This window comes from Balaenoptera acutorostrata, chromosome 21 (genome assembly GCF_949987535.1).
Source record: "Balaenoptera acutorostrata chromosome 21, mBalAcu1.1, whole genome shotgun sequence".
In the NCBI taxonomy this organism is placed as follows: Eukaryota; Metazoa; Chordata; class Mammalia; order Artiodactyla; family Balaenopteridae; genus Balaenoptera; species Balaenoptera acutorostrata.
Genome location: NC_080084.1, coordinates 39,856,292 through 39,928,200, shown reverse-complemented (window position 1 = coordinate 39,928,200; position 71,909 = coordinate 39,856,292). Strand labels below are relative to the sequence as shown.

At 44.7% G+C, this 71,909-nt stretch overlaps 1 protein-coding gene across 2 annotated transcripts; it reads left to right on the top strand.

Moving 5' to 3' along the window:
• Positions 1-34,216: 34,216 nt before the first annotated feature.
• On the top strand, positions 34,217-60,148 carry DCTD (dCMP deaminase). 2 transcript variants are annotated; one of them, XM_057537359.1, is made up of 6 exons: positions 34,217-34,277; positions 35,780-35,894; positions 36,248-36,383; positions 55,310-55,426; positions 56,774-56,870; positions 58,852-60,148. In XM_057537359.1, exons 2-6 carry the CDS (start codon positions 35,787-35,789, stop codon positions 58,928-58,930), a joined length of 537 nt encoding a protein of 178 aa, XP_057393342.1. In that variant the 5' UTR covers positions 34,217-34,277; positions 35,780-35,786; the 3' UTR covers positions 58,931-60,148. The 2 variants fall into 2 exon arrangements, with proteins under 2 accessions (XP_057393342.1, XP_007189051.1); XM_007188989.2 differs by having other exon boundaries at positions 34,230-34,593.
• Positions 60,149-71,909: the final 11,761 nt, after the last annotated feature.

The window sequence follows — 71,909 nt, the reverse complement described above, 5'->3', positions numbered from 1 at the left end:
TTAAAAAGATTGGTTTTTTCCCTCATTGAATTACCTTGGCATATTTGTCAAAAATCTGTTGATTTTATATATATATATATATATATATATATATATATACACACACACATATATGTGTATATATATATGCATACATATGTATACATATATATATGTATACGTGTGTGTATATATATATGGCTCTATTTTTGGACTCTATATCTGTAACATTGATCTAATGTTTATCTTTATACTAAAACCACACTATCTTAATTACTGTAGCTTTAGAGTAAATCTTGAGAGCAAGTAGGGTAAGTCCTCCAACTTTGTTCTTGTTTTTCAAAAGAGTTTTGGCTTGTCTATGTCTTTTCATTACCATATACATTTTAGAATCAGCTTATCAGCTTCTATAAAAGAAGAGTCTGCTGAGATTTTTATTGATACTGTGTTTAATCCAAGATCAATTTGGGAGGAATAAACACCTTAATAGTATACAATCCATGAGCAAGATATATAGCTCTATTTATTAAGGTCTCTAATTTTTCTCAATCTTGTTTTATAGATTTTTAATATGTGTAAGATGTCTTGTATATATCTTATTAAATTTATCCCTAAGTTTTTCATGTTTTTATGCTATTATAAGCAGTATTGTTTTAAATTTTCATTTCTGTTATTTATTGTAGTATAGAATTATAATTGCTTTTGATGTGTTGCCCTGCCCCATGATCTTGTTCAATTAACTAAATTGCAGTAGATTTTTTGTAAATTTCTTAGTATGTGATCATCTTACTTTCCCCTTCCAAACTGTATGTGTTTCTTTTTTTTTTTTTAATTGTTGTCTTATTGCACTGGTTAGGACATCCAGAAGAATGTTGAATAGAAATGATGAAAGAGGACATCTTTGCCTGGTTCCTGATAAGGGGGAAAGCCTTCAGTCTTTTGCTATTAAGTATATTAGTGGTAATGTTTTTGTAGGTCCTGGGTCAAATAAACAGAAAACCCATTCTAGGGTTTTCAGTATGGTGGAACTAGCAGTCGAATAACAGGACTTTACTGAGCCTTCTTCGTAGTTTTTCTTTCTTAATTTTTTCTTGTAGGGTGGATCTACTAGCAATGAAGTCTCTCAGTTTTTGTTTATCTAGGAATGATGTTACTTTACCTCCGTGTTTGAAAGCTAGTTTTGCTGTGTATAAGATTGTTGTTTGACAGGGCGTTTGGGTTTGTTGAGGGTTTTTTGAGTACTTTGGTTGTGTCATCCCACTGCCTTCTGACCTCCGTTGTTTCTGATGAGAAGTAGCTGTTAATCTTATTGAGATTTCCTTGTGATAAGCTGTTTTTCAGTTGCTGCTTTGAAGATACTCTCTTTGTCTTCCCTTTCAGCATTTTTACTATACTGTACCTATGTATGGATTTCTTTGCATTTACGCTACATGGAGTTGAGATTTTTGAATGAGTAGATTCCTGTTTTTCATTAATTTGGGGGACTTTTCAGCCATTATTTCTTTGAACATTTTCCTGCTCTTTCCTGTCTCTATTCTTCTTCTGGTACTCCCATTATGTGTATATTGGAACACTTGGTGGTGTTCCACATTTCTCTGTGGCTCTGTTCATTTCTCATTCTGTGTTTTGGCTGCACTCACCTGGAGTGAGATATCATCATGCTGAGCTGGAAGTGAGGACATAAGGAGAGAGTTGTTGTTCACATGCCACAGACTCTTGCTGTCCTTGCTGAATTTTGGTAGATTTTCTTAAATAAATTCTTCTTCACTTGCTGTATGCCTTTAGGACAATTTTTAGAGACTTTACACTTTTATAATTTTCACCAGTTAGGCTTATTTCACTAAGAAGTGGGTCTGTAGAGCTCTTCACATTGCTATTCTGAAAGTGGAACTCTTGCAATATACTTCTTTATAAATTTATTTTTTGACTTGTCATAAAATATGCATAACATGAAATTACTGTGTAACCCGTTTCTACGTGTACAGCTCAGTGGCACTGAGCACATTCATATTGTTGTGCAGCCATCACAACATCCACCCCCAGAACGTTTTTCATCTTGCAAAACTCTGTGCCCATTACACAATAACTCCCCATTCCTTCCTGCCTCCAGCCCCTGGCAACCACCATTCTACCTTCTGTCTCAATATACTTGAGTACTCTAGGTGATTCACATGAGTGAAATAATGTGGTTTATGTTCTTTTGTAACTGGCTTATTTCACTTAACATAATGTCTTCAAGGTTCATCCGTGTTGTAGCATATGTCGGAATTTCCTTCCTTTTAAGGCTGAATACAGTTTCATTATATGTATAGACCACATTTTGTTTATCCATTCATCAGTTGGACCCTTGGATTGCTTCCATCTTTTGACTATTGTGAATAATGCTGCTATAAACATGGGTGTACAAATATCTGTTTGAATCCCTACTTTTGATTCTTTTGGGTATATACCCAGAAGTGGAATAGCAGGAACGTATGGTAATTTTATTTCTCATTTTGGAAGAACTGCCATACTGCTTTCCACAGTAGCTGCACCATTCTACATTCCCACCAACAGTACGCAAGGGTTCCAATTTCTCCACATCCTCACCTACACTTGTTATTCACTTTCTTTTTTTCTCTTTTAAATAATAGCCATCTTAATGTGGTATCTCGTGGTTTTCATTTGCATTTCCTCAATGATTAGTGATGTTGAGAATCTTTTTATATGCTTATTATATATTGGTCATTTGTTTATTTTTGGAGAAATGTTTACCTAAGTCCTTTGCCCATTAAAAAAATTTTTTTTTTGGTTGTTGTTGTTGTTGAGTTGTAGGAATTCTTTATATAGTCTAGATATTAACCACTTATCAGATATTGATTTGCAAATATTTTCTTCAATTACATGGGTTGTCTTTTCACTCTGTTGATAGTGCCCCATGATGCACAGAAGTTTTAAATTTTGATGTAGTACAATTATTTTCTATTTTGTTGCCTGGGCATTTAGTGTCATATCCAAGCAATCATTGCCTGCAATATACTTTCAAAGATAAATATAGTTAGGTAGGTAGAGAGATAGGTAGATAGACAGAAGATAGATGATAGATAGATAGATAGATAGATAAAACCTATGTGGCAACGTGTTGATAACTGGTGAAGCAAAGTAAAAGATATATAGGTATTCACTGAACTGTTTTTCATTTATTTTGTAAGTTCGAAACTTTCCGAAATAGGTATTGGAGAAACATTATAATTCATCAAGTTAAAGGAATAAAAGAAAATTTATAAAGTCAATCAATAGATGCATAAAATAACTTGATAAAAGTCAGGATCCATTCTATGATTTTAAAACCTTAGCAGTAAGTCATAAGACTGATAAAGCAGGCAACTAATAATAAGAAATTCTGTTCATCAAAGTATTTCATTAAGGGGCTTCCCTGGTGGCGCAGTGGTTGAGAATCTGCCTGCCAATGCAGGGGACATGGGTTCGAGCCCTGGTCTGGGAAGATCCCACATGCCGCGGAGCAGCTGGGCCCGTGAGCCACAACTACTGAGCCTGAGCGTCTGGAGCCTCTGCTCCGCAACAAGAGAGGCCGCGATAGTGACAGGCCCGCGCACCGCGATGAAGAGTGGCCCCCACTCGCCGCAACTGGAGAAAGCCCTCACACAAAAACGAAGACCCAACACAGCCAAAAATAAACATAATAAATAAATAATAAATAAAAATTTAAAAAAAAAAAAAAGTATTTCATTAAGAGCATTTAAAAGCAACAAATATACAGAATATATATGCAATACATGTAACTAAGGAATTGTTTCCAGAGTTTACACAGGACTTCTGCAAATCAATAAGAAAAGATAGATAGTGCACCAGGAAAGTGGACAAGAGTTTTGATCAGGCCATTCATAAAAGGGGATATTAAAGGGTCAATAAACATACAAAAAGGCATTCAATCTCATTAGTTTTCAGGGAAATACAAATCAAAACCACAGTGGGTTACAGTTACAATTCACCAAAATGGCCAAAGTTAAAAAGGCTGACACTATTACAGGATGGCAAGGCACGTCTTGTGGTAGCGTAGTGGTACAACCCCTTTGGAAGACTAGCATTATCTATTGAAGTTAAATATATACTTGTATATACCCTATGCCCAAACAATTTCACTATGAGCTAGAGACCCAACAGAATGTATACTCATGTGTTTAAAAGACATTAACAATAGTGTTCTTACAGCATTAGTCAGCCAAAACTAGAAACAACCAAATCTCCGATTAACATTACCATGGATAAGTCAATTGTGTTGTACTCCTGTGATGGAATGCTATCGGTGATGAAAATGAACAAACCGCTGTTCTACATAACAGCAGGGAGGAATCCCACAGACATATTGCTGAGTGAGAGAAGCCAAACACAAAAGAATATATATTGTAAGTCTACTTATGAGTTTGATATATGAGAACATATAGAGTCCATTTGTATAAAGTTCAAACACAGGCAAAACAAATCTACAGTGTTAGAAGCCAGTGTGGTTGCTACCTGTGGGGCAGAGGGAAGAAGTAGTGACTGAATGCGGGCAAGGTAAGGGGGGTCTTGGGAACTGGTCATCTTTCTTTTATTAACCTGGATGGAAGTCCCATGCGGGTATTCACTTGCTTAGAGTTCATCAAGCCGAACACTTATGATTTGTGCCCTTTTCTATAGAGTGCACATCACTATACTTCACGTATGCTGTATATGCTATCCACCAATAAAATAGTGTGTGTGTGTGTTTTCAAACCTCAGACTGGGGAACTGAGCAGGGTTTCAGCTGAAAGGTGCAAATCACTGTCACTTTTGTTGACCGAAGCCTCTAGTAATTTCACCTTACAGCAGCTTTAAAAAATTGCTTTTTTAAAGGAATGAACAAACTTTTAAAGGTTGAATCTGCATACCTAAAGCAATGAAATGATGACAAATGTCAAGGGTCTTCACTTATGCTTTAACATGCAGACATAATGATAATTAAGAAATCTCTCAAGTAAAGTTTCTTATCTTCCTTCCTCATTTTTTGAACTCTGGATTACTTTTCAAATTTACAAATTGCTGCTAAGCACATGCTAGCATTAAGTACACTAACATTCCTCAGAACAAATGTCACAGTGAATACAAAACCTGTCCTCTTACCTAGAACATATGGCTTTAACAACAGTGATAATTTTTAATGTACCAGAGATGAACAGTTTGGCTTGTGCCTTTTTTTATGAATTCAGTCTGTTCTGGTCCCAAGCTTGTAGTATGCCTCTTTCTCTCTGAATGGCTCTCAAAAATGAGATGACAATCTGTAGACGTTTCCCTTTACCACCAAGGGTCCTAATCTTTTGGAAGACATGGGAACAGATGAAAGTATTTGGTTCTAGGAATGGAAGTTACAGATGGATAGAATCCCACTACAGTGAGCTTCACTGGCATTTTCTATTGAGCAATTAGCCCTTGTCCGACTGAAAAGGCTTCCTGCCATGTCCGGAAGGGAATGCATAAGGCAATGTCGGTTTTTATTTATTCCAAAAAAACAAATATTTTCTATTTTTAGCTTCTTAAAATTCCAGATAAATGCATTCTTTTGCCAAAGAGGATGATTTTCCACATCGAAGGCTAAGACTCTGTGTGTGTGTCTGTATACATAGTATGTATCCCTTATCTTGTGACTGGAATATAAATGTGACTGTAAATAAAAGGTGTATTAGAGGTACTATTTGTTCCATCAATTTGTTTTACAAATTATTTAAAATCCAATTAATTTAATCTAAGTTTTAATATAGTAGAAGCTACATGACAGAAGGTTGTGTGACAAAAATGCTATAAATGATATAGTAACTCATCTAAAACAAGATTTTCTCAAAGTAGCACAGACACAATAAAAACCACCAGGTGTCTCTTATTTGGGTATATGCTGTCGTTAGTCAAAAGTAAGTACACATGCAAGGAAAAATACTAAGAAAGATTTGTTTTATAAAACTGACCAAAATATTGATGGATACTCTCCTTTTTGTGGATACTCTCAGACCTTTTAGAATAAAGCATATTGAGACGCTACCAGTTATTCTGTGTACTTCTGTCACTAGTTTTTCCTAGTCTTTAAAAGGCTATATACTTCTACTCAGACATGCCAGGAACACATGCTTTATTCCTATAATTGTTATAATCTTGTTTCAAACCTATGTGTATAGTAGGCTTGTGGGAGAGAAGGAGGAGGGATTTGCCAATTAATGCTTTCTCTTTCAGTTTAAATACACTCCTCCAGGTAAATGCTCAGGTGTTCAGAGTTTTTCCCCCTTGCTTTTTCCTCCTCCAGATCTTGGGTATAGAGACAAGCTTCAGTGTCCTCTTGGTGGTCAGGAGAGGAGGCCTCAGGTCGTCAAGTTCAGGTCCTGTGCTGTCCTCCGAACCTTTGTTGGTTTCTGGGTTGAAGTCCCCATTGCCTGCTGCCTACGCACTGCTGGCAGCCACTGTTGACACCTGTGGCTGATGAGCTTGTGGTCTATCCTCTCGGTTGGTCAGGGCTCTATTGTCGTCCCGTGCTGTCTCAATCCTACCTCAGCTCTTGCCGTTAATGGTGCTATGACTCTTAATGGTTTCCACCTTCTGCCTTTGCTTCCTCCCTTCTCTCCTTCCCTTCTGCCTTTCTCCTTCCTTGCTCCCTTCCTCCATTTCTCTCTCCCTCCCTTCTGTCTTTTCCTCTACTAATATTTGTTGAGTATCTGCTATGTGTAAAGCACTGCATTAGGACATGGAGTCCAGGAATAACACTAAGACCCCTGCCCCCTTGGAGCTTACACTTTAATGAGGGGGCTCAAACAATAAGCAACAAGCAGTAAATCGAATAGTATGTTCAAAGGTGATGAGGGCTATGGGAAAAAGAAAAGAAAAATTAAAGCGGGGTAAATGAGATCACCATGGGGGAAAGGGCAGTAAAGAAGTAAAACAGAGTGGTTGGAAGCGGCAGGGACAGCCAGGTTTTGTGGTACCCAAAGCTTGTAAAGTTCGGGGGGCTTCCTCCTTAAGAAATAAATGCAAAATTGGGGATTAAAAACTTAGTCCCCAAAGTGAATATTTATGGAATGAGAAAAGATTATAAGAAATTAGTCACATCAGAGTTATAGGTCTCTATCTTCTGATTAAGCCATTTATCAGAAACGTTTACATAGAAATACTTCCTAATTGTAAATCCGTGTCCTGTTCTCCACACTTGACTACCAGCAACTTCCAGCCCTCGTAGAGGCTTGTGTGAGTGATCTGTCCGGCAACTTAAACTTCACTAGCTTCACACATCACTCTGCCTCTGCAGGTGTGTCTCACTGGACAACCCTGCTCAGTTGTCCAGGACTTGAAGGACATAGAAATCTGCAAAAGCCTGTTCCAGGAAGGCAGAACAGCTAGAGCAAATTCCATAACAGTCTCCATCTGTGCCACCTGGCGACTTTGTTCATGAGCACTTTTGCAAGCACTGGGGTGGCAAGGCTAGAGGCTGGCTACCATCAGCTGGATGAGCCATACCATCTGCCTGGCTCTTTAATGCCCTGTTTGTGGCAGAAGCTCTCTGATAGGCATTACTGCGCAATGGAAAGAGCCTCACACTTTGTGTCCACTTCCGTAGGTTCATCCATATGTTTCTTCCCTAGACCTCCTTGTCCCCTTCCAAACCTACCCCTCTGATGCCCATAACAAATGTGCCAAAACTATTCACCACTGCCCAAGAGTCCGCATATATACTTACCTTCGACCACTTCTCTCTCGATACAGAGGGATCACTAGGTACAGTGACCATTGTTTTGCCCAGTGTAATCGTTGCCTTTCAAGGGCATCTCTGAGTGGATCTACAGGGCAGCAGCTGTCTGCTTTAGCTCACTTCAACATAGCCTGTTGACTCATCTTTGAACCAGCCCATATTTTCTTCTGGTGAACTGGCCATAGCTGTGAGGTGAGAGAGAGGTGATGGTGCATGAATTCGTTTTCTAGGGCTGTTGTAACAGAATATCACAAACCGAGTGGCTTAAAACAACAGAAATTGTGCACTGTACATTGGTGTCTGGCCAATGGTGAGAATGGAGACTGACATGCACGCAGTGATTTTCAGGGCTGCATCTACACAAAGGGAGGACTTCTTCTAGTTGCACAAAGGCTAACAGAGGTTCTGTGGGAGAACTTTAAGGTGCACTGTTGTCATGTAGTTTAGCCCTACTTTATCATGGGCAGAGCCAAGGTTAAGGTGATTTGAAGGTTACCCAAAGATTTTATACCTTAAACATCCCAATTACTTTGTATCTTTGGAGTCACAGTGGGGTCCAAGAAACAGAAAGCAACATATCCGAGTCAAAAATCAGAAAGAAATTTGGAGGATAAGACTCAACAGCAACAAAGAAATTTTTTATTATGCATTTTGTCCAACAAAAAATAAAACAAATTTCAAGACACGTCTTGAAAGTGGGAGAGGAAGTACCTGAAAAGTTCCCAGTATATTATAGCTGGCAAATGAAAATAATTTATAGTAATTATTACTACCAGTTACATATATATGTACATTTTATTGCTATTTCCTTAATTGATTGCTGTTTCTTATCAAATATTTATTACTTACTTTGTGGATACAAAACTACTCAGAGGGGTCTCAGTATTTATTATTTTATTTTTCTGAACATAAAAATTCATACAGCTTTCACAAGTTTGGGTACAATCCTTGCCCCACAATTCTGTTTTTTTCCTATAAGGTTTTAAGTTATTCAACTATGTATCTCCTACTATGGACTTTTACAGGATCTTAACTCTCCTGTTCAAGAAGATAATACTGTAGATTCTGCATTATATATGTGGGCCTTTTTGTCAGTGGCAATTACAATGTGGTTCACGTCTCATAACTGATTCCCCTTGTTTCTTCCCAGCCAGCCTAGCTCAAAATTTCCACTTATTCTTTGACATTTTTTTCATTCCTAATATTTAAGATTCTTCTTTTACAACATCTGTATGGCTTTCTGCTTCCCCCATGTCACCATCCTAGCTGATACTTAGATTCTTGCAATAGCCTCCTAACTAGTCTTTCTAACTTCAACATCTACTCTTTCCAATCTAACCTCTATACTGCTTTTAGATTGTTTTTCCCCAAATTCTCCTTTCATCATGTCATTTCCCTGGGCAAAATTTTCAGTGGTGCCCCATCATCTCTAGTAGCAATCTCAAAACTCATTTGATTGTGTACATGTCAGTAAAAGTATTTTGAGCATGCAGCCCGTGTGTGTGTGTGTGTGTGTGTGTGTGTGTGTGTGTGTTTATTTATTTATTTATTTATTTATTTATTTATTTATAACTTATACATGTATACTCCTATCTCTACATATACTTAATTAAGCTTAACTTTAAACTTTTTTAGATAAAAATAATTATAAATGGAAGTTCTAATATTTTTCTTCTGCCATCCTAAAGGAACATTTAGTGCAACTCATTTTGGGTAATTATATGTAGGCAGAATATTTTTAAAAATCAGAGAGGGGGCAGTGGAGTGCTGTTCCACTGTCCGTGGTGCTGAACTATGATTGCACATTACCACCTCATTGTATCTCCTGACCTTCGGATACTGGGGATTCCTTTCTAACTTTCCCCCATATTAAAAAAAAAAAAAAACTTTCTGTTTATTTTGCTTGTTTGTTTGTTTGTTTTTGGCCACGCTGCGCAGCTTGTGGCTTCTTAGTTCTCCAACCAGGGATTGAAACCAGGCGTTTGGCAGTGAAAGTGCCACATCCAAACAAACTGGACCTCCAGGGAAGTCCCTCCTCCATATTTTTTAACCAAAAAGAAATGCTATAGACTATACTCTCAATAGGATTCTAGTTCCTAACATGGAACTCCAGAGGAGTAAAGATTCTTTTTCCTCCATACTGAAGAACAAAGTATATCTTTTCCTTGGAAAGAAGCAGACTGAAAATAAAAAGAAATGGAGGGTTTAAGTAAGTATACATATTAGCTGAATCATTTCATTTCTCTGTTGAAAAAACATAGTCAATGAAGATGTTAAAAGAAGATTCTAATACTCATGTTTTCTTAATTTTATAGCTTCATAAGCAAGAATGATTGAAAATAGGAGAAAGAAATACTGTCAAAGATTATACAGTACAATGAAGTTGGACAGTGGGGCTCAAGAATATAAATGTTAGCAGGTACATGAATACTTCTGTGACTGTTGCCTATTAGAAACAAGCCTGTACATTTCTGCCTTGAGGAAGATTCTGATGATCTATAAAATGTCAACTGATGTTGTCACAAATCAGTGGTTCAAATGAATCTCATAAAGATTGTAGAGCCTGCAGCACTTGTTATATAAATGACGAAAGATTATTTCCTGTTTCAATCTCCAGCTAGCTGCAGTCCAACTGAATGCAAATTAGAAAGCTTAAGTGACATCCAGAGTGTTGAAAAATAGTTAAGGGTTTCTCATATAAGTAAAAATATATCGGGAACTTAGAAAAACAGAACAATATCTTGTTATTAATGGTTCTATTGTAATGTCATTAGAGAATTTACAACCATTATAGCAAATTCCAGTAGACCATTTTAAAACTTACTTTTTCCTTTCTATGGCAACAAATCTCTGGTCACTTGACACTGAGAAAAACTAGTATTTGATTGTGGATATCACCACCAATGTTCAACTTCAGTATTAACTGTAACATTTGAATGACTCAGTGCACTGAAATTCTTCTTTGATGCAAGTTTTTAACATAGATTTCCATTTAATAAATGTTTGTTTGCAAATGTTATATGCCAGGCCATGCAGATACAGAGATTAAAAAGACAGAGTCTGGGGGCTTCCCTGGTGGCGCAGTGGTTAAAAATCTGCCTGCCAATGCAGGGGACATGGGTTCCAGCCCTGGTCCGGGAAGACCCCACATGCTGCAGAGCAACTAAGCCTGCGTGCCACAACTACTGAGCCTGTGCTCTAGAGCTCGCAAGCCACAACTACTGAGCCCACGAGACACAACTACTGAGCCCACGCGCCTAGAGCCCGTGCTCCACAACAAGAGAAGCCACCGCAATGAGAAGCCCGTGCACTGCAACGAAGAGTAGCCCCCACTCGCTGCAACTAAAGAAAGCCCGCGCACAGCAACGAAGACCCAACACAGCCAAAAATAATAAATAAATTTATTTAAAAAAAAAAAGACAGACTCTGACTTTAGAAATTTCATGATCCAGTGAAGGACAAAGACAAGAAGATAAATTAATATCACTATATTATATTGCATGATAGATGTATAAACAGAATAGCATGTCAGCACATAGAGAAGTACCTAATCAGACTGGGAAAGTCTTCCCAGATGAACTGATGCTTCAGCTCAGTCTTTCAAGGACAGTAGGAGTCAGCTAGGAAAGCAAATGGAAGAAAGTCATTGCAGAGAAAGAAAGCAGTGTATGCAGGGGCAAAGAGGTGTGAGACAGCAGAGCAAGATTTGGAAATTAAATGCACTTCATTATCGTGACACAACAGGTCTGAATGGGCAAAATTCAATATCAGAAAGAGCTAGGTAGAGGATTCTAAGGAGTTTGGATGTTTCCTGAGAATAAATGGGAGGTATTATTAAAGGAATCTGAGCAGTGAGGGGACACGATCTTATCTGCATATGAAGAAAGTCCTTCTGACAATAATGTAAGGAGTAGATTCACAAATAGTCGCAAAAAAGGAAGATGATTTTGGAATATTACAGAAATATTGAGTCATCAATCAAGTCATTGAAAGTGAAGATGGAGAATAAGAGACAGATTTAAAAGATATTTAGGCTATAGTTTCAATAGACATAATGAACAATTAATTTTGGGGCAAGGAAGAGAGAAAAGTCTCAGATAATCCCAAAGTTTTGTGTGGGAAGAAGATATCACTTGCTGAGCACGGGGATGCAGAAGGAGGAACATAGTTGGGGGACAGGTAATATGAGCTTTGCACATGCTGTGCTTGAGCACCTACGGGTCATATAAGCAGAGATGTCCAGCAGGAAGAAGCATACTTGATTTTGAAGTTCTGAAGAGCAATGTTGGCTCAAAGGAGATATTTGGGAATCTTCAGTGGTAGGTGGAACCATGTGTAGGATCCTCAGAGAGAATGCATAGAATGAAGAGAGAATCAGGTAAAGTTTCCAGGGAAAGATAATATTTAAGCAGTGATTGGAGGAAGAGGAACCATCAAAGGAAGAATAAACTTGAGTAAACAGAGAGGCCAGAAGAAAACAAAGAGAATGTGTATCATGGAAGCCAGTGGAGAAGGAGTTTCCAAAAGTGGAAACAGTCAACAGTGACTAGGAAGACAGAGTCTGTACCTGACTCACCCTCATTGGTCATTTTTTGACCAATTGACCAATTGAAATTTATATTCTATTCATATTAGATACTAAATATAAAAATATTATGTTTAAATAAATTACTTAATATATACATGGTCAAATTACAGACATTACAGCTAACAATTATGACCAGACCAGTACATCTTCACTCTTGTATTCTTATGGTTATGCCAGGGGCGTTGTTTCTTATTGTGCTTGAAGCAAAGCCTGGAACCATATAGAGTAACTATTCCTGAGATTCCCCAGTGTAAAAATGAAATTTTATGTTCTAGAAATGAACTCTAATATATGACTGAGAGGATCCTTTTGAGAGAGTCTTTATAATGCCATAATATAACTACTTTGCACTCACAAATTCAGCCATTCAGGTTTTTATATTTGTCATAATGTCAGAAATTACCCTGAGGTGTCCAGAGAGTAGAAATACTTTGAATATGATGGAAACATATTCAGAGTTCTCAACACTCACATAAACGTTGAACCTAAATAATTGAATGAGAAAAATACATTTTAAAAGGTTTATTCCATGAGTTAAGGTCATAGCATTTTATAATAACCTCAAAAAGAATGCTAAAATCTAAAACTGGGATACTAGTCTTTCAGGGCTAATATACAAGTTAGTTGAAACTCAGAAAATTACTTGTTAGATGTGGTGCTTGCATGTGTGTGTATGGGAGTGTGTCGGTTTTATGGGGTGTCTGCCCAATGACACATCTAGAGTCTAGATTGCCTAAGAGGCAGGATGGCATATATGAGCAGGAAATGGTGCACACCTCCCAAAGGGGTATAAGTTTTAGATGATCTGCTCAGTTTCCTTCTGGTTTCTCAAAGGGGATGTATTCTTTTTTTTTTTTTTTTTTTTAGCCGTGCAGCATGCAGGATCTTAGTTCCCTGACCAGGGATCGAACCCATGTCCCCTGCAGTGGAACCGCAGAGTCCCAAACACTGGACCGCCAGGGAAGTCCCAGGGATGCATTCTTATATCCCATATATCTGCCCACTTAAAGAAGATGTGGATTGAACAAAAGTCAACAGTTTTTCACAACTAGTTAATTTGTTAGAAAATAAGTGTAGGCATCATATCTGTGAAAGTTTATGGTGGTTGCCATAAACAACCACCCACAAAACATATACTAGTTCCTTCAACTTATTATCTTGAAAATTTACAAAACTAAAGAAAAGTTGAAAGAGTAGTGCATTTATTTACCTTTCATCTAGAATCACCAGTTGTTTGGCCACATTTGCTTGATCAGTCTGTATGTAGGGACATTTTTTTAAAAACTAGTTTTCTTTGAACCATTTGAAAATAAGTTGTAGACATCATGAAACATATTCCTAAGAATGAGGAAATCTCCTATATAACCACAGCAGCATTAGCAAACCCAAGAAGTGTAACATTGGTATAATAATCTTATCTATCCATATTTAGATCTCCCAAGTTGTCCCTTTAATAGCCAGGATCTAATCAAGAGTCACACGCTACATTTAATTATCATGTCTCCTTAGTCTCCTTCAACCTAGAACAATCCCCCACTTATTTTCTGTGTTGGTGCTGTTTATGACATGGATATGTTTAAAGAATCAAACTAGTTGTCTTGTAGATTATCCTACAATCTGAATTTGTGTGTTAATAGTTTACTAGGGATACTGTAACAAAGTACCACAAACCAGGTGGCTTGAAACAACAGAAATTTGTTGATTCACAGTTCTGGAGGCTAGAAGTCCAAGATCAAGGAGTTGACAGGGCCACACTCCCTCCAAAGGCTCTAGGGGAGAATCCTTTCCTGCTTCTGCCAGCTTCTGGTGGCTCTTGGTGTTCCTTGGCCTTGGATAACATAACTCCAATCTCTGCCTTTGTGTCTTCACATGGTGTTCTTATGAGGACACCACTTGTTGGATTTAGGGTCCACCCTACTCCAGTATGACCTTATTTTGACCTAACTAATTATATCTGCAAAGACCCTGTTTCCAAATAAGGTCACATTCTGAGGTACTGGGGGTTAGGGCCTCAACATATGAATTTTGAGGAAAACACAATTCAACCTGTAACAGTGTGATTGTTTCTTATGATTGAATTGAGCTTGAAGATTTTTGTCGAGAATATTCCGTAAGTGATGTGGGGTACTTCCAATTGAATCAGTTTTGTCCCATTATTGGCGATGCTAGATTTGTTCACTTAGGGTGGGCTCTGCCAGATTTCTTTTGTTATTAATAAGTAATTAATAAGTAATCTGTGAGGGTGGGAGAAAAACGAAGACAAGATGCAAAGCAGGTCATTATTTGGAAGCTCCTACACGGGTAGGAGAGGGGAAAAGCGAGACGGGGCAGGAAAGCAGCCTATGTGGGGTGAAGCGTCAAGCTAATCATCGCTGTGGTTGCCGAGCTTAATCCCACTGGGAGCCAGTGTGGAACAGAATACTGTCTCAGTCCCCAGCTGGGGGCCACTGGGGTGGGGCTGAGTTGCTTAATTCTCTGGAATTTCCACCCTCCCCTGCCTGCAGGCAGAGCTGGCTCTGGGACTGGAGAAAGCCCTCAGGTCTTTGGGTGCTTGTGCTTCACAATGTTAAGGCTGAGGGGGATGGCCAGGGCACAGACACCGTCTGCTACAATCGCCTGCCTTTACTTATTTATTTATTTATAGTTGATTTACAGTGTTATGTTAGTTCCTAGTATACATCAACGTGATTAGGAATATATATATGGAATGTATATATGCATGGAATATATATATGGAATATATATATGTACACATGTATATATATATATATATTCTTTTTCAGATTTTTTTCTATTATAGGTTATTACAAGATGTTGAATATAGATCCCCGTGTTATACAGTAGGTCCTTCTTCTTAATCTATTTTATACATAGTAATGTTTATCTGTTTATCCCAAACTCCTAATTTATTCCTCCCCCATCCTCTCCCCTTTGGTAACCATAAATTTGTTTTCTGTCTGTGGGTCTATTTCTGTTTCATAAATAAGTTCATTGGTACCATTTTTTTAGATTCCACATATAAGTAATATCATATGATATTTGTTCTTCTCTGACTTACTTCACTTAATATGATAATCTCTAGGTCCATCCATGTGGACTTGCAAATGGCATTATTTCATTCTTTTTTATGGCTGAGTAATATTCCACTACAATGACCCTTTTAAACTTACTCTATGAGCAAGTTATAGACCTCAGCTACTTGGTCTTTAGCCATACTTTTAAGAGTTTTCCCTATACAATGTCCTGCCTTGTCAATTTCAATTAATTTTGGTTTCATTTTGATGACTTTAGGAACCAGAGTTAAGAAAGAATCCACTTCTCACACTCTACAGATTCTGAGTTCTCAGTGACATGGCAGGGGAGCAAGGGAGTGAAGTGAATTACCAGATGACCAAGAATGAATGGTGAGGAAATGCATATGGTACGACTGCAGGCCGGGAATGTGTCCTTCTTCCTCTCTACACAAGCTTGCCGTACATCCCGCTGCTGCCCTGTAGCCCACACTGAGGACAGCTCTCTGAGTAGCGGTCGAGGCCCGGTCCTGTCAAGGACTGAATTGTTTTCCCCAAAAATACAGATGATGAAGCTTAACCCCCAAGGTGACTGTATTCAGAGGTAGGGCTTTTAAGGAAGTAGTGAAGGTGAGGTCATAAGGGTGGGGCCCTAAGGATATGACTGGTACCCTTCTAAGAAGAGGAGGAGACACCAAGGATGCGAGGACACAGAGGAAAGGCCGTGTGAGGGTGCAGCAAGAATGTGGCCACCTGCAAGCCAAGGAGAGAGGTCTCACCAGAAACCGACCCTGCCGCCACCTTGATCTTAAACTTCCAGCCTCCAGAACCATGAGAACATAAATTCCTGTTGTTTAAGCCACCGTGTCTGTGGCAATTGCCATGGCAACCCTAGCAAATGAATACAAACGGTTATGCTTGCTTCCTCTTTTCTCAGCTGTCTCCTCATTTACCTTCTTATACCTCTCTTTGAACTTAAAGGAAGAGATACCTCACTTCCTGGCTCTAAATCCCTTTTCCTGCCCAGGAGGTAGTTTATTCCCAAACATATCCCATTCGTTGTCCTTCCAATTCTTTAAGAAAATAAGGTAGAATGTAAATCATAAATAGATAATAAATAACATTCTTTTCTTTTTCTTCTATTATCTTCATCCTCTCCTTCGCCAGAGACTCTGTTCCTTTTCTGGCCTGAGGCACGCGGATGGCTCTCAGGTAAACCCTGGCAGGACAGGGGGGCAGGTGGTGGTGTGTTTATCACCAAAAGGAAGATGCTCTTACCATGACTTAACTACAAACATGAATCTAAAGCAGTGCTTCTCAAATAATTTCCGAAAAAAAAACAAAACAAAACAGAATTGCCCCCCACAACCTCTACCAGATCTATAGTTTTGTAAAATAGGATAAAAATGAATTTCTAGAAAAGAATAAAGACATACAAAATACAAGTCCCAACTTTCAACAGACAGAAAATTACTCTGTCAAATTGTTTTTGAAGTTTCTAAACCATTATTTCTGTACTTGCCACATACACTTAACAAATAGTTCAAAGACAGGCACAGGTGTATGGACCACACTTTGAGGACAACAGTTTCAAAGGGCAGGTGAATCATTTCCTTCCTTTCTCATTGGTTCCTATCATCTCACTCAGGGTCAGCCGAGCTCTATGTCTAGGAGAGCTTCTTCCCCCTGACTCTCTCTCTCCCCTTTTCTGCACCTCTGCCTTCCTGTTGGAGTTCATCCTTCCGGACTTTCCTGTATGGTCAAGGGCATGGAGAATTGGGTTATTCCTGGGAGGGTCTTGGGAAGACCGCTAGTACTCTGTAAGAATTAGGTTTCTCAAATCCCTCTGACTGGAGCGTCTATAAGATAGACCACTCTCTCTCTTGCTAAGATCGATAGCCTGGCATATTTGACTCTGTGATCAATCTCACTTTTCTGAAACTCTTCCTTTGTCTCCTTCATATCAGTCTATCCATGGGCAGTCAGACTGGCAATGTGTCAGATGAAACTAGGGTAACAGCTTTCTGGATCCAGGAACTTCACCATCTGTAATGGTAAGTGGGAGGGCAGAGAGATGGGCAGAGATTCCTGGAACTCTTGAAGAGGCTTGGAGCCTCAAGATCTACATAATTTACTGGAATAAACCCTCTCCAGGGAAGTGACTGTCCAGACAGTACGTTTAGTTTATTGCCCAGCAATAAATGAAAGGTTGAAGGACGATAGTCGTTATGTGCTGGCATACTGAGAGTGTACAGCCAAAGCCCAAGCGCATGGTCAGTACTCACAGTCTCCCACTGTTACCTGGACAACAGTCTTTATCCTGTCTCTCACCTATCTCATGAACATCTATGTGATAATTGGCCTCTAGTGGGGTCAGCTTTGTGAGGCTGGAGCCCCCGGAATTATTCCAAGTGGTTTAGAATATAAACCTCTTATAAGAGATCACTGCATCACCACGGTGTTTCCCACACCAGGACACCCTACCTCGGCAAGAACACATCATATCCAGCCAGAGCACCGGGTTTCTAGAAGAGGTGATGCACATGCCGTTCCTGTTCTCTTGGATGGCAAACAAGGACAGTGCTCCGGGAGCAAAGGGGGTCCTTTCGTGTGGTCAGGCTGTAGCAGATGAGGGTAAGTCTGGTCTGAGCCTAGCGGACTAACCCTGACACTAGCTGATTCCAATAAAAAGAGGTCCCATCATTCACCCTAGATACTACTACTAGTAGTATACTAGTATAATACATACTATTATTACTATTACTATTAATAAGTATTATACGGTAATTTATTATACGGAAAGTATTATACAGTACTAATAGTATATACCTGTGAGGTCCCATCATTCACCCTAACTTGGCCTTGCCTAGAATATTCTGAGATGTTAAAAGATGGAAGATTCTGGGTTTTTTAAGGAAATGAGCTAAGGGAAAATTGAAGATGAAATAAGGGAAAACTAAGGAGCAAATTCCTTGAGAAGGGATGAGATCCAGAAAACACATGAAGGATTGCCCTTGATAGGAAAGCAAGCTGTTTGCTCAGCTGCCAAAGGAAGGGAAACATGGACAATGGCCCAAGTGCAGGTAAGTTTGTGAATGAGGTGGTGCAAAGGTCCTATTTTCTCCACCAAGGAGAAGGTAAAGTAGATGGGGGATGTGAGGAAGCCACTAGGAAGGGCAGAAGGTTTGAGAGAAGAAACGGTTCTCTTGGAGACAAGAACAATAATCTTATTGGCAAACAAGCACGGGGTTGCTGGGTTGTAATGACAGCCCATCTGGGGTGTGGGATGGTGACGTGTAAAGTGAAGCCAGTTTGCCCAGCTGTGTGAATCTGGCAGAGTTCAACTGCTGGGTGCAGACTTGGAGCTGCTGGGAATCTGGGTCTGTTCAGGCAAGTGTGATGGAGGGAGAGAGAGGCTGGGTGATTAAAGGATAGGCCGTGGAATCTGACCTGGAGCATAAATTTGAAGAAAGGAAAGCTAAGTTCAAATGCTTGCTGGCTCCGCCATTTACTAGCTGTGTGACCTTGGCCAAGATTCTTAAATCTCTGACTCAGTTCCCATATTTTAAAAACGGAGAGAATAGCAGAACGAATTATGTCCTCAGTCAACATGAGGATTAAAAGAAATAATTGTATATATAGCAGCTTACCACAATGTCTGGCATACGGTAAGCACTCAAGAAATTTTTCTCTTTTTTCTTTAAGATATTATGAAAATTTCCCAACTATTAAGTGTTTTTTCAAATATAAGATTCTTTCTGGTTGTTTAGTATTCCATAGTATTTATGAACTCTATGTCCATCCCTTTTTGATGGCAGCACAACGTAGAAACGAGGACAGCATAGCATAGTGGCAGGCTCCAGAGTCAAACAAAATGCCTGGGTTTGACTCCTGGCTTCACCACTTACTATCTGTGTGACTTTGGGTGAGTTACTTAACTTCTATAATCTCAGTTTTCTAATCTGTGAAATGGGTATAACTCTATTTCTCCCGAGTTGTTACGGTAATTAACTGATGTAAGACTCGTGAATGCTCAGTAAATCTTAGTGGCGATGATGATGATAATGATGAAGATGTTGGTGTTTCCAAACATGTAAGACATTTCCAGAGTGTGCCAATTGCATTGCTAGTTTTACAATTTCTAGAAAGTGAGGTTAACTGAAAGTGTAGAGCTTAGCAGAAAAAGAGGAGCTCTGGTTGGACAGAATATTCTTCAAGATTCTGAAAAGCACACGTAAAATAAAACTTGTGCAGTGACAACTAATACGTCATATTTTTTTAAGTAAGGCGAATGAAAGAAAAAGATCAACCATCTCAAGAGGACGTGTAATTTGATTATAAAGTAATGAGACAGACTCCACAACAGTCAGTCGTATTATTCTGAGTCACAGCTAGAACGCTTACTCCCTTCTGGAGATAGGAAGCTTTGGTGAGCCTAGTGATTATGTCACTGGATATCAGTTTATGATAAATAAAAGAACACACATATCTATTAATATTCTCTCTGGCTTCAAGCCTTGATACTAAAAATATGACTTAGCATATGTTGTACTGGCTTTCATGTGATCACTAAACTTATTATTTTATTTTTCCCAGGTATAATCCTCTATTTGATGACTCACATACTAATGAATTCCATACAATGTTTGTTACTGTCAGAGAAAAATCCTGGTAGATTTTCAGTTATTATCTCAGTTGATGATACAGGTCTGAATTCAAGAAAGTAATTCAAGTTCTTTTGAAGCTGTGTGAGGTCTGTTTGCTTCATCTTCTACTCCAAGCGTGAAGCAATTAACTTTGGTTATATTCGTATAATACTTTCCCACACTAAAAGAAAAATTATTCCAACTTTTTTCAAAAAAAACTTTTTTTTAAATATTAAAATCATAGCCTTGAGAGTATCAAAAATAATGGAAGGTAGAACCTGGCCAAGAGCAATACAACAAAAATATTGAAAATTGCTGCCTGCCAGCCAAACGCTGTTGCCAAATTAGAGGGAGGAACGTGGACCATGACCCTTTCTCACCCTCCTTTGATCGGTCTTTTGACAGAAACATTGATGGAAAGGATTTGTGCCTAATGATAAAGGCTGTGTCTACAAGAGGCAGGAAGTTGGATTGGGTTTTTCATGTTCTGTAGACAATGGTTTATAATAATCTAGAGTAGTGAAAATGTCATCTGTAGTGATAGATTACAAAATGACGCTACAACAGCTAAGTTGAGATCAATTACATTAACTGAAATAAGTACGTTTCCAGGCGGTAGGAGTAGAAAACATAAAGAGAGGAGTGTGATTATTGGAAGAGCAGCTACTGGCCACAGGATGGAGCCTAAAGAGGTCCAGGGCCCCAGGACCAGTATTTCTACGGGGGCGCCTGGGGAACCCCTTTGGAGAGTTCAGATGCCCTCATGACCGTGATTCCTGCATAAGTATGTTTTGTTGACCCTTGGGTCTTTGATTTTCACCTGTGAGTTATTTTTTTTCCTTTTTTCCCTCTTTTAAATACATCTCAGTTGTTCCATATTTCTTGGCTTCACATATTTCTTTTTTTTTTTAATTAATTAATTAATTTATTTATTTTTGGCTGTGTTGGGTCTTCGTTTCTGTGCGAGGGCTTTCTCTAGTTGTGGCAAGCGGGGGCCACTCTTCATCGCAGTGCGCGGGCCTCTCACTATCGCGGCCTCTCTCGTTGCGGAGCACAGGCTCCAGACGCGCAGGCTCAGTAGTTGTGGCTCACGGGCCCAGTTCCTCCGCAGCATGTGGGATCTTCCCAGACTAGGGCTCGAACCCGTGTCCCCTGCATTGGCAGGCGGATTCTCAACCACTGCATCACCAGGGAAGCCCCACCTGTTTCTTGTATTGTCACATCTGGAGGCAAGCTTTACTCCCCTGGTGCGTGGTCTATGGATAGTGCCTTGTATTTGTATAAATATTTGACAGATGTTTGCACATATAACCCATGTCAGGCCAATTTTTGGGTGTTCAATAACCATATACGGTGCCTCGTGCTTTTCTATGCACAGACTTTCACATCTTATCTGAGCCTTACAAGAGCCCTGCGAAGAAAGCAGGGCAAGTGTTAAGGCCATTTTGCAAGTGAGGAACTTGGAAAAGAAATTAAGAAATGGGAACAGGTTCCCATAGTTGTTAGGAATAGAACCAGAATTTGACCCTTGTTGAGCTTCTCATTCTGAGGCATTCAAAACAGATCAGCAAATATTTGGAGCATAACACCCTCTCCCAAAAACCTTCAGTGTCTTACGTGCTTCTGAGATAAAATTCATACCGAGCATGGGCTTTGAGTCTCCACAGCCAGAGGTCCTTAACCGAGAACCCATGGATCCCTGTGAGGTTTATGGATGGGTGACTGAGAACTCTGCAAAACTGTATTCAAACTATGTTTTTGCACCTTTCCAGAGATGCTTCAAGGCTACCAGAAGATTCTCGAAGTGTTCATCACTTGGGTCAATCTTACACCTAAATCTCTTGAGGATTTCCAAACCTCTAGTCTTTTCTTCAGTAGGAGATACAGATTATTAGTCATGTTTCAACTTCATGAGAGGTTTCTTTACACCAGAACCTTATTAAAATAAATACACAAGAAATTCCTAGTCAACAGGAATTTGGAGATAAACAAAGCCAATGCTTGGTTTCATAGAAGTACAGTGGGAGGATAATGAATCAGAGCTACCTGGAAGAGACTCAGGTCAGTCAATATCAGTGATTCTCAAACTTTGGCTTGTGTAAGATACTCCTCGAGAGCCCATTAAAGCTTCAGGTCCTGACCCACTGACTTAGAACCTCTGAGGGTGGGATCCTGTCATTTGCATTTTAAATGATGACTTCAGGTAATCCTGATGCCGGCCAGTAGTCTACACTAGGAGAAAAAGTGCCTTTTCCATTTCCGGCATCTCTTTTCTTATGCATAAAAGAGTTTCATTTAAAAAAATTGTTATTGAAGTAAAAACTGCATACAGAAAAGCGCACAGCATAAATGAACAGCTCAGTGAATTCTCACATGGGAGCACACTTGTGTAATCCCCTTCCAGGTTAGCAGACGGAACGTCTTCCGCTTCCCAGGAGCCTCAGTCCCCACCCTCACCCCATCTTCCCAATGATGATTCCTCTCCCTTCTCTCTAAAGGTGCCAGTATTTTACCTGTCTGTGGACTTTGCGCAAATGCAATCATACAGTATTATTTTGTGTTTGGTAGCACCAGGTTACAGAAGCCACACCAGTCACGTTAACAGAGACAATTTAATTGAATATAATGAATTGTTAACTGTGTATTGGAGAACCGAGAAGGCAAAAAGAGACACTAGAGTCTAATCAGGAAGTAGCAACCTCAGGATGCAAAAGGGGAGACGCTGGAATTGTTAAAGTTGAGGCGACCAAGTTTGGGGGGTTCTGTGGAGCTGAAGCTCAGACCTCTGAGGGGCTGTAATGATGCTCTTTCTGTGAGGAAGGAAAAACAGAAAATAGGAAATAATTGATGCTGCAGGAAGGAGCAGGTCCATTTTCCTCTTCCAGCCTTGCAGTGCCTAGCGCCCCCTGTCGGCAGAGCCGCTCAGGGAGGCAGCTAGCAAAGCAGGACTGTGCTTCGCAGAGTCCCAGCCTCAGCGCTGCAAAGCACAGACTGGAAGGCTGGGCTTGCAGCTGGAGGACAGCAGCTAAATAACTCGCAGAGTTTCTTCAGCTCGGTATGTTTGTGAGATGCATCCATGTTATGGGTGGCAGTAGTTCACTTATTTTTATTGCTGCATAATATTCGGTTGTATGAATAGACTGCAATTTACCATTTTATCGTTGATGGGCATTTGGGTTGTTTCATTTTTTTTACTATTATGAATCATAATGAAAATGAATATTCTTAGATATGTTTCTTGGTGCACATGTGTATATTTTCTACAGTATATGCCCAGAAATGTAATTGCTGGGCCATAGGGTTGCATATATTCAGTTGTAGATAAGGCCAAACGGTTGTCCAAAGTGGCTCTACTAATAGACACTCCCACCGGCCAGTGTATGAGAGCTGCCAGTTCCTACGCATTCCAGTCAACTCTTGATGTTGTCAACTTTTAAGTTTTAGCCAGTCTGGCATGAGGATGATGGTATGTCATTATAGTTTTAATTTTCATTTCCCTGAAGGCTAATGGCATTGAGCTCGTCTTACGTATATCTATCAGCTATTTCTATATCCTTTTCTGTGAAATGTCTGTTCAAAAAGTCCCTTGTACATTTTTCTATTGGACTATCTTTTTCTTATTGATTTGTAGGAATTCTTTGTATATACCAAATGTAAATCTTCTATCAGTTATATAATGTGCTTTTTTCTTAGCTGTAACTTACCTTTTCCACTCTTTCAATGAAGAACAGAAGTTACCAAATTTTTAATTATAGTAAAAAACACATAACATAAAATTTACTATCTTAACTATTTTAAGTGTGCAGTACAGTAGTGTTAAGCATATGTAAACTGTTGTGCAACAGATTTCTGGAATCTTTTCATCTTGTAAAACTGAAACTCTGTACCCATTAAACAATAATTTCCCCTGCCTTATGTCCCCAGCCTTTGGCAACCACGTGTCTACTGTCTGTTTTTATGGTTTTGACAACTTTAGATACTTCATATGAGTGGAATTGTAAAGTATTTGTCCTTTTGTGACTGGGTTATTTCACTTTGCATAATGTCCCAGAAGTTCTGAATTTTCATTAAGTACTCTTCGATGTCTGATTTAAGAAATTTTTTCCTAACACATGGCCATGAAAGTATTATCTTGAATTATCTTCTAGATCTGTGCTAACATAATAGTAGCCACTGGCCATATATAACTATTTAAATTTAAATTAACTAAAATTAAATTTAATTTAAAATACAGTTTCTCAGTTGCAGTAGCCACATTTCAAGTGCTCAATAACCACATGAAACTAGTGGCTAATGTATTGGACAGTGCAGAATTATAGAACATTCTACCGTCATAGAAATTTCTATTGGACAGCACTGATCTACAGGTTTTATTGTTTACTCTCACATTTGGATCAGCACTCCACCTGGAATTAATTTTCGTGTACATGTTTGGTAGTGGTCAAGTTTAATTTTGTCCATATGGACCTTCAACTAATCCAGCACTATTTATTTTTTCCCCACTGCTCTGCAGTTGCTAACTTGGTAATTTATAAAGTTTCCATTCATAAGTAAGCTTCTTTATAGATTCTCTTTTCTGTTCCATTAATCTGTTTCTCTACCTTTGTGCTCATACGTATGATTGGCTTACTTAGTTATTTTCAGTATGATTTTAAACCTGAAAAGACCAAGTCTACATTTCTTTTGCTAGACAGCATTAGAGCACAAAGTAAAAGTTAATCTAAATTCTAGAAAGATAAGAAAATTTACTTTTTTCTTTTTCGTACCTGGGTTTTGTGGCTTGAAATTGTTCAGACCACTTAATGCCTGACACTTTTGAAAGCAGGAGACCTGGGCTCCCTGGAGGTCTGTCTCCTAGAAGCACCTATTGTTATGTGTATTTCCCTCCCACTAAGGGTGATTGGATAGACACACCCAAGTTTTAAAATGTGTGTTTCCATGATTTTCTAATGTGTTCCTTATACGATACCAAGTCTTTTGAATTCAGGAACTGTGCCTTCCATCTGATTTGGAAACCTCCATAACGTCTTATATGGTGGTCTTCCAGGAAGGGCGCTGTGCATATTTCTTTTTTTTTTTTTAATTTATTTATTTAATTTATTTATTATTTTTGGCTGCGTTGGGTCTTCGTTGCTGCACGCGGGCTTTATCTAGTTGCGGCAAGCGGGGGCTACTCTTGGTTGTGGTGTGCAGGCTTCTCACTGTGGTGGCTTCTCTTGTTGTGGAGCATGGGCTCTAGGTGCCCGGGCTTCAGTAGTTGTGGCTCGCGGACTCAGTAGTTGTGGCTCTAGAACGCAGGCTCAGTAGTTGAGGTGCACAGGCTTAATTGCTCCGTGGCATGTGGGATCTTCCCGGACCAGGAATCAAACCCGTGTCCCCTGCATTGGCAGGTGGATTCTTAACCACTGCGCCACGAGGGAAGTCCCTGTGCATATTTCTTAATGCTTAAGTGGCTACCTTCAATGCTTTTTTTCTTCTTTTCTCTGTCTTTGTCTTGGCTCTTCCTGGAGAAGTTCTCATTTGAATTTTCTCTTTCTTAAAAAGCATAAACCAAATTTACTCTGGTGCTGATGGCAGGAGGGGGAAGACTGGTGTTCTAGAAATGGAGGCGTGGCCCACGACACCTAACTCAGCCTGGACCACAGTCAGGCTGGCTTGACTGCCGATGCTGCCGCCCTCAGAACTGTGGCCTGAGATTCAGTCTTCTTATCACAGGACTCAGCAAACTCTGGCTGGTGGCCAGTGCAGCCCACTGTTTTTGTGCGGCTTTGTTACCTATTTTTGTATGGCCCTTGAGATAAGAATGGTTTTTACATTTTTAAATGGCTGAAAGAAAACCAAAAGAAGAACAATATTTTGAGACATGTGAAAATTACATGAAATTCACTTTTCAGTGTCTGTAAGTAAAGTTTTATTGGGATACAGCCACTCCCATTTGTTTACCTATTGCCCTTGGCTGCGTTCACACTGTAACCGCAGAGTTGAGTGGATACAGAGATGTGACAGAGGCTGGATGGCCCTCAAAGCCTAAAATATTTACTCTCTGGCCTTTATAGGAAAAGTTTGTCAACCTCTGCCTTATTTGGAAAAAAAAAATCCAGATAATGATTCCTCCATCAGAGGCTTCTTCGTGAGGATTAAATGAATACTCGAGACAAAATATGGGGCTGTGCTTGGAATACACAGGTGCTTGAGAAATGATTCCCTTCAGCCAAGCCTAATGCCTAACCTTACCACATTCCCTAAAACAGTGACTTATGCTTAAGATGCTTTGAAGCACAGTCCAGAGCATTCGCACGGACCGATAGACGCTGAAGCTCAATGTACGCTGTATTCTATTTAGATATACCTTTCACTAACGAACCTCCTACAGGTGCACAAGGATTCGTTTAAACCTAAACGCGTTCATTGGCAAAGGCAAATTTGCTCATAAAACATTCCCACGGATCCAGGAGCTGCCAACTGCACTAGACAGCATCTCTACCTTGCCTTTCCGAGACATCTCTCTAGGTCTGAATCCTCCCCCGACGTGCTTCCAAGCATCAGATCATTTTATGTTCCTCTGGCCACTAGAGAGCACTTTGAGACTAGCAAACGTGGGTCTGGGCACCCAGGCCTCCGTTTGAACCCTGCTCTCCCCAGGATCGCGGGGCTGCGCGGTCAGTCACTGCGCCATCTAGCTACCAGCGGCGGCTTGCAAATGGCTAGCAAGGCTGACGGATGCATTTTGTGAAGCTTAGGGACCTGTGGTAGTGATAATGAAGTATTCTGAAGCCCGGATCACATTTTGTTCCGTCACTCTGGTTTTCTGCCTGTGGTGGCATCACCTCGTTTGGACTGCTTTACGGCGTATTTCTCAGGCAAGCATTTTAGCCAGGCTCCCAGTTTCCTTATGGCTCCTTCTGTTTTCTGTCAGATTGAATTTTTCTCAAAGAGAAATATCGCTTGATATTGATTCCAGTGCATGAGATAATTTCAGCTTCTCACCCTGCAGTTCATCCAAAGCCCTGTTTAAAACCTTGAAGAGGTTTTCTGAGGCTAAGAGGCACAGTTCAAAAGAAGAGTTCTTAAATGTGTTTAAAAGACCCTTGGCTACATTTTCTGGTGTTTCATCAGCAGTTTGCACTGATACACTTTCCATTGTTATTACAACTGAACCATATCATAGGGAGTTGTACCAGCAAGACCATCAAGTTTTTTAAAAATCTATAAAGCTTTGATGTTTTCTGGCCTATTTCTTACTGTGCTCTTAAAAATGTTTAGCTTCTGCTGAGCCAAATGTGTACCTCTAAAGGCATATGCAGTGAAAAACTCTTCAAGCATCTCAGTTACTGCTGCAATCTCTGTATATACAGCAGGAGGATGCAATTCTGTTTGGATGAAGCAAGGGGGCCAGTTCTTTGTGGTGTGCATTGTGAATGAATAATACCCACCATCAGCTGGGCTTCAGCCCATCAGCACTGGGGTCTGGCTGTGAATATAGAAGAATCCACTTTCCCGGCCACTGCTTATGAGCATTTCCCAAAGCCATTCCATTCTGTACTATTGTTTGCGTCAAAGAGAAATCAAAGGCATCAGTTCTGGCCCTGATTCCTAAACTGACTGAGGCATTTATGAGGATGCTTTGCAGGGGATTTCTTTGATGTTTTCAGAAATCCTAAATAATTTCTCTCTCTTTTGAATGACACTTGACTTTCAAGTAAAGAATATGTCTGCGTGTGAAATGTCAGTTCTGTCTAATAATAACCGGCTTAACGTGCCACTAAAATCACTAACAGAATTTGCCACCATTTTTAGAAAATGAAGTTCTTTCCTCTGTCCCAGAGCCTGGCATACAGAATCTGGCTGGAACAGGGGCAGGCCGTTACAAAAAACGGATTGCTCCATAAGGAAATTACACTCTAAAATGTAAACTTGCTATCTCACCTTTTGCCAACACATAGCATTTGCGATATGTGACATGAGAATAGCAAGGGAGTGAATAGGCTATTAACAAAGACTTTCAAGAAAGGGACTCCTCTGGGTTTCACAGGGAGCCATGAATATGAAAATATAAAGGAATGGAAGGCAAAGATAAGGAGTTTACATGGGGGTCTCTGCTTTATTGTGGAGATATTATCGGTTTCCAGCAACCAGACTTAGTTTGCAGCTATCAGTCTCTAAGCCAGATCCAGGAATCTTCTTCTCCAGTTCGAGAGGGTGTACTCCCTGCATACTCTTATTTATTTATTTATTTATTTATTTATTTATTTATTTATTTATTTCATGTGATGTTTTTTGTGTGAGTGCAAAGATAGTAGAACTCTATCTGAAAGGCAATGTTATCCCTGGGATTTCAACAAGCATTGAGTTAAAAAGTACAAAGCAGAAAGACCCCATATGTGTGCCTTATATATTTATTTGCCCGAAACTCCATGGTTCTCAGGGGGCTCTGATTATGTCAGGGACACAGTAACACTTAATATTCAGTGAATACAAAGAGATGGCATGCACTCTTCCTTGTCTGAGCTTAAGCACAGCTCTAGAAACACAATCCGATTTCTTCAGATGGGATCTTTTCCCCAGGTTGTGAAGGGCTACGGTTAGAGCACCTTCTAATACTCAAGGTTAAAATGTGTATGATCCTGTATGTCTGTGCAGGCTTTTGTTCTTTGCATCTTGTATATCTTGCACTTCCTCCAAAAAAGAAACTGGGTTATAAACAGAATATTGCACTTAATGGCAGTAGTGACAAAGGGAGCAGGGGTATCCCTGTGTCTATAAGCTACTTCCTGGGTAGGCAGAAAGGGCTAGTTTTCGGTAGAAGACACACACAACAAATCATGTTCTACGTTGGACAGCTCTTTTAAATTGATTTTTTTGTTTGTTTTTGGCCGCGCCGTGTGGCATGCAGGATCCTAGTTTCCCAGATCAGGGATCGAAGCCATGCCCCCCTGCATTGGGAGCGCAGAGTCTTAACCACTGGAGCGCCAGGGAAGTCCCCTAGACAGCTCTTTTATTGTCATCTTACACCGCGACTTAACTATTGAGTGTTGGTCAACCTGTTAGGTAGTTTTCTCTCTGACACAGAATCGGAGGAAGCTGATTCAGCTTTCTTTATGCTCCTGGAAGGCTCAGCAGAGTGCCTTCCATAGAGGCTCTGAATGAACAGTTGTGATTGACTCTAAGACTCGGGACGGGCAGTGTGGTACCTGGAGGAGATCTCACCAGATCAGCTATGTGAATGGGAGCAAAGCCAACTCACCTTTCTGGGCCCCTATTTCCTCATCTGTAAAAAGAAGGGGCTGGACTCAGTGATTGCTAAGGTCACCTCCAGCTTTGTAAATTCTGTGCTTTTAAAAAATACTTGGATCCTGAAAGAAGAACATCTTCTTGGGTTTGCGGACAAAAGAGCCCAGGTTGCATTTGTGCTTGACCTGCCACTACATCCTGATTTGCTGCTCTAATGAATCCGGGTTTGTTCTTCAGTGACATGGCTCAGCTCCAGGACCCCTTGGTGTGATTCTAACACTGTATAGATATTGATTTTTCTTGCAGGATAGTGGCTACGGGAACCACCAAACTATTAAATCTCTCCCGTTCTCATAAGGATGCTTTCACAGGTATCCTTCCACTCCTTTTCGTTGATATTTAACTCAATCCAGGACTAATTCGAAGATAGCATTACTAGCTCTGTGGCGGACACCGGGCACCACCTCCAGGTTGTCAAACACTGCAGCAGACAGAGGTTGGTCCAAAAGGGGCTTTTGAAGACTTTGACCTTGTCACTGCCAGGTTGTTCTCCATCACCTCCTGCATCAAAGCTTAGAATTTCTTACTGTGAACAGTGTCAGTGGTTACTCAAATAGTATAGGCTTCCTTCCGTATTTGGTTTGTTTGTGCCTGTAGAAGCTGACTTTTCACCTCACGGCATTGATTGTTGTTGTCATAGCAAGACCACAGATGTTACCCTCAATATACACATACGTAGTGAGCAGCAGTACTAAAATATTCATTTGATCCTTGCTTTCTCATTTTAGACGTTTACCCGCAGTGAGCGCTCCAGTGAGCTGACGGAAGGCACGACATGTCAAGCAGATCATGATAGCCATTAACTTCCCAGTACAGTTTACACAGGGGCTTTCATTTACAGTGGTTCTTGGGCACTCACCTTGTTACATCAGTTAAAATACACGCTACAAAATGAGTGGTGACTTTGATGTCAATAAAGAATTCTCTATCCAGAACCGTAATACCTTGTTGATTATCCTTCCATGGTGACCCCAGAGTAGAGGGGGTAATTTAATGAGATCGTTAATATTTCTATAAAACCAGCAATCTGCTAAATTCTCTTTTGGTAGGCACGTTTGCAGAACTAACATAAGTGACTGTTCCGCACGAAGCATTATCTTTTCTTGTACAACAGTGAAAGCCTACATGCTGCTTGACAAATTTGAATTTTAAAAAGTAAGGATGATTGGCACTTGGTAACTTACACAGAAATATAAAGTGGTACAAGAAAATTGCCCATTTCTTTTAGATTTACATTTTATAATTTTTTTTTCTTTTAAGGAGTGATAAGACATGTAATTTCCATCATCTTCAACCAGTTATGTATGAAAGAGGCTGCAAGTTCAGCCCTGTAGCGGAAAAGCAAATCATGGGGAGAACTGACATACCGCAGACAGCCTCCCAGCTGCCTTCCGTTCCGGTCCTGGGGATGGTTGGTTACTTTAGGCCAAGACTCAAATCCAGGGACTAAGATACCGCATGTCTTGAAAACAACTCAGCTCACCCTTGGTTCCCGACCCAACCAGCTCCAGTGTCTTACTTATTAAATGTCTTTCCAGGTCCATCAAGTGCAAGGAGAAAAAGGAAGCAGATAGAGAGGTATAATAGAGTTTACAGAGGAAGACTTGTCTTGACATGTGGGTTGCTCCAAAAAATTTGGCGTAAAGCAATTATTGCCTATTAATTCTTTTATTTAGTCAGCAACATTTATTGATACACAATCGCAAAGCACCCAGCTCTGCGCACATGCCGAGTTGACACTTCCTCACTGATCTTCGTTATCATTTTGAAGCTGTGTCATGATAAAGATAATTGGGGGCCTCAACTCATAACCCAAATCCCGTTTAGGAATCCTGACGTTTTGGGGATAGGAATATTCTGTCTGTCAGTTTGCAGTCTGTCTGACTTTCATTAAACATGAGTAACTGACTTCTTGCTCTAATACACGTATAAAAATGTATATATTGACAAGACCTTTTTTTTTTTTTCTAGAATTTACATTGACTTCTTTTCTGGTCCACTCATCCCCTTACTTAAGGTTTAAACAGTCTAGTTGGGACTGCTGCATGGAAACATAAACAATGATTTCTTTTTAAAAAAGTGAAAGTGGTCCTTTGCCTCTAAGGGCAGTTGTTGAGCTATGGAAAGAAGTTTTTGGTCCTGACAATCATGGGACTAAGAACAAAGGTATTCCGACAGGCGAGTTATCTTATAATAGCATTTATTGTGTTAACTAAGCCAGCAATGAGGCCCTTTGTTTCAGCATTTATCTGGGGCGGGGCGGTGGTGGTGGTGGCGGTAGGCTCTAGGAGGGCAATAACGGGTTTATCTTGTTGTCATTGGGATTCACAGCACCTAGCACATAGAGAATTAATAAAAAACGATCAAATGCGTGAATGTTGTTGATTTTACAGATGAGGAAACAAAAGACTCTGAAGGTCATTTGGGTAGTAAGAAGTGGACCTGGAGATCAAAGTCTGGTTAGACCCCGAGGCCTGTGCCCTTTTTCCCATGACAAATCAGATACCCACAGATTGGTGACTTTCCAGACTTCCTGCCTCTGTTTCTGGGTTGCAAATCACATCCTTTCCTGGGTAACAGAGGTGATGGGAGAGGTGGTGCGTGGTACCTTGACAGAGCAGACATCTATGAATACCATCAAAGCCCCATGGGAGGTCACCCTAGAGGAATCTTACTTTGACTTCTGTCTCTTTAACCTGGATCTGCCACCTTCAAGGTACTGAATGTATTCCAGGTTGTGCTACAGATCAGACACAGATAAGCTGCAGGCTGGTAAATAGCGGTGGCAAGCCGAAGCCTGTGGCAGTAACCCTCCACACAGCTGACTGTCTTCGCCCCGTGTGAAGCCCCCTCTGCTCACAACTGATGTGGCTGAAACCACAGCGAGCTTCTGTGTCTGTGGCGGGTGGAGAAAGATCTTTAGTCATAAACCACAATATGAGGTATTAACAGGCGCGCTTTAACACCTACAGTTACACTTGGACTTACAGGGTGTTCGTGAGCAAGATAAACCAAGGCAGGCGTTTTTTCCCTCCTGGGCTGCCTGGGTTCGCTGTGGGTGTAGGATAATTGAAACCTCAAGTTGTGAGACCATGAATCGGAGGGTTTCCTGTATTACGAATGACGTCATCTAATAAGATGAGAGACTGTCAGTGCAATGCAGGAACCTTCAGGGTAATGTGTTTGCAGCAAGCAGGATCCTGAATTTATGGCAGAGGGGAGTGTGTGAGTTGACCAAAGTGGAGAATGATGAGAAGTAACTAAATTATGTATGACAGTCTTTACAGAGCAGAGGAAGGAAGAAAGCTTAACGATGTTGCGGTTGAAGCAGCAATTGGTGATGCATGGGTTGGAGGTTGGTAAGAAGAGAAACGGATCTATGAAGGCTCAAAGACTATAAATGAGTGTGACACGGGCCAAGCAGTGGATTTGGGAGGGGGAGGGGAACCAGGGGCTCAGCATATAATAAATTTTAGTGGCAAGGAGACAGCCAAGTCAAGTTAACTTGACATTAAAAATCACCATCTTAATCTATGTAGCTCTTTCCAGCCTGAGTCTTATCAAGGCAAAAAAAAAAAAGAAAAGAAAAAATCTATAGTTAATGATGAAGAATTTTCCCCTTTGCTTTCCCGGCATCCACCGAAGGCGGTACATAATTTAATTACTGAACCTACAGGCTGGACCACGGAGATGAAGACTGATGTACCTTCTGTAGTGAGAAATTAGGCGGAACCAACTGTCCATTCTGACCATTCGTCCTCTGGTAGGTGAGAGGAAAATAGTTAACGAGCTTTTGTTTGGAGTCGAGGCTCAGATCTGGGACGTCCGGATCAGAACTCAGGACTGCTACCACCGTAGCTATTATTTATGCAGTCCTGACAGTATCCTCCAGCCCCACGTGTGAAACAGAAAGGGGTCCTTCCCTCATTCTCGGCCGTGTAACCAGTGTTCCAGCGACTTAGGGGCTAGACGTCTGAAGAGAGTAGGAAAGTTCAAGAAAATCAGATTTCGTTCCTTGGAGCAGCTGCCTTCAGAAATGTCACCCCAGGTCTTCCCTATTGACCCGCACCCTGTTTTTCGGATCTTTGTAACAATCGTAACAAGATATGCACAATCGTATAGCCGGCAAGCGTTACGGGGACCACCAGGAAGGGGTGTGCACGGCGGCGGGGTTGGGAAGGGGGAGCTCGGGTTCGTCCCCCGACCGGCGTGGGAAGCGTAAGCCGGCCAAGCCCAGCGCTCATGCAAATGCAGCTTCGAGGCATTTGTGCCTCGAGGGCAGAGCCTCCCCGCCCGGGCCGGTTCGCTGCCTGCAAACAAGCCCCTCCCGCGAGGAACCGTGACGCCGCTCCGGCGACGCCGCAGGCCGGCTGCAGGGGCCCAGAGCGTTCGCCCCTGCCTGCCGCCCCGCTCAGTCTTTCTGCTGTAGGCCCTTCCGGGTCTTTTACTGACATATCATACATATATATATACACACACACACACAGACACACACATACATGAATATTCACAGAGGTGCATGTATATATATATATAACATTTCTTTACGGCGAGCGCTTTAAGTAGCTGCCGGTAAATTCAAGAGCGAGGAAACCCCCAAACCCTCGCCAGCAACCGCTGAAACGACCCTCAGAGTCCGAGACCCGAAACTGCGGCGGTTTCGAGGAAGTCGGAGGCCTGCGCGCGGCCACGAGCCGTGCCGTCCGAGGGCCCGGGGCGGCGGGGCGACCGTGCAGGCGCCGGCCCAGCGGCCTCGGCGCGCGTTCGCGGGCGCCACGTGGGAGCCCGGGCGAAGCCCCAGCGCCGCCGGCACAGACGGCGGGCGGCCCGCGCGCGGCCGCTCGTGCGCCGGCCCGGAAGGTCGCCGGCCGGCGGGGACGGGGAGGCGCAGGCGACCTGGGCGTGGAGCCCCGCCACCTTCCGGCCACGCGGCGGCCCCGCCTCCTCCGTCGACTTCCTTCCCGGGCGGGACGGCGGGACGGCGGGACGGCGGTGGCGGGACGGGCGCCGGCCTGCAGGTCGCGGGCCGGGAGCGGAGGGGCGGCCGGGGCAGCGGGCGGCCGCGGGGACGCCGCCTCCCGGTCCAACGTGCTGCCGGGGAAACGGCGCGGGGCCGGCGGCGCTTGGGCAACCTCGCGGGGGGCGCCGCGGCCTCCGGGGGGTCCGAGAGGCGCTGCCACGTGGGCGGCGGGGCCGCGTGGGTGCGCCCCGGGGTCGGCATCGAGGGGCGGGAGGAGCGTGGCTTGCGGCCGGGCCGGTGACCAGACGTGTCTCCCTGGATCCGTTCTGCAGCGGGGCTGCAGGGCACCAGCGAGCGCCAACCCGAAGCCGGTAGTAAGTTCCCTTCCCTCCCCTCTCCTTCCTCGCCTGGCCTCCTGCCTAGCCAGCACCCCTCCGGGCCCCCGGCAGCGATTTCGGATGCTACCTCTTAAACCGCGTGCTGAACCAGTTCCGTCCCGCGTCGCTCCGCGTTAAGAGGGTTTACAGGCCCCTTAGGACCGGGGAAGCGTGCCCAGTGGGTCGCCGGGCTCCCAGCAGGCACCGACGTGCTCCACGGTCGCGTCCGCTTCACAGCTAGGTCCCGAAGGCCAGGTGTTGGGAAAGCCTCCGCTTCCTTCAGCCCGCCTGTGCAGGCTTTCTCCAGACTTCTCCCTGAGAGCCACCGGGCTTCTGCCTTGCCCTCCTTCCTGGCCCTTGGTTCGTCTCCCTTGAAAGGATGCCCTCACCCCCTTACTGGAAGTTTTAGGTCCCTTCAGGGCTCTCTCCCCGTTGGAGAGACGCTTGTGCCTGCCCGCGAGTAGAGCCCAGCGTTACCGAAATCTTGCCTTACTCACGGCACTTGGCAGTCTTCATCGTTTCTCCTCTTTTGGTTCAGTACTCAGAGTGGATAACGTCTGCCCCACCTAGGGAAACTAGGCGGAAGGGAAGGCACACGTGAATATCACAGTTGGGACAGCTCCAGATGGAATCCAACTGGCATGGAGAATAATCCGGTGTGGTTTAGGGAGAGTTACCTATTCTCTGAGCCTCTCTGTAAGAGGGATGTTAGTTACCTTTAGCTCAGAACGAGGCTTCAGTGAGATGATGTGTACAACCTTCAACAGTGTCTGAAATATATTAGATGATCAATAAGTGTTCTCCTTTCCCTTTCCCTCTTTTGCTGGCTCCATTTGATAAGGGAGAGAGGTAAAGGATGACAGTGATTTGTAGGGCAGGCATGTGTAGTAACTGGCAAAAAAATCCCATGAGAAAGCAGTAAGTAGATGTAATATCTGGGAATGCACATCCATACGAGCGGAATCCAAACTTCTGAAATAGTTACTTAATTTCTTATTATTTATTTTTTTTCTGAAGACCAGAGACCGTCTGGGGTTCATGTGCTGTGATTTCTGATTGATAAATGTAAATTGAAATTTTCTGAGTTTGGAGATCCAAAGTTGAAGTGTGCTTGGGTTGAACTGGAAAGCAGATTGACCAAAATGTGTTTGTCCACTGCTGTTTTGTTGTGTTTTTCTTCTAGACCCAGCATGAGCGAATTTCCCTGTAAAAAACGTGACGACTATTTGGAATGGCCTGAGTATTTCATGGCAGTGGCCTTCTTATCGGCACAGAGGAGCAAAGATCCAAATTCCCAGGTAAGTGAGTTTTACAGGAGAATGTTTGGACACTCACAGACACGGAGGTGCCTACAAGTGAGCAAATTACAAGAGGAAGAGGGTCAGTGGACACCTGCCAACTTACAAAAAGCAGAGTAAATCTGCTGTCTTTTGTGCTGCATTCCTGCCTGCTTACCTCTTCCTATGAGAGAGTAAATTGTCACATGCCATCGTTCACTGTCTCTCGTACCCCAAGGAGACAGAGCTCTTAGCCCCTCCAGAAGCTGCGTGCCCATCTTGGAGCTCTGTAGGCCTCTGGTCTCATTTATTGCCTCTCCAGTGGCAGACCAGCCACCCAAAGTCACCAAGCCTTTGGGCATGTTTTCCTGTAGGTCGGAGCCTGCATCGTGAATGCAGAAAACAAGATTGTGGGCATTGGGTACAATGGAATGCCAAATGGATGTAGTGATGACCTCTTGCCTTGGAGGAGGACAGCGGAGAGTATACTGGATACCAAATACCCTTACGGTAGGGCACGTTGTGTGTTCCATTCTGCTTGTTCATAGCCTCGGTGAGTGCTTAAATACGGTAGCTGGTCAGAAAGCACCATCTTCCTTTTCAGTTACCGACAGCCGGAAAGAAAAAAAATCCTATTGAAGTACCCTAATTTCCCGCCTCCCTCCCTTAAGTGCCAAAGAGAGCCAAGGAGTGGAGGCGTGGTAGTGGTCACACAGCCTGGCCCTGGGGCCAGGGCTCTGTCGCGGGCCCGGCGTGCTTCGCTGGTGGCGGGCTTCTCTGCAGCGTGCCACAGCCCCTGGGGGAGGTGGCCCTGCCATTTGTTTCTTGGCTACTTGGGAGCGGGGCCAGCTAACCAAGTGCTGGCCAGGGCTTTGCTCTGATGAGGAGCAGCGTGCATTTCCATCTACTGAGGAAATGTGGCTCAAGCTCATCTCTGGGAAGCAGGATGCAAGCTGTGAGCTGGACACCAGGAGGGGGACGATGCAGTCGCCTGCCCCTGTTCCCCAGGGCGCCGCAATCCCAGAGTGGCCGCTGGCCGGACCGCGAGCCGGATGCGTGGAACCGGAGACCTTTGGCCTGGCCAACTCTGCTTTTCATCTTTAAATTAGGGGAGGGTGCTTGTTATAATCTGTTGCCTATCTGAGCCCCAGGGGGGACTCACTTCAGAGATTATCAGAGATTATCTGGGAGTGACCAGCCAAGCCTCAGTTTTCCTTTAACTCCCTGGAGAATATGCAACCAATGCTGTGAAGAGGCACATTGGGCTGCATATGCTGGTTGCTGAATTTTCTTAACGTTTGGACCTGACTCTATGTCTGGAAATGAACAGACTGCCTCTGTTGGAAGTAACGTAGACACAGGCCATCCGGATGGGAAAGCTGTGCCTTCAGGAAATAAGGGTCAAGTGTCGTGTGAACGCTTTCTGTTTCATTGGCTCTTCCCTGCTAGGTTTTCCTCTGGAGTTTTTCTCACGAAGAACTCCAAGTCTACATGTAGCCTAATTTATATATTTTTACTAATGTTCCTGGACCTTAATCATGTTAAATAAGCCCCATAAATTTCTTTCTAAGCTGCTTCAGGGCAACTGCTTCGTTTTTGAAAGAAAAAGAAAAAACCGTGCCTGGAGGTGGAGAAGGGTTTGAGGAATGAGACTGGGGAGACCTACAAAGCACTCGGGGTTCTCAGGGAATAAAGCAGTTTAGTGATTACGGGGACTTCATAGTCGGGTTGGTCCATTTAACTCGCCCCCTTGTCGGAGGAGGAAGAGTTGGATCCCGGGGAAAAGAGGGTAGAACTGCCTTCTCAGCCTCGGCTTTATAGCTGAGTGGAGCGCGGGAAGGATGTACCAGCGTATTTTAGAAACTTGTGGTCATCCTGCTTTTGATTCTGTAAGCTTTCAGTGATGAGAAAGAAGGGAAATGATTCCTTATTTGTAGGCACACGCAAAGGTGATTTTTCACCGGACAGTTCAAGGTCCCATATAAAAATGAAAGGGTTGATGAATTCAAGGTCCACAGTGAGGTGTGTAAGGACCCCAGCCCTTATTCGCTGAGTCAGGGCGGTGGGCTCTGGGTCCTGGTGCTGAACTTGCCTGTGGAGGAATCCCTGGGGGGTGTCAGTCTGCGACGCTGAGGCTGGTTGCAAAACGATGCCAGCGGTCTGCACGGGGTAGAGCTGTCCTCACTGGTTACCGGGCGGCTCTCCCGTGGGACCTGTGCCTCCCTCAATCACCATGAGCCCCAGGCACATTTCTGGCAGTGACCTAGAAGCCCAAGGCTTTGCAGCACGTTTACCATCCCCCGACTCCCCGCTTCCAGAACCTCTCCAGTAGCTAATTGTGTTTGTTCTGAGACACTTGCCTTTTGTCCAAGTTGGAGAGTACCTTTCAGAGCTCCTTTCCAGAAGGAATTTAAAAAAAAAAAAACCCGCACAGGCATTTGTCCAGCTCCACTGATTGTTTTCTATTGAATGGTTGCTGAGTTTCAGGGCACTGGTTGTCTGTGTGCATTATTTTTTACTATCCATGTGATACCTCTAGGTTTTCAAAGCTCTTTGCCCCTTACTTATCAATTATTCATTTTACACGTAGCCGTGTTAGAATGTAGACAGTTTTCTTTCACGAGAGTAAGCTTATAATTTGATGTACCGTAAAAGTCGGAGAACGTATTAAATGGTTTTTAAAAGGCATTTAGTATCACTACCATCATAATACATGTAAAGATGGGCTTTAAGTCTGAATAACTATGACTGGCTGTAAACTATATACTCGGTCTTGTCTTTTGAAGGGATTTTGGGTCACAGAGAAGTAAATGTTTAGGTAGCCTTGGATGTAATAGAAATGTTTGGTGCTAATTGACTAAAATGCAAATTCTTTTTTGCTGTTTTAAGACTTAAAGAAAATTAATTTAAAAAAATAAGTGATAATGTCTGGACTTGGGTGGGCGTAACCCTTTCCTTCCTCACTGACATTAGCGGTGGCTGGGCTGTCTCAGGTATGACTCTGTGTCCATCCCTGTAGAGAAGCTTTAGAGGTTATCGAGATTCCAGACCACCGGCTTCCTAATTCTTCTGAATATATGGGGACCCTCTTTTAAATGTCAAAAAAGACTTCCAAGACCCCTATATAATGCTAGTTAAACTAGTAGTATCTTTTTTAAAAAACTGAGGTATAATTGACATACAAAGTTACATTAGTTACAGGTATAGGACATGATGATTCATATGTATCAATATTTGATATGTTTACAAAATTTTTTTTCTTATGATGAAGATTTGCAAGACCTACTCTCTTAGCAACTTTCAAGTGTGCAGTACTGTATTATTATTAACTACAGTCACCATGCTGAACATCACAGGACTTATTCATTTTATAACTGGAAGTTTGTACCTTTGACCCCTCTACCCATTTCTCCCACCCACCTCCCCCCTCTGGCAACCACCCATCTGCTCTGTGTATCTGTGAGCTTGTTTTTGTTTTTCAGATTCCACACAAAAGTGAGATCATACCTTTTATTAGTATCTTTTGAGTAAGAAGATCCATGATGACAAAAAGCTATTTGATATCCGTAACACTTTGCATTAATCTGAACTTTACTGATGTTTGGAAAAAAAGTGTACGTAAGTGCTAGACGCATGTTTGCCAGTCTGTGGACCATCCCTGTAGCCCTGGCAGAACCTCAGTGGTACCTTGGGGTTTGTGCCCACGGGATCTAAGCTACCCGTTCATTCATGGATGGGAACCTGAAGGCCTAGAAACGTTAAGTAACTAATACAATGCCACACAGGCAGGGTGACATCTTCTAATGCCAAAGCCAGTGCTCTGTGCTTCCTTGGGGCGGGGGGGGGACGGGACACGGGAATTCGGCTTTTCTGAAGCAGGTAGATGGCAGCACAGTGGGCCACCCATTTTCTTCTTCTCGCTATCCACTTGAGCAAACAGAGGTTTCGATGAAATGACCCCCCCGGAGGTCGAGAGCTCAGGTGGTCTGCACCTAGGGTGAAGCAGGAAGCCATTGGCACCTGGCTTCCCTTCACATTTCTCCCAAGGGGAGCTTGGGAATTGTGTAAGTTTAAGTTTACTGGTTAACGTATATAGCTTAATTCTCCTTATTAATTCTGTAAGTTTGGAAGTCATTAGTCTTGATTGACACTCTGTGGAAGGGGAGGTAAACACAGAATACGTGTAACAGAGTAGGAAGATGGTGTGTTTTCTGGGCTGTGTCTCTAGAGAGGCATTTTTAAAGGGTGTTTTTGTTCTTCCAGGCTTAGGATCAAAACTTCATTGAAACGATTTGATTATAATGTGGTATTAATATGGAAAATGAAAATTCCCCCTGCCAAGGAAACTGCCTTTTATCTCATCTTTTTCCTGAGAAATCCAAAAGATAGTATGATGTCAGTAACAGTAAGTGGCAGGAAGAAGTCAGCGTTATTACAGTGACACCTTTTCACATGAATGACAATGAAAAAGAACTGGAAAGGAGCAGATATATCTAATTCACCCTGTAGAAAAGCTTGGGAAGACTTTAATTTCTATGCGGGGTGGCTGGTAACCCCGAGTGAAGCATTCAGCTGACACTTTCCGCTCCTTTCTCTTCGTGGGGTTCATCAGAGTGAAGCACATTTAATCAAAATACCAACTTTATAAAGTGGAGGCGAAATACTTGTGGTAACTCAGAGATCACTCTTTGCTCAGGTTTTCATAACCAATTTTGATGACATGGCTTACAGACCAGAGTGCTGGCGTAGAATCCGCTTCTTTCTTCCTCAGGAGCCATTGTTCAACTTCATGTTTTTAACAGAGCTCCCACGCCCATCAGACTTGAATGCATTTTCCTGCCATGCGGGTTCCCATTGGGGAAGGGATTTGTGGGGAAGCAGGCCTCTTTGCTTGGCCTCCTCTTCCATCCCAATCAATCAAGAAGCCAGGATTGCTTTGGCTGTTGCATCGCACTCGTGGAAGGGACCATAGTCGTGATGTCCCAAGATGGGGGGTAGCCCTGCACTCTGATGCACCGGGCAGACATGGAGACATGGGACTTTTTCCAGAGTCAGTTCATATTTATGCAGGAAAACTCTCACTGGTTAAGAATCTGGGCTTCCACTGCAGGGGACGCGGGTTCAATCCCTGGTCGGGGGACTAAGAGATCCTACATGCTGCGCAGCGTGGTCAAAAAAAAAAAAAAAAGTATAATGCTGGGAAGGAAAATGCTGGAAATTAATTAAGGCAAGAGTTTAGCGTGGCAGCTTGAAACAGTTTTGCCAGCGTGTGGCAGTGCTTCTTTAAATTTTATATTTAAATGTAATCTTTATTTTTCAGATTTAGCATATTGTTAAGCATGCATAGATGTCATTTTAGTGATTACTTAGCCATTTACCCTACCCCTTTGAACACTGACATTTTCCTGACTGCCATGCATGTGATATATTTCTTTGGCATCCAAAAGGTTAGTCTTGAGAAACTAATTTATCAAGAAGTTAGGAGGCTGATCCTTCTTAAGCTGCAACTTCCTCACAACTTGTAAGAGCTTCTTAGTAATTAAGATCAAATTTGTTCCCTCAGCCGGTTGAAACTGAATGCCCTCTGGTTTTGTTAGGCAGATCCATGGATTTGATGACTTGCTGTTTCTTTTCCTGCAGAATTCTAATTTCACTGGTGGCGACCCAACATCCCTCCCCTGCCTAGCCACCCAGCACTTGTGGCCTGACAGTGGGCCTAATTAGGGACTTTTGTACAAAATAACTAGTGTAATCGATGGAAAACCTTGGAGCAAGTTTACAGTAAAAAAATAAAGTATATTGTTTTTATGAAAAGAGGGGCAAACTCGGGTTTCACCGTGTGGTGTTTTAGACAAACAGGGAAACACAACGGCTTGTGAATGAGGCGCCCCCTGAAATTTAACCAGCTTAACATAAGTGTATTTCACTTTCAGGTATAAGTGTTTATAAACAGCCTTCAGAAAAGAATAAATCATGATTTTGTTCATTTATTTGATTTTTCTCTATACATTTTAATCTATAAATTCAGGGCTAATTATTTTCTAAGAGCTAGAGAGTACTGTTTCACCATGAAATGTCTGCAAGGGATGTATAGTAACAATGTATCCTAACTACCTGTCCTGAAGAGCAGATGTAGGAAAAGCTCAAATGCTTATCTATAGGATCAAACCTACCCATGAAAATACACATATTGGTCTTTGTCTATAAAAAGTCAGTTTACTTCATGGGCATTTATAATAAAACTTAAAAATCATTCAAGGTTAGTGATTTCCAAATTGATGACCAGGAAGGGGGCTGAAGTTTGTACAATCTCTCTAAATAAAAGGTTTGTTGAGAGATGAATAGCGTCGTCAAAATGTCAGGGCCACACTCAACCTATTTTAGGTTGTATTAAGTATGTGAGCTCATTAATTATCTGAATGATAAATATAACTTCTTTAATTCTCTATGTTTGATAAGTCTTTGCTTAGAAACTCAGGGTTGCCATGCACTGAGGTTCCAGGGAGCACTTGACACTCCTTGAACCTTGGAATCTTTATTCTGTTGATCTGTTCTGTCAGTTACGCTGGTTTTGACTGATCTTTTCTGAAACTGGCCTGAATTATTAAGGTTCTGTTTTGAGTTTTTTTCATCAAGACTCTATCTTTCATAAGCTTTGTTAATACTGGTATTAAAGCAGAATATATATACGTATATAGTTTGCTCCCAGAAATATGCAATAAAATCTGGTTCCCAGAGATTTTTGCAACTATTTATATTGTTTTTTACTTTTACTTCTTAGGACTTTTGTTTTATATTTGCGTGGGACTATACAAACCTTTAATATGCATGTTGGCTAAGAAAAGCTCCACGGTGCTTAAAATGACAATTATCAGGTTCAGGTGAGAGAATCCTAGACTGACTCTCCAGAGCCCGGGCTCCAGGGGTGGTGTATGTACAAAAACCCAGGGATTGTGGGGTTGTCAGATACACGACTTGACGTTCACTTCTCAATATCTTTATGAAATAAATGATCACTGAGGACTCCTCCAGTTCTAGAGTTCTCAGGAAAAATTAAACAATATAGCTTTGATTTTATTTGATCAGGGCGCTGTTTCTCTGCTTAAGGAGTTTTAAGGGTGTTCGGGAAGCATCCTGGGGTGAAAGCTGCAGTAAACAGCTGTTGATGGCAGTGACACAGAGGGAATATGCATCTGTGCGTGTGGACAAATTAATAGAGAGAAACAGGCTTTATTCCCCCCCTCCTTCTAGTGATTCAAACCTGCTCCAGTTCTGAGATGAATATAAACTGATGGAGATGGTACACAGATGTAGGTTGCCCCACAAACATGGATGCGAAAAGGTTGGAGAACAGCAATGAAGAAAAAGATCCCGTGCGTAAATAGAAGAAAATATATATGAAGAGAGGAGAGACACTTAGATCTCTTTGGAGACAGGAGGTTATTCTAAGACCAAACAGAAAGAAAGGACTTGAGAAATCCTTTTGTGAATCAGTCCGTGTGGTGATGTTTATTGAAACGTGGGTACTGGCCTGGCTTCAGGAAATCCCTTGATAAGTGGAGAATATTGGTGAAAGCAAGGTGGCTGGAACGTGCCCGTCTTCTCTCTGCTCATGCCGTCTGACGCGCAGGTCGCAGCCAGTGCGTGGAGGTGTAAATTTCATCTCTGAGCTTTCAAATGATAGATGCAGTAGTAAATTTTAAATATTGAATATGATAAGTGAGCATGAATTTTTAAATTCTACAATTAAAAGACTTTGTTCAAAATGCCATTAATTTTGAGTTTAGGTGGAAAAGGGAAGCAGAATCCCTCATTGTCCTTTTTCCTTCCGCGAGTGAGTTATAACTTCTAACTTGAGTTAGAAATTGAAATAAATACAAATGAGTCATCTACTCATATCAGTTTGAGTTTTCTGTTGGTGAGTTCTTGAGGCATCTTGCTTCCTTTTTAAAAATTGTAACTATATTTTATAATACATGACATTTTTCCAAGTACGTTCCCCTGTAGTCGTTCATTCACTCAGCAGATACTTACAGGGCGTCTATTTTACGTGTTCTGTGCCAGGCGCTCTACAGCAGTAAATAATGTACATGTTCTCTGTGTTCAAGGAGCTTGCAGACTGATGGTGGAGCAGGCAGACATGAGTGGGATAAACAGATGTTATTGAGTGTTTCTTTCTGAGGAAGTGACTGTCACACAGAGGTCTGAAGGATTTGATGGGCCCCCATCAGGTAAAGATGGGGTAGTGGGTGTTAGGGGATGAGAAGAGCATTCCACAGAGAGAGGTGCTTGGGTGAAGGCCCTGGAGGAGGAAGGCTCTAGCTCATTGTGCACCAAGGAGACAATTTGGCCCAAGCTTAGCACGTGAAGGCTGGAGTAACACGGCAAGGCTGGGGGCCCGCAAGGTCAGGAGTTTGGATGTAAAAGCTCACATTGGGGTGTGTGGGAAGTGGATTGTTCGGGGGCAGGTGGAAACAGGGATACAGCCGGGGGCAGTTGCAGGAGGCCAGGCGAGAGGGCAGTGGAGAGGAGGCGAGGAGAGGGGTGCATTGGAGGAAGCGTCACGAGGGCTGGTGACGTGGGGTTGGGGAGGGAGAGCCACTCCTTCCAAACAGTTCTGGTCCGAGCGCCTAGGTTTGGGGGAGGAGCGAGGGAAATCTGGGCCTCTGAGGTTGCAGGTGTCTGTAAGAGCTCCCAGGGAGGGTGTGAGGTTGGCAGGTTGGGTGTGCGAGCAGACAGCCATGTCAGCGTGGCATGCCAGCTTTGGGTGATATCACGGGCGTGGGTGAGGTGACGTAGGGAGAGGGTGCAGAGGCCGGGTCCTGGCCAGATCCCTGAGAACCACGGACAGAGGTTGGTGGAAGTGGAAGGGCCTGCAGAGAAGGGCAGTGACATCAGGGAGCGCACGGAGCAGCGCTTCCAGAAGGAGGGAGCGGCCGGCCGCGTCCGAGGCTGCTGAGAGGTCCCAGGAGGTGGAAAGGTGCCTGTGGGGATGAGCACGTCGGAAGTCACGCTGACACTGCAGAGAGCGGCTCCGTGGAGCGGGAGGGTGGGAAGGCAGACCGGAGCCAGCTGAAGGAAGGACAGAAGGGGGGGAAATGGGCAGAGCGGAGAGAGGTCCGGTTTTGAGGTGTCTGGGAAGAGAGCAGAACGGTAGGGTGACGGGATGGCAGCCAGAAGGGAGGGGGCCAAGGTAGAGGTTTCTGTTGTCTGTCCGAGGGGAGGGTCCGGGTGTGTTTTCCTGTTGTTACAGCACGCATTTGCGTGCAGCTGGGAATGGTCCAGGAGAGGGAGACAGATGAGGGTGTGAGAGGGACGGGCCCCAAGCTCACAGATCAGCAGTGAGGGGAGGACACCAGGTGCGGGCAGAGGGGCGGGTGACAGCCGACCTGCGACCTTCGGTCGTGGAGTCCCAGGTGGAGACGTGATCCGCTGCAGCATTTCAGCGGAGGATGAGGGCGGTCATGGGCTGAAAGGGGAGGGGGAGGACGAGAGGGGGCCGCGTGGGGCAGGGAGCCGGGGCCGCCCTGGAAATGCAGGGCAGGGCCGCAAGTGTGGTCTCTCCTGGGAGTCCTGAGTTAGATCCGGTAAGCCCCGCGTTCTGCACGCCAGATCAGGATCAGCGTGTCCCCCGGGGTGTGCCTTGCAGAGCTGGGATCAGTTAGAACACAGGCCCTGACTGCTGTTCCAGCGCCCACTGGTCAGTCCCGGTTCACCTTTGAAAGCTGTTAACCCGAGAGGGAGGCTTTGAAGCTGGACAGTGTGTCTTTCCGTTACAACGCGGTCCAGCAGTGGTGAGTGCTCTGCTCCTATCTGTGCTTCCTCGGTACGTGTTAGACATCAAACAGTGTATGTATCGCACGTGGACAGTGGGAAGGGCGGCGGGCTCAGCTCACCCCTCGATGAAGTGCGCTGTCTCCACTCCCTCGTCCTTCTGACCTGACCGTGTGTCCTTAGCACACAGGGAAGCAAAGCAATTAGACTTCTGGGGGCTTTATTGTCAGTAATGCAAACACCACAGTCAGAAGTCTCTCTAGCCCTAAGCACTACCACTGGGGCTAAGTGGATCCCCTGGGCGCCCTGAGTTGCTGCCAGCGGCCTTAGCAAGAGGCGGGGAGGAGAAGGGGGCAGGGGATGGGGACCAGGGCAGGGGAGGGAGGGAGGAAAAACATCTGTCCTCCTGTCCGCCCAGCCGAGCAGCCCGGGAGGAGAGGTCGGGGGCACCGACATTTACCAGGTCCATCTTCTGTGCTGTGCTCGTCACAGATTTTAGTCTTGGTGGCGGGTCTCAGAGGCAGGTCTTTGTGTGTGTGTGTGTGTGTGCGTGTGTGAAAGATCACAATTTTAATTTTTTTTAATTTAATTTAATTTTTTAAATTTTTTAACATCTTTATTGGAGTATAGAACTACCATACGACCCAGCAGTCCCACTCCTGGGCATATACCCTGAGAAAACCATCGTTCAAAAAGAGTCATGCACCACAATGTTCATTGCAGCTCTATTTACAATAGCCAGGACATGGAAGCTACCTAAGTGTCCATCGACAGATGGATGGATAAAGAAGATGTGGCACATGTATACAATGGAATATTGCTCAGCCATGAAAAGAAACGAAGTTGAGTTGTTTGTAGTGAGCTGGATGGACCTAGAGTCTGCCACACAGAGTGAAGTTGGTCTGTTTCTTTCAGGTGCGTACGCCAGGAGGCTGAGGCTTCACTGGATGCAAAGGGTCGTTCACAGAACTAGCAGCTGGGGGCGGGGCCAGAGTCTGAGGAGATGGCTGGGGTCCATGCAGGAGGAAGCGGGGCTCTGGGGCGTCTCTGGACCAGCCCAAAGCCTTGTTCCAGGAGTGGCCTGGGCCAGGGCAGCTGAGCCTGGGGCTTCATGCAGAGCCTGGAGGATTCGACTGCCTTTTTTTTTTTTTACATTATTTTTATTTTATTTATTTTTTTAACACCTTTATTGGAGTGCAGTTGCTTTACAATGGTGTGTTAGTTTCTGCTGTATAACAAAGTGAATCAGCTATACATATACATATATCCCCATATCTCCTCCCTCTTGCGTCTCCCTCCCACTCTCCGTATCCCACCCCTCTAGGTGGTCACAGAGCACCGAGCTGATCTCGCCGTGCTGTGCACTGCTTCCCACTAGCTATGTAGTTTACGTTTGGTAGCGTATACATGTCCATGCCGACTGCCTTTTGAGGGAGCTCACCCTCTTCGGATCCCAGATCTGGCCAGAACGCCCTTCTGCTGCCGTTTGCTCCCAGCAGAGACCCCCTCTCTGGGCACAGGGTAGTAACAGAGCAGCCCCCAGACGTCTTCCAGGGGCAGGGCTGGGGTCCTCTGCGTTAGCACTACTCCCTGTTTTTATGTTCACTTACAACCTTAGACGGTAATAGTAGACGCCTCTGCACTGGAACTATGCGCCCCTCAATGCCAGAAGCTAGGGGCGCAGTCGCTTTACCTTCTGAACAGAAAAGCCACTAGCCGTGCAGGGGGCGGGGCTGGCGGGGCAGTCGTGTCCAGTTCTTAGCAGAGGGCTTCCCACTGTTCCGGTGTGGCCAGGTGAGGCCCAAGTGCTGTCACCTGTCGCCTCTGCTTAGGAGGACCCCGCTCCCAGCTCCCCCAGGTCTTCATCACAGCAAGACCCGGCTGGATTGGACGCCGCTGTTCTCAGCAAACACGTGCAGTTCTGACTTGGCAACAATGCTTCACCGGCAGAATTCTCTCTACTTCACAAAGCGTTTTCCTCCCGTGCTCGGCATTGTAACCTTGCGAGTTAGGAAGGGAGGTACTCATATTCCTGTTCATTGTTGAGTGAGGCTGAGCTTGAACCCTGGTGCCCCGGTGTAGGCAGGTGCCAGGTTTTAGCCCCCTTGGTTCTGAAAGCCATCTGTAATCCAGATACATTTTTCTGCAGGAACAGTATTGCCTGCGGATTCAGCTCCCCTCTGCCTACAAACAGTGCCCTCGTTTCCTGGGTTTTTGCCACACTTCCCGCCTTCTGTGGCCTTTCTTCTGTAGTGCCTGCAGCCCTGGCTCTGGTTTGTCCGTGCTTGGGCGTCTCCTGCCTGGCGGGGCATGGGCTCTGCAGGGGGGGCCCGCCAGCTCCTGCAGTGCCAGCACCCAGGCCTGTAGGCGCTCTGCCTGCACCCAAGACTTAGAACGACACGCATCTGGGAGGCGTCTACAGTTGGAAACCACTTTCCCTCCCTGCTGCAGCCCAGTGCCAAGGGATGCCCCTCTGGCGGAGGTAAGGGGGGACGGGGACGGGCAGAGCTCTCTGTGAGAAGCCGTGGGAGGGAAGTAGGCTTTGGAGCGTTAGAGGCTGTCAGAGAGGAAGACCATGGCGGGGGCTCTGGGGCAGAGGCTGAGAAGAGCGGGCGGGGCCCACCAGGCCTGTGCCGTTGGGCTTGTCTCGGAGAAGTAACGTAGTTGTCCCTTCCTGAGCCGGTTCTCCCTCTCCCCTACCCACCGTAACCTCAGATCCTTTGAAAACTCGATCACGAGTCCAGTCACTGCCTTACCAACATGGAAACTTGGCAGAGCGGCAGTGAGGCAGAGGAGTGACGTTGTTTGGGGCCAGATTCTGGCAGTGTTTGCTTTGGATTGGGAGTAGCCGTGACGGCGAACACGTTGCGACCTTTGTGGGCTGCTGGGGGTGGGAGGTTGGGGAAGGGTTAAATCTGGAGGCTACTCTCTTGTTTAGCTCTTGGCTTGAAGGATGGGTCCTTTGCATGCTGGTGGTGATAGATGAGGCCCTGTCAGGACATCTTTCAATAATTAAGAAATAAGTAGTTGAAATTCCAGCCCATCTCCTGAAGCAGTGAAGCACTTCCCTAAATGGACCTGTTAGAGGAGTGGGTGCACATCCCGCCCCTCGGTGGAAGCCTCCATCGGGCGGGCACCTGAGGGGCACCCAGAGCGGGGGGTACCCGTGCTCTGAGACAGACGGGTCCGATTCAGCCACTCTGATCCCTGTGTGACGCCAGAAGTCAAAACACTTGGACCCTGATTTCGAGTAGTAATGACCAAGAGCTTTGTCATCAGAACAGAAGTGGAGTATCTTGTAAAAATTAACGTTGCGTTATTTTTTTAAATGCACAGGTCAACCTTGAACTCGGGTACCCCGTTTTGTGTCAGTTATTAATTGCAGGGTGGAGCGTCCCACCTTTTCATGGCCCTGAGCGCACTCTTCTTGGCTCTCGAGTCTGGACCCTCCCTCTTGGCAGCAAGCTGAAGTGTCTGTGCTCAGAACGCGGGTGTCCGCCCGGCCCCGAGAACCATCACAGCCATCAGTCAAGGGCACGGGAGCGTTCCCCAGGGACACTGAGGCTTGTACAGTACAGCCTGGAGAGTGTTGGCAGAAGGCAGGGCAGGTCAGGCTAAGTTCCACAGGTGCTCTGTGTCTGGATCTTTCACCTGCCCTAACCCAGCTGCTTCACCAGACTGCCCCACTTTCCAGGTCAGCCTTGGTGGAATAGCCCTCAGGCCCCAGGAAGTCATTTTCTTCAAGTAAAAATCCTGTACTACTAAAAATGAGGAATTTTAAACAACCTGGAGGGTTTCTTTAACTGGAATAGAAACATAGTTTTCCTGACCCCAAATTTTATCAGGCCCCAGTACCTCCCATCATGGCCTGGTAGCCACATGACGGTCAGTTTGGGGTAGAATCACACTATTAAATTATTTGTGCAGCAGTTAACAATTGTTTAGCCTTATTCTGAGGTTTCTTTTCTTTTTTTTTTTTTTAAACCTATTTAAGTAACCTTAACAATGCTACTGTCTAAAATAGATATTGTATTAGTCTTACATGAAACGAGATGAAAGTTAAATCTATAAAATGTTGAATCTCTTAAGTCTAACCAAGGATGGAATATATCCTGTTAATTTGTCAAACTTCTAGAGAAACGCCTACATGAGACAGTAAGGATTAATCAAGCGCTAGTAAGAGGGAATTTGAAAAATACAGTTTTCTAATTATGCAGTCTCTTCTCAGTGGGCCCAGGTTAATGCAGTTCTGAATTCTGACAGTTAGTAATATAAAAGAAAAAAAAAAAAAGACCAAAGCATGTGAATTGTCTTATAGTTACCTGAAACAGAGGTTCTCCTTCTAGCAATCAAGAACTTCATACACATTAATCTGATATTTTCAGCGTTTGATTCTTTTCCTTTTAAACAATGTTGAGAATCGTTGAAGGTTCCTGTGTCACTCTTTGTGCTTAACAGATATACATGTAGTATTTGGAGATTTCTTTTGCTTATTGCTCAGCCAAAGATGAGTAATTCTAGGTAAATGGAAAATTTGTCTTCTTGTGTGTGTGTAACAATTTAGCTGTCTTTTGAATACTTTCTAGACACTGTGTATCTTGGGAAGACTTGGTCCTGATTCCTGCTATGAATGTAGCAACTAGGCTTATCTCGAGATCAGTAGCAGAGCCACCCTCCTTGGTGGGTTTTTGTACTCAGGCCTATTTGTAGTTCTTGCTGCAGCTCTTCCTAAGCCACATCATAAAAACGCTAGCACTCAAAAAAGATAAATGTCTTCTTTAATTTAGTGCCATCAGATATCTACAGAGTGTTTTTATCATAGTGAGAAAAGTTGCAGAGGAGACTCAGCCCACCCAAAGAAGAGGCCTGCAGAGAAGATGGTAAAAATTGGGGTTAGAAATGTAGATTTCCGAGTTTTACAAGTAGATCTGTTCTCTGAGAATCTACGGATGGATGAATCCTTAAAGTCCAGGACTATGGCAGGAAAACGAAAGAGCAGGGTTGAACCTTGGGAAATGCCCAGAAATGTGAGAGCAGGACAGGGACCCACAGAGAAGTGGTCTGGTGATGCTGAGAGGGTTAGAGCAGGGGATGTGGGGTGGTCACGCATCAAGGGCCAGGAGAGCAGGGAACCCAGAGATTGCAGCCAGAAAAGGACTGGGTTTAGGTAACTACGAGGCCGCCCAGCGGGGTGTGGGGACGGCCTCCTGTCAGCTCACGGAGCAGATCCGACACATCACATCTCTCCCCAGCTACGCACCACGTGTTGGGGGCTTGGAATTAGCCCTGTGGGAGTATTTCCACCACAAAGATCGGCAGAGGCTATAAATTAGGGCTTAGTTTCTTGTTTTTGTTTTTTTAGTAGTTGGTTGTATACATGTAGTAGCACATTACAGAGGCCAACAGGCTTCCACAGACTGGTATTTCTTAAGCTTTTTACATGGCGATGCAGCAAACATAGTTTACACCCGAAACAGTTTTCAGGAACCTCCTTAACCTTGCCACGTGGCATGCATTCTGATCTCTCCCCTTCTCTTTCCACCTATTTCCTTAAAAAGGAGGAAAAAATGCTGTTTATAACTCACTAAACTGATCTCACGACCTACGGTTGAGAAAGCATTGTTTTACAGAAAACTAGAGGTTCTATATGCATCATAACACCAAGAGGTGATTATTTTAAAATAGAGTAGCAGTTGTAGATGAGACAGTTTCATCTCGAAAGGAAGAAGAGAAGAGACCCAAAATGCTGGAAAGTTAGCCTCTTCGGAATGGGGGCTAAGTGTACGTGTGTAAAGGAGAAGAAAAATGCAACCGCGGGAGCCCCCATCATCGGAGATGCCGGGCGAGGGGCTGCCGAGGGCGGGGCCTGGCCCTTGGCGACAGGAGAGAAGCCTCATGTTTTGTTGTGACAGCCTGTCTTGGAGAAGGTCAGCTGTTCTAGAGGATGAAGGAAGGGAACTGGACACATTGGGAAAAAGTTAAAAACCGGATTCCCTTGGGATTGTAAAAACTGCCTTTATTTAGTTCGTTGGAGCCACTGTTACTCCTGCAAACCAAAGAGCACAGCTTTCAGTGGCGAGACCGGGCCGTGAACCCCGGGCTGACTCTTGTCGCAAAGCTGTCTTTCCAGACTTGCCCGAGAGGACGCGAATACGAGGGAAGGATGCTTGGCCCCGGAGCAAGCCCATCACAGGCAGGCCCGGCTGCTGGGCGCTCCTTGTGGCCCGGAGTGGACCCCTCCAGGCGGTTACCTGTTAAGTGACCAGTGGAGATGCCAGACCAGGTGAATGAATCCCAGCCTCCGCCCTGACTGGCCCACGTTATACAAGCCGAACGGACAGCCGTCAGTCCCGTTGGTCTGCCCACAGGACAGTCTGGGGCCCGAGGCCTGTCCGCCTAGTGCCGCCTGGGCGGATCGGCCCCCGAGAGAAACACGGGGCGGTTCTGGAGGGGAGGCGAGGGTCAGGGCCGCAGAGACTGGAGGCCGCGGAGCCGAGAGGTCAGCCAGGCCGGAAGCGCGCAGCCGTTCAGACTTGAGGATCTGGACCCACGGCGCCGGGGTCCCGAGGTGGGAGGGGCCGGGGGTTCCTCCCCTCGACCCTCAGGTGCAGGCTCGGGAAGCAGGTGTCAGGTGGCTGGGGTGGGTGTTCGCCACGTCCGGAGCTGGGGGTGTGCAGTGCTGAACGAGGGCGGCGAGGTGTGGATGGGACGCCTGAGTTTCGCACTCGTCATTGTCTGGTTTTGAACGTGTGGGATTGTGGGTCGTGACCTGTTGCCTTTCCAGAGCCTCACGTGTGCCTGGCACTCAGCCATGCTAAATGCCCAGTAGACCTCTTGTTTCTCTACCAAGAAGCTTTGTATTTTCCGTCCTGTGATCTTGTGGTTAAGAGAAAGGAAGTCTGTTTATAGTCCAGCGAATTAGTTCTATAAACCACTCTTTACACAGGGGTGTCGGATGCTGCACGAGGGAATCTGTTTCATCTGATAGTTTTCGTTAATGAATCCAGACATAATGTTATATTTTGCCCCAAACTGCCTCGGATGAATTAGAGGAAGATAGTTGTAGTCAGTGTGACAACTTTTAGAGATTCATAAGAGGACGATATAGTGTTTCCTAACAGATTCAGAAACTGTAGTTCTGAATATTAATACCAGCACCATCAAAAAATAGTTATTAGGTGGGAAAGCGTATTTTTGATATTTGAATTTAAGAGGACTTTCTGTATTTCCCAACGTTGCCATCAAGAATTGGAATCTGAATTTCCTCCTTTATTCATTCAGTAAACATTTAACACCCATATGTTCATGGCATAGCATTAGGCTCTGAGGGAGTTACAAAGAACCTAGAAGCCTGGGCTCTGCCCTCAAGGGGGAAATAAAAGAAACAAGTACATCTAATTGTTTTTAACACTGAGCAGTGTTGATCCCAGCTTGGGAACATCTCGGTCACTGGGGAAGGAAATGGGGCGAGGGGGCCCCTCCAAGCCCAGTGCCCTGACAGCCCTGAGGGTCCCCCCACCCCTCGGGGTTGACAGGACAAGGTCTCAAGGAGCCAGGCTCGGGTCCCTCTGCAGCCAGCGAGGATTGTTCTCTGACGGGCTGTGACCTGATTAAGCACGGCTTTTTTTTTCCCTTTAGATTTTCTTAACAATGCCAGAGACTGTTCATTTCTACACACAGCTAAATCGTGGTGTTCATAGGCTAAGGTGAGCACCGCCAGCATCTCCTGAGAGGCCCCAGCTCAGCTCTCTGCCTGCAGGATTGCAGAGCTGCTGCAGGACTCACAGGGACACTTACAACGTCCCCTGAAGACGGGAGGCCTGGGGAGGACGGTGGACCAGGGTCTGAGCCAGAGCAGGCCCTCAGTAAAAGTTCATTGACTGAGTACATCCGAGCTAAAATATACAAGAGCCATGAGTTTAGGCCACTCTTCTTTTAAGGCCTTGTCGACAAAAAGAAAAACGCAGAACGTAAGAGCCGGGAGTTGAGTTTTATTCAGGGTCTTACTGAGGACTAGAGCCAGGAGACAGCCTCTCAGAGACCTCTGAGAAACAGCTCTGAAGAGGTAGCGAGGGAGGTCCATATATATAGGATTTCGGCCAAGGGGTTTGTGCAGTCAGCATACAGTATAACTAGTCACAAGGAAGAGATATCGCAGTTAATGAATTTAGTGCTTTCCTAAGTAGGGGAAGATGCAAGAATCTGGGTTCATAAAAATATTTTCTTGGAATTGATACCTAATTTTTCCTGAAATGTGTATCTAACTAAGGGCCTGTTGTGCCTCTTTTCCCAAAGCACAGAGGGCGTCCTCCTGTTCTTCGTCCTGAGCTCCTTTCAGGGTGCACGGTAGGTCAGCGGCTGCAGTGGCTGATGACTTGATCTTGTAGAACTGGGTGGTGGGCAGGATTCTTTGTTTGACAGCCTCAGTGCTCCTGGAAGAAGGTGATCGGGGTAGGAGGTTGATAAGGTGGAGACCTACGAAGGCCCCCGTGTTTATAATTAGAAGCTTTGTATGATTTGGACCAGGGCCAGATGGTAATTCATTCAGTAAACATTTATCTAGCACTCGTGTGCCTAGAGTGTGCTAGGTCCCCTGCAGGTATGAGAGGGTTCTACACGGCAGTGTTTTCTAAGCGTGTCTGCAGCTTAGAATCATGAGGGAGAATCTCTTAGAAATGCCAAAGCCCAGGCCACACCCCAGACCATCACAGTCTCCAGGTGGAGGACACAGACATGGCGGTTTCCTCCCTGGGGGGTTCCACCAGGCAGACACGTCTGCGAATCAGCACCCCGAGGAGAACAGTTTTAGAGAACGCACCCGGAAACGTAAGTAGTGATGTTAGAAGTCAGTACAGCAGCCTCAGAACGCAGGTAGGGGATTCTGGAGTGGATCCGAGAGGCGAGTACTGCTGGCTCCCTTGAAGGAGCGCCCTGTGGATTGGGCGGTGGGAACACCTAGCCTAGCAGCCCGGGAGGGTGGGGGGGCGTCAGCAGGTGCGGGACGGGACAGGAGGGAGCCTCCTCAGCCTTGAATTCAGGCAAGTCTGGGGTGACCTTGTATCACTGACCAGTCTAGCAAGAACTTGACTTTCCACGGTCGTTAAGTGGGTGGATGTGTTTCGTAGGGAAGACAAAGCACTGGTTATCCGATGGCATTTTTCTTCGGCGTGTGCGGGCTGAGGACCGTGAGGTGCAGCAGATCCCTGGGGACAGAAACGCTCAGCTTCACTGCCGGATTCTCTTGCTCTTAAAATTGCCCCTTGCCCGCGTGGCGGCCCTGGCGAACATCGCTGCATGTGCGGATCAGCACACACATGGGCCGTTTCATGCTGGTGGTTCCACCCCCACCTTGTGGGTCTCGTGGAGCGGTGAGCTCTTGCTCTGCTTGGGGTGGGTGAGGACAGTTGACCTTGGCCCCTCCTGGCTGCTGGAGGTGCCGACAGACCCAGGGCTGCTGCGGTCCCCGGCTTCGCTGCTCATCACCAACCTGTCAGACCACACGGCCCGCACTTCTCAGTACTTTCCGTCTCTAATCATTTCTTTAAAAATTGAGTCCATTATCTGTGTTATTTCATAGGGGCAAACGGAATGCCTCAACACTCTTAGCGAATTCTTCATGAGCTTGCAATCTAAGTTTTTCTTTCTTTTTCCTTCAAACCCAGTGTGCCACGCCGAGCTGAATGCCATTATGAACAAAAACTCAGCAGATGTGAAAGGCTGTACCATGTATGTCGCCTTGTTCCCGTGTAATGAATGTGCTAAGCTCATCATCCAGGCAGGTAGGACCGGGCCGTTCCCATTTGTCACATTTGCATTGCTGCCTGCTCACCGCAGATGTGTTTGATCTTAAATCGCTATTGTTTATATCTAAATTAATTGCACTATCAACTTCGCAAGGTATTTCCTGTGTTTTGTTTTTGAATGGTTCCAGGTATTCTAAGACTAATTGCATCCTCTGTGATTCTTAGCATGTTTTTAATTTAGTTTGCAACTTCCTAAACTGCAAGCTGCCAAAAAAACAACACAGGCGTTGCATATAATTACTGTCAATTTACTATTCTCTGACGTATTGTGCATAGATTAGGGGGGAGGGAGAGAAATGAACTTCTGTCAGAAACAAGGTCAGCTGGGAGTCTCTATATGAAATTTTAATTTGTACCTAATGTATGGTAGATATATGAGGACCTAAACATCTTTTTGCATATGAATGTCATAAGACTCAAATGGTACAACTTGAAGTTTTTCTTACATTATGGTTACCATAAATCTGCACCATTGTGTTCTGAATATTTCACCTTTTTCAAACTGTCACATCTAAGATTCAGCTACACTTTATCTCCATAAAGCTCTCGGCTTGAGATTTAAAGACTTACCATGTTAGCCAGAGGTGTGCTTTAAAGGGGCTGTTTATCACGAGCCCGTGGATCTCTGAGCAGAAGAGGTCTGGCGGGACCAGGATGAAGGGTCTCAGTTAAGGGATCTCGTGGGCTCCCTCACTGGTGGCGCACGACCCTGCGCGAGTTTTCCTCGCCATCCTTAGGCACAGCGGCGGCGGCAGGTGCGTGGGAAGAGCAGCCTCCTGTGGTCCCTTCTGAGACTCGTGGAGGACCAGGGTGATTGGTCAAGTGCCCTCCACATTCTTGGCCCTCAAGTTAGAACTGCCTGGTGAGACAGGGGTAGGAAGCAGATCTGCCCTCTGTCGAGCTGGCTTGGACTGGTCTGCAGAGCCATTCCTGGCAGCACGGTGGTCCTCATCTCTGATTTTGCCAGTATTCTCCACCACCCCCGTGAGCCTCTTGAGTTAGGAGTCGTTGCCTTGCGAATAAAGAATATTTGGTTGCCTGCAGTAAAGAAAATTTGTTAATCGGATCAAGGCTTGACTATTTGACATGTTTTCACTTTGCATTTATTTTTAAAAAATCCATAAAGACTGGAGGGCAGATTAAATAGAATCCATGTGCTGCTGTATTTGAGAGCAGCAGATACATATTTCAGTTACTGGACGTTGTGTGCTCGCACCCTCAGGAAAGGTGATGAATCAGACTCCACCAGGGCTTCTGTCCGCACGCCTGTTGTTGTATCTCTACGTGCACGTAATGAGGTTTCTTTCACTGTTGCCTTTTAAGGGATAAAAGAAGTCATTTTCATGTCTGATAAATACCACGACAGCAAAGAGACGACAGCCGCGAGGCTCATGTTTGAAATGGCCGGGGTTTCCTTCAGGTGAGTGGGAGGCACGTGGAGAAGAAGGTAGTAGGAAGGCCTGATGAAGAAAACACATTTGGCCTTGTCTGATGTTTAATTTCTACTTGTGATGCCTGACCTCCACACTTGGAAGCATCTTTTTATTTATTTTATTTATTTTTAAAATTTATTTCTTAATTGAAGTATAGTTGATTTACAATGTTGTGCTAATTTCTGCTGTATGGCAAAGTGATTCAGTTATATATATGTATACATTCTTTTCCATGATGGTTTATCACAGGATACTGAATATAGTTCCCTGTGCTCTGCAGTAGGACCTTGTTGTTTATCCATTCTGTATATAAAAGCTCACATCTGCTGACCCCAACCTCCCTCTCCATCCCTCCCCTAACCCCCTTCCCCTTGGCAACCACAAGTCTGTTCTCTGTGTCCACGAGTCTGTTTCTGTTTCATAGATAGGTTCATTTGTATCATATTCTAGGTTCCACATATAAGTGATATCATATGGTATTTGTCTTTCTCTTTCTGACTTACTTCACTTAGTTTGATAATCTCTAGTTGCATCCATGTTGCTACAAATGGCATTTTTTCATTCTTTTTTATGGCTGAGTAATATTCCATTGTGTATGTGTGTATGTGTGTGTGTGTATACACACACACACACACACACACAACATCTTTCTTATCCATTCATCTGTCGATGGACATTTAGGTTGTTTCCATGTCTTGGCTATTGTGAATAGTGCTGCTATGAATATAGGGGTGCATGTATCTTTTTTGGATTAGAGTTTTGTCTGGATATAGGAAGCATCTTTTTAAATATGATGGGCTAAGGCTCTAAAGATTATCCAAAGGGTAGATTTTTACAGGCAGTGACAGAAGTATCTGAAGACAATCTGTGTAATGATTACACTTTACTTTTAGTAGCTTTCCAGGGCTTGAACTAATTATTCTGGTACTGAGAAATTTTAAAATTCACAAGTTTTATAATATTAACATTAAATCTTTTAAAATTTTGCAGATGTAACAACTCTGGCATAAAATATTTAAGGTGAAAATAACCTGCCAGGTTGGAACACTGGGAATTCTTTTTACAGTCATAGTTTAAATTGAGATTTGAAGTCATTGAGATTTATATGCTTACCTTTGGTAGGCACAGACTGGGAGGTACATGTTACTTGCAAGTCAGTTCAACCACCTTTGGTTTCTGGTAGAAACTTCTTTTAGACTGAAAACTTTTGAAGAAGTTCCTTTACAGTATTTGTGTCAGCAGTTGGGGTCCTTGTAATTGGTAACATACGTAACCTTTTGGATTACTCGTTAGGGATATAGGTTATATGTAATGAATCTCTTGCACTATTGTGCCTTCTGAGACACATATTATTTACATAATATTAATTAGAAATTTACTGTATACTGATTTTTTTTTTGATTTTTTTTTTAAAGAATATGTTTAGTCCCCATGTATGTTCTTTTTACCTGTTTGAGAAGGTACATTAATGAGTAAAAAATGTCATGGGTTTATTTTACTTCTGCATTTATAGAACATGATTTTAAAAATGACTCCTCACCAGAGCTGGTTGTTTTCTATTGAGAGCAAAAGAAAATTTACTCTTTTTTTGCTTTAGAGCGATTCCAAGTTGGCTGCAAAAATTTCCTAGACAGTAAGATAAATCTGGTGGGGAAACTCGTCATTGGATGTCATGTCATGCAGCTAACTTGTTAGAAATCCTCTGAGTTCCCGATAATTCATGAACTCAGCTAGCTGACGAACACACAAACCAAGCCACCCCATGCATCTTTTTTTGTCTTAGTCTTTTCCAGTCCGTGTTTCTCTCGGTATGGTGCACTGTAATTGGCTCCTATAGAGACAAAATATCAAGCGAATACCAGGAAATTTTTTTCCTCCCCGCAGAAAATGTAGGTTAAACCAAAGTAAACAAATGGCTCTAACTACTCACTAGATAATATCTTTATATGTTTTGTTTCTTACCTTTAGGAAATTCACACCAAAGTGCAGCCAGATTGTCATTGACTTTGATTCAATTAACAGCAGACCGAGCCAGAAGCTCCAGTGAGTTACATCTCATTAAATCTCCAGAAGATTGGGATTATCCTCTTCTAAGAAGCTGCTAATGCCTTTCATCTTAAAGTTACACATAACTTTTTAATAGCCGGGCGGCAGAAGTCGACATCTAAAGAATGTAAAAGCTCACATCTTCCTGACTCGCTCCCTGTCTCGTGGAATCTGCATCTGTTGAAACCATCGATTTGGGGTTTAAAATGAAGGAGCTGCGGGCGCGCGCGGGGCTGGAGCGGCGCCTCCCCTCCCGTCTCCCGGTTCGCTGGGACGCGCGTGGCTGCGCAGACGGGCGTCAGCCGTGCGTCGTCCTCTGCGTTTCACAGCCGCTCTTCAGCGCCACGTGTGCTGGGAGGACAAATAACTGCGGCTGTGTTCCTAGCGGGATGAGCAGACACGCTGATCTGAACATCGGGCCGAATGAAGCATCGCGTGTAACGCCCTTGGGGAAAGGAAAGGAGCCGCAAGATGCAGCGTTTAAGTGTTTGCTTTCGAGAGCTGAGGGAGCCCCCAGCCGCCCAGCCGCCCACCCGGAAGCCCTGGACGGGGTGCGCCTTCGTCCTGGCAGATGACGAGTGCAACCGAGCGGGCGTTCTTTCCGGCTCCGCTGTGCTGCTCCCCACAGGGCGGTGCGCGGAGCGCCTCGGCGCCGCGGGGACCTCTGTTGTTCGTGCTTCGTACTCTGGCTTTGTGGGTGACGCGGAGCTCTTACATGAGTTTATGTGAGTAATGGGTCGTTCCCGGGGAAGGCAGCCCGTCGCCTGCGTTGCCCGCAGGTCCACAGCCTGCCCGGGGGCGGAGGCCCGCACCGCTGCCCCACGTGCCAGCACGGTTCATTTCCAGGGCTGCTCTCTCCTGTCCTGTAAGTGAAGGGGATGTGAGGAGATGTCAGTTCCGTCCACATCTCTTGGTGATGGGAGCTCACTTGTGCTCCTGGCGCCCTGCCTTCATTGACACGCATCTCACCTTCCTAATCACTTCGATTTGGGGAATGGGTAGCAGTGCACCTTGTCTGTAATCTCATTTCATTTTTATTCAATGTGCTCAGTACCTTCGCTGAGAAAATGGTTTCTTTATCCTAAAGATCATGACCGTTTTAAAGTGCTCTTACATCTTTATGAGTTTTTATTTTGTCTCTGAGGTTTTGGATTCCATATTCTGGGGCATTTGTAATTTGGCTCCTTACCAACATTATTAAAATCTTATTAAAATCCGCCACACCGAGGTATGTTCATTTTTATGTTATAATTATGTGCCTGACACTCCGTTTGTCATTTCTGTGTTGTCTGTGAAGCACGCTGCATATGTTGTAATGCTCAGAGAGCAGTTTGAGGCACGGATGCCGTGTGCCTTCCCCAGGGCTGAAGGGCGATGCGTCTCTGTGGACCAGATTGAAGATGTCCGGGAAGGCTCTCTTCCCTCTCTCTCCCCAGCGTGCCCTGCTCCTGTCTCAGGTGTGGCCATCTGACAGGTCATCTCCGCCACCTGACAGGTCCCAGGCCTCCTCCCTCCCAGTCTCCAGTGCTGGCTTATCTGCTGCTTTCCTGCCGTATTCTTTCTCTAAATCTCCTTTTCTCGCCTCAAATTTTTTCTCTCTTATCTCCTCCAAACCCCCTGCCCTCTGCTCTAAAATGCATAAAACAAAAACAAAAGATAGAAGCAAGAAATCAGTAAAGATATTGAAAGATAGAAAATACGTTAGATTTTTCTGTTGCTGTGAATGAGTTGTGAGCCCTTTTAGCAAGAAGTATGTCGTTGTTTATGTCACATTCGTAAATATGTCTAGGGGCTAGCACCCCGTACGGTCAGCCCTCTGTGTTGACGGATTTCTGCAGCTGCGGATTCAACCAACCTCACATCGAAAATGTTCAGAAAAAAAATTCCAGAAAGTTCCAAAAAGCAAAACTCGGGTTTGCCGTGCGCCTCACAGGCAGATACTGCGTGTTTTACGTATTGGAGGTCGGTGGCAGCCCTTCTTGGAGCAGGTCTCTCGGCGCCATTTTTTCAGCAGCATCTGCGTCACATTTTGATAATTCTCACAGTATTTTAAACTTTTTATTAACGTTTATTATGGTGATCCGTGATCTTTGAGGTTACTGTTGCAAAAAGATTATATGACTCACTGAAGGTTCTGATGATGGTTAGCATTTTTTAGCAATAAGGTATTTTTTGATTAAGGTATGTGCATTTTTTAGACATAATGCTGTTACACACTTAATACACTACCGTAAACATAACTTTTATATGCACTTGGAAACCAAAAAATGTGTGTGACTTGATTTATTGTGATACTTGCTTCATTGCAGTGGTCTGGAACCGAGCCGGCAGTATCTCCAAGGTCTGTCTGTACATAGTGTTTATATTGTGTACAGCTATTTACATAGCGTTTACATTGTATTAGGTATTATAAGTAATCTAGAGATGATTTAAACTATACAGGAGGATATTCGTAGGTTATATGCAAATACTGCACCATTTTATTTAAGGTACTTGAGCACCGGCGGATTTGGGTATCCACGGGGGTCCTGGAACCAGTCCCCCAGGATACCAAGGGAAGACTACAGTGCATCTAATTTATTTAACTTTGATACTATCTTATATTTTGTCCCATTTTGTTACGTTGAGTTTTAGTTTAAAAAAATTTTTTTTCTTTTCCTTATTGGGAGGAGGTTAACGGGGAGGATCCTTGCTAAGAAAGAAGCACGTCTTTTGACAGTCCGGTGAGTTGTGTATGTGGTGGTGATCCCCCCGGTGTGGGTATATCAGGCTTCCACATATAGACCATGTTGCTGAGCTTGACTTCCTGGTGACTGGAGTGTAAGTAATTACGTGTTAGTTTCCCGTATCACTATAGGCGTAGTGGAATCTTCTGGCCAGAGAACTGTGTAGATATCAACGCTCCAGTTAATAGAGGTTTGCTCTGAACTATTGCCTTCGGGAACAGTGTTCCAGAAGAAAGGCAGTTCGAGCCTTCTTCTGCCTTGCAGTCTCTGCTAGATAATTGTGGTGAACGGCGGTCGTATCCGAGGCAGTGTTGCTGCCTGTCATGGGTAATAGATGACAATAAGGAAACCATCTTTCACTGAACCGTTGGTGGGAGAACTCCATTTCAAAGGCAAAATTTCTGAGGGAAATGATAGGAATTCCGTTTCCCTGACACATTTTATGCTTTTTCTTCTTTTTCAACGAATCAATCCTTAAAGACTTCTGAAGCCCAACAAGATCCAGCAGTGGAAGTGATCTACGATATTAGCCATTTCCTCCTAAATTAAAAATGAAGCAAAATAAGGGAACAAGCATAAAAAGAAAAATTGAGAAGAGCTTGAATAACAATTTAGGCCTATATGACCAGTGATCTAAAATTCATCTATTCCAGGCCTAAGTTCTGATCTTCCAACGTCTATATCCACTTGAGGATTAAAAATATTTAGGTTGATGAATCGATTGTTGCAGAAGGAGAGCCCGAGAATGCAGGGCAGGTAGTTTTCCTGTGAGTGACACGGGTGAGAACTTTTCACACGGATAGTTCACTTGGTTTTGTTTTTTAAAGTGAGGCTACTCTGAACGTGGTAGATTGCACAAGTCATCAGTCAGGAGGGCTTCCTTAAGCTCCGCGGGAGGACCAGGCTGTCTGTGGGAGAGCCTGTGCTCTGCCTGCTTACCTCCTGCCAGGGAACCATGGTGATGGGGGATTAGCATCGGCAGAAGCCAGCAAAAGAACCCTGGGCCCAGGACTTTCTGGAATCGGGATCACATTTAGAGGGAAAGGCTTATCCCATTTAGATGAGAGGTGCCCAAGAATTCTGGAAAGACCTAGAGCTAGGCCGATTTTTCAGGACTGTTGGAGAGGTCGAAAGCCATTAAATTCAAAAGCCATTAATTCGGCTTCCCTGGTGGCGCAGTGGTTAGGAATCCGCCTGCCAATGCGGGGGACACAGGTTCGAGCCCTGGTCCGGGAAGATCACACATGCCGCGGAGCAACTAGGCCCGTGCGCCACAACTACTGAGCCTGCGCGTCTGGAGCCTGTGCTCCGCAACAAGAGAGGCCGCGATAGTGAGAGGCCCGTGCACCGCGATGAAGAGTGGCCTCCGCTTGCCGCAACTAGAGAAAGCCCTAGCACAGAAACGAAGACCCAACACAACCAAAAATAAATAAATAAAAATAAATACATTTATTTAAAAAAAAAGAAAAAAAAAGCCATTAATTCCAAAAATGTATTTAAAAACAGAGAAAGACTAGCAGCCGGCAGCTGAAGGTACGGAGCGGACTTGAAGCAGGAGCGCGGGGCTGGAAGGGAGAGATCTACTTGGCAATTGGCCTCCAAAAATACGGGCAGCGTCAGACTGTACGAATCTCCCAATCGTTATTGAGTGCCTAACCAAGCATCAGGTGGGTTCTGCAATGCTCCCTCGTTTAGAGTTGGAAGACACAGAATTGTCAGGTGAAGCCCAGCTTTGCCAGCCTCAGGCTAAATAACACTCGCCACCTGCCAGGGCCTGCTGACGCGACCTACAGTTTATCTTCTCTGGGCTTGAGTTGTCTGCAGTGTCCATATCCATCTGGGTGAGGCCAGTGGGGAGAGGGCAGGGGTCAGAAGTGGGTGTGTGCAGATGCCTGGCTCTTACTCCATTGCCAAGGTCAGTTATTTTAAAAGATTTTAAAGGTTTTTCATTAAACTGAGCTCAGTATTTCCAAAGAAAATTGGGGAAGAGTTGTGTACGCCACCTGCGCATCACTCAGTAGCAGAGTTGCTCGGTGGAGCCCATGGATCTCCCAGGCCTGGAGCCTGAAAATGACGCTGCCCTTATTTTTGGAGGCCAACTGCCAAGCAGATCTCTTCCTTCCAGCCCTGCGCTCCCTCTTGAAGCCCAGTCCGTATCTTCAGCTGCCAGCTGCTAGCCTTTCTCTGTTTTTAAATACATTTTTTAAATGTAAAATATACATAGCAAAATTTACCCTCTTAACCATTTTCAAATATACCGTTCAGTGATAACTAACTACATTCACATTTTTGGTGCACCCATCACCACCATCCAGCTCCAGAAGTCTTTTCATTTACAAAACTGAAACTCGGTGCCTGTTAAACAGTAACTCCCCATTCCCCTCTCCCGCCAGCCCCTGGCAACCAGCATTCTGCTTTCTGTCTCTGATTTTGACTAATCCAGCTACCTCCCATAAGTGGGATCATACAGAATTTTTTCTTTGTGACTGGCTTATTTCACCTAGCACAGTGTCCAACGTTTGTCCGTATTGCAGCACGTGTCAGAATTTCCTTCCTTTTGAAAGCCGAATAATACTCCATTGTACATCACATTTTGTTTCTCCATGTGTCTGTTGATGGACTCTTGGATTGTTTCCACCTTTCGGCTTCCATTTTCTTTTGAACGTCTAATGTTCCTCTACAACCTGGCATCGTCCACGTGGGTCCCTGACTGCCTCCTTCCCTCCACCAGTCACCCAAACATCCTGGAACATTCCTCGCGTTTTTTTGTGCGTGTAAACCAGCCTTTCTGAGAGGCTCGTCATGTGCTTCCTTTGCTCGCGCACAGCTTTCTATGTCTCTTTCAAGACTGAGCTGGGATCCTGCCTTCTCTGTAAAGACTCCCCAGGCCTTCCTCAGCTGGAACTGATCTATTTCTTCTCTGAAATCCTACAGCAGTTATTGTCAGCAACAATCTTTTCGGCAGTGAATCGTGCACAGTTTTATGACATCTCTCCTACTGTCTAGAACTGTTATTGAGACATTTCATTTAACTTTTCACAATGATCTCTTCCTGCTCTAACAGGATGATTAACTCCACAAGAGCATGTGTGTCTCGTGTATCTTTGTATCCACTGCCTTCCATTCCACCCACATCTTTGAATCGTACCTTACGTAGATGTGTTTAATATTTCCATTTAAAAGTTATGGACCTGATTGCACTTTAATTCAGTAAAGCAGCTGATGAGGAGCCAGCTTCCTAAATCATTTTTTCCATGCCGATTTCCTCATGAACAGCCTGAAGAAATATGGTCAAACAGAATGCAAGAGAAAGAAATCTTCCTGTTAGCTTCCGGGGTTAACGGGCACATTTATCTTTGAGAGAGAAGCAAGATTATTATTTAAATGTCTTATCTTTAGCTTCTGTGTTTCAGTTAAAGCATTCTTATAATATGGTTTTGGATTAGGAGGTTGGCAATAATATACGCTCTTGCCAGGACCCTGGAGATGATGTTTCCATTTAAACCCTTCTGATTAGAGGATGCCTTGACCTTTACAGGTCTTAAATCACTATAGACTGCTTACTGTTGCAGGGATGCTTTATTTTAACTTTTGTTAATGAAAATTGTTACATCTTTGGTATTGTTCAAAATGCCATTCGGTCCGGGTTTTAGATGGGCATTTTGTTACTGAATTGCTTCCCCTGCACAGTGATGTGTGGCGTGCAGCCTTTTGTGCTCATTCTCCTGCCTTTCCCCTGTTCTTCTTGAAGAAGCAGTCATCAGTGATGTATGCAGCTATAAGTAACAGACGCCTGACTCTCAGCGGCTTAAGCAAACAATATATTTTTGTTACATAATAACTGCATTTGCTGGAGTCAGTTCAGCAACTCAATGGTGTCGGCAAAGATCTAGGCTTTTTTCTTTATTTTTACTTGGCTTTCTTTAGCATTATGTCTTAAAGCTTGTTTTGTCAAGCGCCAAGTGTCCCCATTAAGTACAAGAAGGAGGAGATGGGAGGTGGGGTAAGCAGGAGACTTCTCCCCTCTTGCCTGTCCTTTTTATCAGGAAAGCAGAAACTTTCCCAGAAGCTCCCAGCTAATATTCCTTTATGTCTCGTTGGCCACAAGTGGGTCAGTGGTCCCCTTAGCTGCAAGGGAGGCTGTCAGGGTGCTTGCATTCCAAGTTCTGTAGCGAAGGCTGCAAGGGAGAAGGAGGTTGGTAGCAGATGTTACTAATGATTTGGGACTTACTGGAGAAATTGCATAATGGTCTAATTATGTAATTTCTACTCAACTGCTGTTCACATACTAGGTGTTCAAGTATTGAGTTGAAAAGTGATACCTCCTTCACGGGAATTTTGTGGACTTTTGTATTGACTTCCAAACTCTTGTGTAGAAAATCTTAGTTCCTTATTTGGACAGAGCTATAAAAGAGAAACACACACACACACACACACACATACACTCATACAACGTTTGAAGGTAAGTTACATCATAGCCTTTGGCCCCTAAGTACTGTGTGTGTTTCTCAAGAATAGGGCTATTTTCATAGATAACCACAGTATACTTATCAACTTCAGTAAAGTTAATATTGTTACAATACTTTAACCTACCATTCATATTCCAGTTTCGTCAATTGACCCGATAACTTTCTTTGTAACATTTTCAGTACAGGATCCAGTCTAGGGTTTGATATTACATTTAATTGTCATGTCTGTTTAGCCTCTTTAATCTAGAACATTTCCACAGTGGCACTGATTCCTCAGAGAGCCCCTTTTCCCGGCTGCCTGCTAAGATTCCTTAGATGCAGCAATTTTCAAATTTTTTGGTGTCAGGGCCCCTTTACCACTTTTGTTTATGTGGGTTATTGCAATTGATATTTAACCACGTTAGAAACTAAAACAGAAGTTTGAAAAATATTTTAATTGATTTAAAATAATAAACTCGTTACATGTTAACATAAATAACATACTTTTGTGAAAATAACTATTTTCCAGAACAACAAAACATACTTTGTGAAAAGAGTAGCATGGTCTTACATTTCTGCAACTCTTTTAAATGTCTGGCTTAATAGGAAACAGTTGGATTGTCATTTCTAGAGTGCTTTTTGTGTGTTGTGATACGTTATTTTGGTGGAAGTATATGAAGGGAATCAGGCCACATGCAGATAGGTAGTTAGAAAAGGGAGGAGTATTTTAATAGCCATTTCAGAAAATTGTAAATACTCTTCTTTGATACCCACCAGACGTCGATGTGATAGTTTCTTAAAGCATAGCTGCTATGTAAAATACAACGCCACGTCAGTGACCATTTCCTGTTATCTTACATTGAAATCCACTGGCCTATCTTGTACTTTGAATTGATGCTTTACCCGTGCGTGCTGTTATAACATGCCTTGGTCGTTTGGAAAATCCTGGCTCACTGAGTTATGCAGATCTTCCACATGTTGACTCCTTTCATGCTACAGTATCCACAAATCGCTTGTATAAATACCACAACTGACCTCATTCGAAAGACCCTTTAAGTACTGGGCAGCTGTCGAACTCATGGCGTCAGACAACAAGTTTACCGAAACTCTGTTTTTATCTTAAAAGCTCGACCTTTAGCATTTCTTCTCCTTGATGCCCTGAGTTCTAATGAAGACTGGGACCGCTTTCTGGGGCCTGCTTGTTCCTTGCTTCCTTCTCACTGAGTGGGAACGGTGGTGTTTCTGTCTAACTCCCACGAGGCTGACTGGCCCTCTTCTTGGTAGAGTTAGAGCTTTTAATTACCCGCGGCAGCCCTCGAAGAGGTGATAAGCGACAGGCATCACCACCACTTGGACAACACAGGTCGGCACTGATTAGCGCGGCTGGTGAGAGCCACGACTAATGAGGCCGAGGTCACGGACTCGGCCCCGAAGCCCAGGTAGCCGGCCACCCTCCAGATCGCCGCCCGCCGGGTCAGCTGCCTCCGCAGAGACCCGCTGCCTTCTGGAAGGGGGCCAGGGAGGCGCGAGCCAGCAGCCAGCAAGGGCTCCTTTCGTTTAAAACCAAACAAAATAAGAACAGGGTCTCTCATGTGGCACCCCCGGTGGTCCCTCTCTAGGAATATCAGACTTAATTACTTACAGTTCATTTGTTAGCCATTGGCTGGTTAATTTTTTAAAAACCCGATGATTAATTCGCATTCTTATAATAAGCAACATTAAGATCTATTAATGAGAGTTCAAATGGATCAACGATTTAGTTTTCTTAATAAAATGAACCGGGAAAGTATTGTTCAGGAGGAACTCCATACTGTGAGCGTGCCCTCTGCCTGTTTTGTGACCTTGACTTGTTTTGCGAGCCAGAAATGGAGGGCAGGGCAAGCTGCTCGCGGTGCGTCCGCCCGCGGCTCTGACTCCCCAGGGCGAAGCCGGGCTGGGCGAGAGGACGGCGGAGTGTCCACGTAGCTCGCAAGTATCACAGGCTGAGCAGGGCGAGTCCGCTGCACCCTGCCCTGTCCCTTTCCTGCTGTACCCCCGGTGACGCTCGCCGAGCCAGGCTGACCGCAGCCTGTGACCCACGTCACACCCAGGACCGGTGGGGGGACGGTGCACTGGCTTCAGAGACGTGCCCGCAGAGGCGCGCCTGTCGGTAAGTCCAGCGCTCCGCTGCCCGGCGTGAACGTCCGTCTGCACCGCGCGTCTGGATTAAGCGGCCCCCGGGAGGGAAGGTTCCAAAGGGCAGGTCCAGCTGGCGAAACGCGGGGAAAGAGGCACGGAGCCGCGCCGTGGCACGAGCCTGCCCCCAGCCCCCGAACAGCGACCGAAAAGCAGCGGTTGGAAAGCGGCGCGGCGCCTTCTCCCGAGCGGTGGCGCGCGGCACGGAGGCGACTCGGCGAGGAGCTGGTCGCGCGTCACAGAGCCGTCGGGCTGCAGAGGCCCGGCTGGGCGGTGCGCGCGGGGCGGGAGGCCCGGGCCTGAGCCCAGCGCTCCGGGCTCTGCGGCCTGGACGCGGGACCAGAGCCGGCGCGGGTCCCGAGAGTCGGTCCCCCGCCCGTCCCTGCCGCCTGGGGGCCCCGGCTGAGCGAGCAGCGCATGAGCTGCCCCAGCCCCGAGGGTGCTGCCAGTGCACTTGGCGCCCGCGAGCGCTGGGGCGCCTCGGCCCCGCCGGGAAGTCAGCCGGGGCCTGCGGGCCGGTGCTCTTCCCGCGGGCTTCCGCGCGCTCGCTCCGCGCGGCGGGGACGATGTTTCCGTTCAGGCTCTTCGGCGCCTCGCCGTGTGCGGCGCGCGCCCCGCCTGGGACGGCCCTCTCCTCCCGCCTGTCCCCTCCTGGGCGCGACCGTGGCCTTGCTCGCCGGCCGAGGGAGTTGTGCCCGCCGGCTGCGGTCGGGGGCCCTCCGCTCCGGCGGGAGCGGCGGCGGCCTTGCAGGGCAGGTGCCAGGCGCTTAGGTGCCAGCGTGGTGCCCGTGCGCTCGGAGCCTTGGAGCTCCGTGTGAATCTGCGGCCGCGGGAGAGCAGCCTCGCGCACCGGTCGCTGAAGAACGGCAGAGCTTACCGTCCTCTGTTCTGGAACCGTCCACTTACCCAGGCTCCTGCAGCTTCAGAGCTAGAACCGGGATGGAAATGCAGGCTCCCCAACTCTGCGGCCTCGCCAGGATCCCGGCCTGAGTCACACTGAGCTAAAGCGGGCACGCGGGGCTCTGCAGACTCCACCCGCCGCTACGTTTCCAGCCTCCCTCCGAACCTCCTGTTCCTGATGCTCTGACCCTGCTGGCCTCTGTTTTGTTTCTCGAACATTCCTTCCCAGCCCAAGGCTGCCGCACTTGCTGTTTTTCCTTCCTGGATGGGAGCTCCCTCCCCCAGCTCTTCCCATCACTGAACGCAGCTCAAGTCTTGCCCTTCCGAGAGGCCAGCCCTGACTGCCTGCTCTCCCGTGACCTCAGCCTCCGGTTACTGTTATCGTGCCCAGTAGTCTGCCCGGCAGGGGTCGTGCTGTGTAGCTCCTGGAAGCCCCATCCTCTGGGTTCCCTGTGAATGATGCCCCTACGGTCGGGCCACAGAGTGATCCTCAGAAGCTTTCTTATCTTGGGGTAGGGCTGATCACGGTCAGGCCAGCTGCAGGGGAGGCAGACTGCCAAGTTCCAGACCCTGGACTCAGATCTTCTGCGGGGGTGGGGCAGGTGCTGGGGCGACAGGCCAGCTACAGCTTTGGAGACACGGTGCGGACTCACAGTTGCGCAGTAATTGGGGCAGGTGATGATGGGAGGGAGGGAAGGCCACAGGTTTTCCAAGAGGCAGTGAGCAAGCGAGGGGACGAGCCCGCGGTGGGGACCACTGGCGGCTCAGAGGAGCCAGTGAGGGGCGCCAGGAGTGGGGGTCTAAGTGAGCAGCAGGGAGAGACTGTCAGCAGGTGACAGAACCCCAGTCACCCGGGCAGGACCGCGAGAGGGGAGCCGCCGGAGCAAGGCAGGTCACCTGTCCTCAGGGGGCTGGGCTGTCAGGCAGTGACCTCATCGCCAGAACTGGGAACGGGCTGCGTGGAACCTCGGTCACCGGGACGAGCCAGGGGCTCAAGCTCCTCAGTCCCCGTCTTAAGGACCCATCCTTCCTCCAGTATGTCAGGAAGCTCTGCTCAGGGCTAGGAAGCCAGGAGGACGTGGACTCAGGACACAGTCCCAGGAGGGCGCGGGGAAGAGCTTATTACGACTGAGAACCACATGGAGAAAAAAAAATCTGATCATTTGATACATTAAATACAGTAATTTTTCACTTGAACATTTACTTGCATTACACCCTCCTGGAACGGTGACAGAAGAATACATAACCCCACCCCCCTTTTTCTTTTCAAATAACAATTTTTTCCAATGACACAGAAGAAAGGATTCCCAAGTTGGCTCAGGGTTCCCATCGCCTGGTATATGGATCTCACGGAGAAACTTCAGCAGGAGAACCAGAGTTCACTCCGTCCTGCCGACACCCCCTCCCTCTCTTGGGATTTAAACAAGGACATGTGAGGCAAACAGAGACTCTCAGCAGAAAGTCTCATGAAAATTGGTGCAAAGTGTGATTTTAAATATGGCTGGTGCCCAGGGGTGAGGCGGGAGGGAGGGATGAACAGGTGGATTTTTAGGGCAGTGAAACTACTCTTAATGATAAAGCTGGATACTTTTGTCAAAACCCACAGAATGTACAACACAAAGAGTGAACCCAAATGCAAACTACAGACCTGAGTTCATAATCACATATCGATATTAGATTATCAGTCGTGACAAACGTGTCACGCTAATGCAAGATATTAATAATAGGAGAATTTGTGTGCATGGCTTCTAGGGGGAGAGAATTGAGGGATAATATGGGAACTCTCTGTACTTCTCTCTCAATTTTTCTGCACATCTACAACTGCTTTAGGGGCTTCCCTGGCCATCCAGTGGTTGAGACTCCGCTCTTCCACTGCAGGGGACGCGGGTTCAATCCCCAGTCGGGGAACTAAGATCCCACGTGTTGCGCGGCACGGCCAAAAAAAAAAAAAAAAAAACTTCTTAAAAATAAGATCTGATATTTAAAAAAATCTAAACTTCCAGCTATAAGATAAATAAATACTAGGGATGTATATGATATGGTACAATATGATAAATAGAATTAATACTGCTGCTGTACATTGTGTATGAAAGCTGTTAAGAGAGAAAATCCTGAATTCTCATCACAAGGAAAAACATTTTTTTTAATGTTGTATCTCTAGGAGATAACGGATGTTCACTAAACGTATTGTGGTCGTCATTTCATGATGTGTGTAAGTCACATAATTCTGCTGTACACCTTACACTTACACAGTGCTGTATATCAGTTATATCTCAAAACTGGAAGAACACAATCTAAAAAAGAAGTGGCTGGGTCACAATGAACAATTTGAGTGGGAAGCCACTCAGAAAAGTACAAAAGGGCCAGAGAGAAAGGGCACATGCACCCTGTTTCCTTTGCTACTTTTTACACCATAAGGATGGACATACTCGGATGAGAAACCCTTCTCGCGTTTGCACGACGATAATAGTAATGAATTATGAGGTTTCTGAGGTGGATAGGTGTACAGATATCCAAACAAAGGAACAAAAATCACCAAAGTAAGTATCAGGATCTCCTTCACATTCTATGGTCTTTTTGTCTGTTGGGATCTCTTTCTCCCTAGGTGTGAAATAGAGACAAGTTAGATGAGTTTCCCTTTCTAGTATATTTAAAAGAGGATCTTGGAGTCAAGCAAAATTGGAAGAAAAAAATTGGAACTAGAAAGGATAGTGCTGGGTGAAATTCAGCA

Coding starts and splice junctions, on each gene's coding strand:
- DCTD (XM_057537359.1), top strand. CDS start 35,787: ATGAGCGAATTTCCCTGTAAAAAACGTGACGACTATTTGGAATGGCCT. Junction 35,895..36,247: donor GCAAAGATCCAAATTCCCAG/GTAAGTGAGTTT, acceptor GTTTTCCTGTAG/GTCGGAGCCTGCATCGTGAA. Junction 56,871..58,851: donor ATGGCCGGGGTTTCCTTCAG/GTGAGTGGGAGG, acceptor TCTTACCTTTAG/GAAATTCACACCAAAGTGCA.